Below are 58,758 nucleotides of genomic sequence, written 5' to 3'. Positions count from 1 at the left end.
GCGAGGCAATCAGGTCCCACTTGCACCCGCCTTGGCCTGGCACCACCTGCTCACCTGCTCCACCATCCTGCTGGGGTCCTGCTCTTGTCGGGGCCCATTGGGCCGGCATTTCCTCCACTGCCACCCGGTGCCAGTGCTGTGTCGCCAACGCCCACCATGTTTCGCGCCACTCCCGGTTGGTCTGCGCACGTCATAAGGAGCAGTTGAACTCCCGATCAAGGGGGCAATTTGCATATTAGGCTTTTATTATATAGGACTAGAGGGCTAATTATTTAATGTTTATACTGTATTTTAGGGTGCTCTTTTTAGAGTGATAGAGTAATAACAAGCCAAAGGAGAAAATGTTACTTATCTAATAGTGACTATTTCTAATATTATTCCTATTATATTAGTATCTCTAAGGAATCTAAAACAGTATTTTGAGATTTTTGAAGTCATACCTCATGCCTTGAAGTGGTAATAACTTCTGAACTATATAGCACTAGTGATCTTTTTTTATACCATCGTCTTATTCCTTGTTCATTCTGTAAAGCATGTAGCTTAATTACAACAAATTTATCCCATAATATATCTGCTATCAGTTCTTTGGCTATCAGGGCTGTTACCCCATTGGGAGCTCATAGGCTTCTCCAGACTAGGGGAGTGACTCTAGATTTTATGAGATAAACACACGTGACCTACAGAGTACCTGTTTTTTTCCAGGTCCATATGGCAAATGATAGAGCCAGTCAGGCTCACTGGTCAGTTGGCATTTTTGGAAAACTTATATTGTTTATTACATCCTTATCATTTTTATATGTTTTTATTCAGTTTAGAGGGAAAGGAAGGGAGAGGGAGAGAAACATCCATGTGAGAAACATGGATCGGCTGCCTCCAGCACACCCTCAACTGGGGATGGAGCATGAAACCCGGGTATGTGCTCATTCCTTATTATTTTTAAAAAGTAAGAAATTGTAAGGAAGCCTACATAATTTGTTTAATTACATGTAAACAAATTTGCATGTAAACTGAGGCTAACTTGTTGCGGCAGGCCTGGGCGTACTGTGCAGCTCAGATGCACAGTCTCAAGAATACTTGTTGCCCAACTGGGAGGAGTGTGCAGTTAGCGGACAGTCTGCAGCTCCTTCAAGTCTCCTTCAGCTTTCGAGCCAAGGTCAGACTCTTCCTGAGGTGGCCCTAATCAGTGATGCAGCGAGATGATGGAACAAAAGACTGGCCATTTCCGCCCACTGCAGGACCCTCTCCCAGGCCATCTCCGACCTGGAGCTCCCCATTGGAGTGGCTGAGGCACCAGCAAACCTGCTCTGTGGGCTGCTGGCTCCTCTGCCCAGGCCTGCTTCCTCCTTCTCCTTTCACAGATGTTACCATCAACAAAGCCTTTTGCATTCTTGACTTTATTTCAGTTTCTCCTTTCGAGCAGTCCCAACCGATATAGTTGTAAATGGATATTGATTTATAAGATACCAACAGATATTTTTAATCATGACGCTGCCATATAAAACCCTCAGATTCATTGGTTATAGAAATACATCTATAACTTTCCAAACTGATTGCTTTCTCATAATATGTACAGAAATTGATATAGCTCTGAATCTCTAAGTAAAGAGGTTACTCTAATTTTGATTATGTTCCTTAAACAGAGTTTACTTATGATAAAAAAAAAAAAAGCATCCACACTTCATCAGATGTACTCTTTTCACTGCTTCTGACGGAGATAATCTCTTCTTTTATTTTTTCCAGGAAACTACCAGCAGTTCTAAAAAAAGAAAGAGAAAGAAAACAAATAAAAAATAATAATAGCATATCCCATCGTCCCTTGTGCAACAGTTCATTTCCCTAAATCTTTGAAAATTACTTATACATGCATGATTTATGAAGAGAATGCCAGGAACACAGTTTCATAAGGATTCTATTAAAAGTCTCTCTCCCCGAGGCAGAGTGTTGCTGGTTCAGAATGGTTTTCCTCTGAACCTCCTTTGTCTACAAATGAAAAAGATTGCGTAGCTTTTGTTTTCTTGACTCTAACGTAGAAATTAAAACAAAAACAACAAAACCTTGGAATGGAAAGCAACAGTAACAGCTAAAGAAGAACTGAATTTTAATTGGCCCAGCTGATCGGACAAAAATAGGTTTTCTTATTACTGAGCGTTCAGTAGAAACAGTTCTCATGAAGTATTTTGTTAATATTCTTTTTTATTTGTTTTTTGTTTTTTTTGTTTAATCCTCACTCAAGGAGTGAGGAAATTTTTTTCATTGATTCTAGAGAGAAGGGAAGGTAGGGGGGAGAGAGAGAAAGAGAGAAAGAGAAACATCGACAGGGACACATCCATTGGTTGCTTCCCACTCATGCCTCTACTGGGGCGGGGATTGGACATGCAACCCAGGTATGTGCCCTTGATTGGGAATTGAACCGGAGACTCTCCAGTGCAAAGGCCAAGGCTCTAACCACTGAGCGTGCCGGCCAGGGCTTAGTTGTTTATTGATTTTAGTTAGGAGAATGTGGAACATATTCTGAAGGTGAAACAGAGGAAAAAAGGATTGAAATGGAACCTGTGTGCCGAAAAGGTCCAGCACATTTCTTGTAAGTTTATTCCTGGTTCTTGTTAACTTTTGTTGTTAGAAATGGGAATTTAAAAATTACATTTTTACTTAATTTTTATTGGATTAGAGAAAAAGCGTTGTTTTTTTATATATATAGTTGACTTAAAACTGGCCACCTTACTTAACTCTTTTAATAGTTCCACTAGTTTTCTTTCTAAAATAATGTCTTTGATTCTCTGCATTTACAATCGATATGCAAAGTATGATGATTTTTGCCTCCCACCTTCTTAGAGAGGTGGGATGAGTGGATTGAGACCTCAGCAATTCCTGGACCCCACAACCACTCTGCCTTGACCAAAATCGGGAATGCTGCTCACCACCGATGTTGAAAGCTGCTGAATCAAGAAGTCATCTGCCAAATTAATAAACTGCTGCTCCAGCGACTGGCTCCGGATTCTTGCCACCTGTGCCCCACTCTGCCCCAACCAAGCAGATGCTCTCTCTGCTCACCACCTCTCTCCACAGATCGCTCTGTTCCAAATCGAGGTCTCACAATAGTGTTTCTATTTGGTGGGACCCAAATCACACCGTGAGCCCTAGCCACAAAGAAGCCTGAGAAACAGTGTTTTAGTTTCTCTCTCCGCCTTCACTCTAGGCAGCGGTTCTCAACCTGTGGGTCGTGACCCCTTTGGCGGTCGAACGACCCTTTCACAGGGGTCGCCTGAGACCATCCTGCATACCAGATATTTACATTACGATTCATAACAGGAGCAACATTACAGTTATGAAGTAGCAACGAAAATAATTTTATGGTTGGGTCACAACATGAGGAACTGTATTTAAAGGGCCAGAAGGTCGAGAACCACTGCGTCTAGAGCATGCCAATATGCAATATCGGGCATAGTATTCTTTAGCATATTTAGAAAGTTTCCTCCTATTTCTTTTTTTAAAAAATTGGTATAAAATAAACACAAGTTTTACCATTTTTAAATGTACAGGTCACTAGTGTTGTGTATTTCACATTGTTGTGCAACCAATTTCCAAAACTCTTTTTGTTTTGCAAAACTAAAACTCTGCACCCATTACACAATTACTACCCATTTCCCCCCTCCCCTCAGCCCCTGGTAACCACTATTCTCCTTTCTGTTTCTATGAATTTGACTTCTTTAGGTAGCTCATATAAAATGGAATCATACAGTATTTGTCTTTTTGTGGCTTGTTTCACTTAGAATAATGTCCCCAAGGCTCATCCTTGTTGTAGTGTATGTCAGGATTTCCTTCCCTTTTCAGGCTAAATAATATTGCATTATTTGTATATGGAACGTTTTCTTCGTTCCTTTGCCAGGGACCCTTGGGTCCCTCCCACCTCTTGGCTATTATGCATAATGCTACTATGGGCATAGACCTACAAATACGTCTTTGAGACCTGTTTCCTATTATTTTAGAAACATACCCATCCTCTTACTTCCTTTCATCTCAGAGCTCAAAAAGGAAAGTGTTGCTGAATTTTATCAAACAATTTTTCAATATCTGTAGCAGATTATACTAGTACTTTTTAAGATGCCACATTATCGCTCCTCCAACATGCTTGATGCTTTTTCCACTGAGTTGTGGGGTTTATATCCTCTCTCCTTGAACCTGGGAAAATCTCTGTGACTGCCTGGACCCACAGAATACAGCGGAAGTGATGCGATGCTACTCCCAAGGCTGGACCATAAAAGTGCCATGCACGTCCACCTTCTTCTCTCGGATGCTCACGCTCGGAATCCATCAGCCACGCTATGAGAAAGCTCAGGCTAACCCATGGAGAAAGCACCTACAGAGGTATGTCTGCAATTCCCACCTGACAGCCCAGCTGGGGTCCCAGCCCTCAGCCAGCATCAAGTGCCAAACCAGTGAGTGGCGATACCGCCAGATGATTCTGTGGTCTTAGCCTTGAGACTGCCCCGTGGGGCTCTGGACATCGTGGTGCAGAGATCAATGGTGCCTGCTGTGCTCTGATCTGATTTCTGACCCTCAGAATTCATGAGTATAACAGCATGATTGTTTTATGCCAGGAAGCTATGGGGTGGTTACACAGTGGTACAGGCAACTGGTACCATATCTAATGATATGATCCTTTGGTTATTCTTTCATCATTTTTTTCTTTTTAATATATTTTTATTGATTTCAGGGAGGAAGGGAGAGGGAGAGAGAGATAGAAACATCAATGATGAGAGAGAATCATTGATCAGCTGTCTCCTGCATGCCCCCCACCGGGGAATCGAACCCACAACCTGGCCATCTGCCCTTGATCAGAATCGAACCCGGGACCTTTCAGTCCACAGGCTGATGCTCTATCCACTGAGCCAAATCGACTAGGGCATTTTTTCATCATTTGATGTAATGTTTAAGTACTTCTGTACTGGCAGAATAAACTGTCCTTGCTCAAGTTGTATTATCTATACTAATAAAAGGGTAATATGCTAAGTAGACCGGGTCGACTGGACATCTTCTGGACGTCCGACTTCCTTCCAGACAAAGTGGGGGCTGAGACAGAGGCAGTTAGGGGGCGATCAGGCCTGCAGGGGAGCAAGCAGTTAGGTGCGATTAGGCTGGCAGAGGAGCAAGTAGTTAGGGGGCAATCAGGCAGGCAGGTGAGCAGTTAGGAGCCAGTGGTCCCAGGTACCTTACTTATATTTTAACTTATGAAGCAGGTGGTAGTATCCCCATTTTTCTTAGGAGAAAACTGAGGTTCAGCTAGTTTAAACTCTCTGCCCTACATCACCCCGTGCAAAGCTAACTGCAAGGTCAGCGCTTGCTTCACTCCATCCATGGCTCCTCCTACCAAGGACTGTCTGTACACTGCTGTTTCAGATTTATCTCTTTGAAAAAGGAGATTATTCAAGAGAGGAACGTTCCAATGGCTTTGTTCTTTAATCTTTTGAAGGACAGCAGTGTGCAAGGTTATTGTGAGGTCCAGCTGGGGCTGACGTCAGGCTGCAACTTGGAGAGGTCCCCTTGCTCAATTCCAGTCTTGTTCTTTTTTTTTTTTTTTTTAATATATTTTATTGATTTTTTACAGAGAGGAAGGGAGAGGGATAGAGAGCTAGGAACATTGATCAGCTGCCTCCTGCACACCTCCTACTGAGATGTGCCCGCAACCAAGGTACATGCCTTTGACTGGAATCAAGCCTGGGACCTTTCAGTCTGCAGACTGACGCTCTATCCACTGAGCCAAACCAGTTAGGGATCCAGTCTTGTTCTTTAAAAAAAATTTTTTTAAAAAATATTTTGCTGAGAGAGAAAGAGAGAGGGAGAGGGAAAGAGAATCAGCTATTTGTTGTTCACTCATTGATGCATTCATTGGTTGATTCTTACATGTGCCCTGCCTGGGGATCGAACCTGCAACCTTGGCGTATGGGGGCAACCAACTGAGCTATCCGGCCAGGGCTTTCCAGTCTTGTTCTTTAGCATTTTGTTTTAGGAGGTAAATACTAGTAGAATCACTAGGTGCTATTCAACTCCTACCTTTAAAATGTAATACTAGAAAAAAGGATCCTTGCCCTAAGCTTGTGAAACCAAAAACATATGGCTCTATGTTTGTGAGACACGTATGTGCCATTCTATGTTTGGGAGCCCTATATACTCTAAGAACATGAGGCCCACACTGAGTCTCACAACAATGAGACCCATAAGTAAAAGAGTATGATATAACACCATCAGAAGGAAAAAAGGCCAATTTTCCACTCTGTTACAATTTTGAAATAGTAGGACATTTTCTTAAAAACAAATAAGTGTGTATGCTTATGTGCACTTAGCTATGTCTTTAATGATGCCTTTCTGCTGTATATAATTGTTATGGAATGCAGGTGAACCAAAGGCCAGACAGACTTACCCCTGGGTTCTCAATCTGGCACAACTGACTTTTGGCTTTTGTTCTAAAAGCAACATCCCAACTAGAGTTTGGGCATTATGGGGTTCCTGAGAGATGACAGCCACGGAGCTGGACACCATAGCCCAAGAGGAGTGGGTCACCGCCTTTCAGGGCTTGGCTTTGCTCTCCTTTGCTAGCTCTACAACCCACTGCTGTGAGGGACCAGACAAAAGGGTGTGTGGCTGGGGTGGAAGAGGGTGAAGTGGGAGGAGGGGAGGCAGCGCTGCCTGAGACATGGGGAAAATATGTATATGAACATGTTTAGCCCAGAACTGCATGGCTTCAGCCGGATAGGCTTTGCTGGAAGTGATTATTATCGTGCGCTTGTAACATGAGGATAAAATGAAAGCAAGCTCAGCTGCTCTGGGTCATCCTCGTCTTCCCCACCTCACAGACAGGCTCAGACCTCAGATAGCAGAGCGTCACTCCACCCATTCTGCCACCTGGCTGCCTCCACCCTCTGGCTCCCTATTCCTTACCCGAGTCTCACTTCTCAAGCCTCTCTTTTGTCTAACGCCAAGCTCCTAATTCCTCAGAGATTCTACTTTCACTGAAGCAAATCCCGATGTTTAATCCTATTTTTCCTCTTCTTCCACTGAGAACTGTCTTTTGGGGGAGCCACCTTTTGCCCATTGCATGCCCATCAAGATGACCCCGTCCTCTCCTGGACCTTTGTTGATGAAATTCTTATAAAAAGGCAAGGACTGGAGAAGTGGTCTTTGAGGTACCCTTCAAGATATGCCCAGAGTAACACCAACTCCATGCATTACGCAGAATGGGCTCAAGACTGGAATAAAGAATCTGTAAAGGGGGTAAGCCTGGGACCTGTCCAAATGGCACTGAGTATAAACTAGCCACTATATATGTATGTATATGTGTATATATATATATATATATATATATATATATATATATATATATGTATATATATGTATATATATATTTTAAATGTGTTTTTATTGATTTCAGAGAGGAAGCAGGAGAGAGATAAAAACATGGATGAGAGAGATTCATTGATTGGCTGCTACCTGCACAGCCCCTACTGGGGATCAAGACCTTAACCCAGGGATGTGCCCTTGACTGGAATCGAACCCGGGACCCTTTACTCTGCGTCTGATGCTCTATCCACTGAGCCAAATCAGCTAGATTTGGCTTTTATAGATAGTAGCGAAGAAACATATTTTCTGATAAGGTCTCCCTTACTCTATCATTACCTCATTATCACACAAAATTTTATATAAGGGTGGTTTATGATTTTACATGTAGAAGAAAGCAATGCTCCATTCAATAGAACTCAGTTAATTTATTTCTGCAGAGTAAAGTGATTCCTAGTTCCTTGTATAAAGCAGAGTGGCTGCGGCAACATTGATTTTTTTTAAAAAAAAACTTGTCTTAAAACATTTCTTTCACATTCCTTTAAAATCTATATTGCTAAGATGCTAAGACAAGCATCTTTCTAATAAAAAAAAAATCCCTGATGTAATGATATAAAGACCATTTTCACTAGAGACGGGGTGTCTGTGTTGCCATTTTCTCATTTCAAAGCTGCAGGACGCAGACATTGCTTCTAGCCTAATGTCTTCAGGCTTTGGAACCCATGGCCATTAGGCCCATGGAAAACATTTAGTTCAAGATCATCATTTTATAAGTAAAGAGATAAAGCCCAAAGAAAAGCTGAGTACTTGCCCAAGGTCAAACAAGTCTGTTAATAGTAGAAACAAAAGTAGACTCGTGGACGGGTCCTAAAGTGCTCTTAAAGTTTAGATGTGATCCTGCCCAGCCGTTCCAGGAAGGTCTGCCCTCCTCAATCCCGGGACTCCAAGTCCATCAGCATGAATAGTATCTGAACTTAGAGAAAGGTATTGGTAATTTCTACCACTGTGATTTAGTTTTTCTTTTATTTTTTTGTTTAGTTTTTCTTGATTATTTTTCCCCCTTTTAAATGCTCATTTTAAACTAGAGGCCCGGTGCATGAAATTTGTACACTGGGGGGTGGGGGTCCCTCAGCCTAGCCTGTGCCCTCTTGCAGGCTGGGACCCCTCGGGGGATGTAGCAGTGTGCCAAGCAGCAGGAGGCCAGGGAGGAGCTCGAATCGGGGCCAGGCGCTGTGCCGCTCGCGCTGTGCCTGTTACTGCCGCTCGGTAGTGCTACCGTGGATTCAGGAGAGACTCCCATTGTGGCAGCTGCACTTGCCAGCCGTGAGCATGGCTTCTGGTTGTTGAGTGGTGCTCCCCATGTGGGAGCGCACTGACTACCAGGGGGCAGCTCCTGCATTGAGCATCTGCCCCCTGGTGGTCAGTGTGCATCATCGCGACCAGTTGTTCCATTGTAACAGTTGCTTAGGCTTTTATTATATAGACTAGAGGCCTGGTGCATGAATTTGTGCATGGGTAGGGTCCCTCCTGGCCGATTGGGGCCGTCTTGCCCAGTCCCAATTGGGGCTGGCTGTGGGGGAGGGACTGTGGGAGGTTGGCTCTGGGAGTGCACTGACCACCAGGGGGCAGCTCTTGCATTGAGTGTCTGCCTCTAGTGGTCAGTGTGCGTCATAACTACTGGCTGGTCATCCAGTCATCTGGTCGTCTGGTTGTAACGGTCGCTCAGGCTTTTATATATAGAGATAACCTTTGTGTGAATAACTTGTTCCTCAACAGCCCCATCACCCCATTGTTTACAACTATGGTTCTCAAAGTGTGATCCTAGAACTTGATAGAAAAGCAAATTCTTGGCCCCCACTCCAGACCTGCTAAATTCTGGGGGTAGCACCCAGTAAGCTGTGTATTAACAAGACTCAGGGGGATGCTGATGCACACTGAGGTTTGAGAACCTCTGGTTTAGATAATTCTTGCTTGAATTAATGGTAACACTGGGGTTGCAGTATGGTGACTTTTCACCACTTATTAAACATTTGTTAGATGGCATTTTTCTTTTTTACTGAGATCTAATTGTCTCAATAAAATAACATTGTGTAAGTTTAAGGTGTATAACATGTTGATTTGATACATTTACTTACATATTGCAATAAGATTACCATCATAGTATTAGCTAACGTTGCCATCACGTCACATAATTATCTTTTTTTGTTTGTGGTGAGAACATCTAAGATCGAGTCTTTTAGCAACTTTTAAGTATATAATACAGCAGTTAGCTATAATCAGCTTACTGTGCATTAGGGTGATCTTCAGACTTACTCATCTGTTCACTGCAAGTTTATACCCTTGACCAACATTTCAATTCCTCCATCCCCAGACCCCTGGTAACCACCATTCTACCTTCTGTTTTAGCTTTTTTGGATTCCACATGTAAGTGATATCATATATACTTGTCTTTCTCTGTCCGATTGATCTCACTTAGCATAGTGCCCCCAAGGTCACCTTGTCACAAATGGCGGGATTTTCTTCTTTCTCTTGGCTGAATAAAATGTCAGTGTATGTGTGCATCACATCTACTCATTCAATGATGGACACCTGGTGGTTTTCATATATTGGCTATTGTGAATAATGCTGCAATAAACGTGTGAGTGCAGATAGCTTTTCTATATCCTGTTTTATTTCCTTCGGATATATACCCAGAAGTGGAATTGCTGGGTCATATGGTAGTTTTATTTTTTGAGAATTACTATACTTTTTTTCTGTAGTGGCTGAACCAATTTACATTTCTACACAAAGTTTCCTTTTTTCCCACATCCTCACCAACACTTATCTCTTATCTTTTTATGATAGCCATTCTAATAGGTATGAGGTGATATTTCATTGTGGTTTTGAAATATTTTATTAGTGATCTTGAACATCTTTTCATGTTCCTGTTGGTCATTTGTACATCTTCTTTGGAAAAATGTCTGTTCAGTTCCTCTGCCCATTCTAATCAGATTGCTTGTTTTTTATTTTTTTGCTATTGAGTTCTATGAATTCTTGACATATTTTGGATATTAACCTCTTATCTGATACACAGTTTTCAAATATTTTCCCCCATTCTGTAGGCTGCCTTTTCATTTGGTGGATTGTTTAGCTGACATTCTTTTATACAGTGAAACTTTCCTTTACTTTGCCCTACCTTTTTATTCTCCCCCATTACCTCACCACTATGGATTCATAGACTTTGGAAATTCAGTGTGCTAAAATCAGTTGCAGTTATTGCATCTTGGCCTTTTGGCTAAGATCAAGTGTAGTATCTGTTTTTACCAGTTTAATAACATCAGTTACAGTTTTCATTCTATTTGATGTCCAAGTAATCCCTTATTTACCCTTTAAGCTGTTCCGGTATTCCCCCTACCTGGCTTCAGGAGTCATTGAGAGCATCCTTGGTGTATGACACAAGACTCAGTGATTCTTGACTCTATTTACCTGTTTTTATACTGAATCTTGAGTGCAGGAACAAAGTCTACTCCTTAACTTTTACCCGAAGGGACCTGATATCTAAATTGTATTCTACACTATAAATGTATTCAGACAAGGTAAGTGAGTTTAGCCATTATTTTGGGAAGGGCAAAAGGCTATTCAAAACCATATTGAAGTTCCCATGATTCTTAGCCAGGGTTGGTTCAGAGTAGGTGTAAATCACAGTATTTTGTTGTGACTTTAGGTTAATTAATTTGACTCTGAGCTCTGGTCCTTGATCAAATAAAGAAGATACTTATTCATAATTGGCAAGAGCATGCTAGAGTAATAAAATGAGATATTTGGTTTTAGTCTTTAATTTGTACAGTTTTTAGGGTCTATTAAATACAACACATTCATGTAAATATCTCAATGCACCCCGGCTGGTGTGGCTCAGTTGGATGAGCATCGTCCCATGCACCGGAAGGTTGCCGATTTGGTTCCCAGTTAGGGCACATGCCTGGGTTTTGGGCTCCATCCCTGGAGAGGGATGTGTAGGAAGTAGTCGATCTATGTTTCTCCCTCTCCCTCTCCCTTCTCCTCTCTCTAAAATCAATAAGAACATATTAAAAATATCTCAATGCTTACTAGAGTAACCTAAACCTAAAATTTGCAAATTTAATACAGCTATTAAATAATTATTTCAGTGTTTACTGGAGTACCATGCTTTTCCGTGTAATGGAAAAATAGCATAATGGGTGTGAAAGTGCTTTGTAAATTTGGGTCAGACATATAATCTTCACAGTACTTTTAAGGTCTTAAGATTTTCTATTTATAAGACAAGTTCACATCCTAGTCTTAAATATTCTAAATTTTAAAACTATTTCTCTTAAATTTATTCATGCCTAATTTTTTCAAACTGGCAATTACGCCACCTCCCCCATAATTATTTGACTTCCCATTCTAGACTTACTAAAAAAATTTATAATATTATTATACAAATAAATTGACTTTTATATGCTTCTCCCAAGGACAAATTTCAACTTCTTGTCATGTTTCAATTTTTATCTGCAATATGCAGGCGACATAATCTGCTGTTCTAGTGGTTCATGCATTTGTGTTTTGCATATTTTTATACAAGAAAATGGAGAAAAAAGAGAAGTTGGCCAGATGGGAGTCTCTTCCCAGGCAGAAAAGAACTAGAAAAAATTTGCATGACCACAATCTCTTCTGTAGACAAAGGATGTTTGTTTTCAGGACTGGAAATTGGTCACAGGGTGACAACCCATCCCCAAATTCCTGAGGCAGCCCTAGCGTCACAACCTGAGGGTCTTAAATAGTTCCCAAGTTGCAATTATTTCCAAATTTAATCAACTCCCAGAAATTAGCTAATTAAAAATAATCATCTAAAACAGCAGGCCCTTTCTCCAAAATTAAACACACACTTTCTTTTACTGGCTGTTTAAATGAGTCTTGCAAAAAGCCCAGCCACCTGTTCTGGGGTGAGGGGGGTGGTGAGGGTGGGAGGTGCTAGGGTTCCTAGGAGGTGACTGTTCTTGGAGGCCAAGTCCATCCAATCCTTCTTGGAATGTCATCATCAGCTTCTGCTAAGATATAAGACTTTGTACTTGGTGGGTAAAGACAGACAAGGAATTTTCTTTACCTCTCTTCGAATCCCTTTTCCATATACTTGTTTATATTCTGTAGATGATGTAATTACAGTAAAGCTCCTAAAATAGTGTATCCCCTCTTCTCTTTCCTTACTCCCTGCAGCCCTAGCTGCCCCGTTTCCCCAGGCTCTGCCCTCCTACACAGGAAGTTGGGTGTGGTCAGGATTTACATTTTAGTTTGCATTGATGATTTAAGGCCCTTTTCAGTAGAAATCCAAGCAGAATACTTTTCTGACCAAATTTGTTTTCATTGAAGTTGAAACCTCACTGAATAGAATGCCAGAGTAAAACTAGTTTGCAGGGGAGTATTTCTCTAAATTCAGGAAATTCTCAAGAATTCACAGACTATAAAAGAGATACATAGGAAAGCAACGCTATGGAGTTGAGATGAACGAGCTTCCAGTTCAGTTTCTTTCCAGGTTACCTTATCTTAACAGCTAAAACAAACAAACAAAAACCAAGGAACAATGGAAATAATATTTTAAGTTCTCCTCGAGAGCTGCGAATTTATCAGTGACATCTGAGAGGAGGGGCTCCATGGCATGGGTAGTTTGACAGTGGAGCTTCCATTCATTCTTTGTCTTTGAGCACATTGAGTATTTGTGGAACATGGTAGGCTAGGTAAGCCTACGTAAGTGCATTGAGTGGAATCTCTCTATACAAAAGGCTAAGTGACCGACCGTCCATCCGTCCGGCCATCTGGTACATATGATGCACACTGGCAATTTAAAAATAAACGTTGACTTGGGCATGCATGAGACATATAAAGCTCTCTTTCCTTTCAATGTGCATGAATCTGTGCATAGGGCCACTAGTATCCTATATAATAAAGAGCTAATATGCTAATGGTCATGATGCCCTCACGCTGTAATGACCGATCAGCAGGAGGCTGTGTGCACAGCAGGTGTGGGTGGCAGGGCTGCCTGCGCGGCGAGGCGTGCACGGGTGGGTGGGGACTTGACGCTGAGTCCCTGCCTGGCGCCGGCCCGGCACTAGCCGGGGACGTGATGCTGTGTCCCCCATCGTTGGAGCTTGATGGGGGTGGGGCTGGCCGGGTCTGGGTCTCGCCCAATGCGGGTGGGACTGGCCGGGTCTGGGCCTCCTCCCTTTTAATGTGCATGAATTTTGTGCACTGGCCACTAGTTAATATAATACTTTGTAAAAAGATGGGGAGCTTGGGGAAAATATATTGTTATTACGAATAATGATATTTTTAGTAAGAGCAAAATTCTTATATCAATAACTAAAATAAATATTTTCTAATGTACATGATTTAGCTTAGCATGTATATGGGCATTATTTAAGTAAATATAGGTATGTATTAGGAGTACATGCTTAAAACTTTTAAAACCCAATATATCCAAAATGCTATTTTACCATGTAATTGATACACATTATTAATGAGATATTTTACATTCCCTTTTTTTCAGACTAAGTCTTTGGCATTCACTGTATATTTTACACTTTAAGCACATTTCAATTAGAACCAGCCATATCTCAAGAGTTCACATTGTAGATACCATATTGGACCACACAGCTCTAGAGAGTCTAACTTTCATTATAATTTAATTTCTTTATTTTCAATGTCATTCCTAACTTTGGTTGTTTCATTCTGGACTAGATTGTTGCAAATAGGCAAGTGTAATATATATTTTCTAGAAATCTTTCAAAGCCAATAACAAGAACCTGGAAGAAACAATCTATCAATAATAGTGCATGCCTAGTTTTGTGTGAGCTTATTAGAAATAGTTGGATCTTCACATCTAGAATTCCTTATCTACTTCTTTACTAGATAGAATCTATACCAGGGAAATATTAATGTAGGTGCACTAACTCCTATCTACTCTTCTCCAAAAGAGGATTTAGGCAATTATGTTTTTAACCAGAATTGTGATATTTTAGCCACCACTTCTATTGATGTGTCTGGATTTTATCAGGTAGCGGCAGGTACTTGTTTTAACAACTCAACACTTGAACCACCCGCTGGAGGTTGTATATAGTATTTAAACAGTGCAGATACAATCTAACGTAGCCCTCTCACACTTAAGGAAAATATAGTAGATAATGTCTAAGAAGGGCAATTATTAAACTAATTTTTATAAACATAACTCATGCAGATAAAGGGCTCAGAAGAGAGTTGCTTTAAAATTAGCCACGAGAGGTATAGGCCTGTAGATGTTGGTGAAATTGGCTTTGCTCATGTGAATGCAGGCTGCAGACAGTCATTCCTATTTGTTTATGAAGCTTGTAAGGGCACTAGATGATATGGACCCCTGGTCTTACTTTTGTTGATGAGATTGGCTATCGTTAAGTAAAAAAATAGTAGAAACCTGGTTATTATGTTGTCAGTCATGCATTTTAGAGCTCTTATAGAAAACGCTGGACACAGAACTTAGAACACAGAACCTAGGCACAGAACCTATATAGAACGTTCTCTAGAGACAGAAGAACTTCGCTGGAGAGAACATGGCAAAAGATCCTGGACAGAAACTGGACTCAGAACCTAGAGACAGAACCTAGCAAGCGAACATGGCAAAAGATCCTGGACTGAACCTGACTACAGAAATTGGCAAGAGAACCTGACTAGAACCTGGTGACTGAACCTGGCTGGAGAACCTGGACAGAACCTGGCTGGAGAACCTAGCGAGGGAACATGGCTACAGAACCTGGCTGGAGAACCTGGAGAACCTAGCAAGAGAACATGGACACAGAACCTGACTGGAGAACCTGGAGAACCTAGCAAGAGAACATGGACACAGAACCTGGCTGGAGATCCTAAGCAGAACCTCTCTGGAGATCCAGACCAGAACTTGGCTGGAGATCCGGGCTAGAGATCCTGGCTAGGCTGCTGATCAACTGAACGCTGTCTTCGTGTCATTCCTTCTTCGCCGACTTCGTCCACACCTTTGGGGACCCCTGGACCTGCTGGGGTTGGACCCCGGCAATATGTAACCTCAGTGCGTTACTTTACCTTCCTCAGCCTGTTTACTCATTTGAAAAATGGTAATAAAATACTCCTCCATAGTCTTTGTGAGGAACTGGAAAAAAAAAAAAAAAAAAGAAAACATAAAAGAAAACGCTGGCTACCTGAGCCAGCCTCCCTCATTTTATAGGTAAAAAACCTGATGCCTGAGGTAGGCTGGGCTGATTCCCAGGTCTTTTCCCTCCCTGCCCAGTAATCTTTCTACTAAATTACTAAAGGACATGAATAAGCAACATTCGAAAGAAAACATGAGTGGCAAAAACATGTATGAAAAGCTTATAGTGAAAGGAATGCAAATTAAAACCAGAAGGTACCATTTTTCATTTAATAAATTGGCAAAGATACAGAATTATAATGTCTTTAATGTGAGGCTTTTGGGAAATGGGCATTTAGGCAATAAGCTGAATGATAACTGAAATTTCACAAATAGAGACCTATTCCTTTGGCTTCAAGTTTTGCACCCCGTTAAATATGAAAAACAAAAAAAAGGAAGTAAAATGTTATGCTTTAAACGAGTCATTTTCACCTCATGGAGAATGAATACATAGGCTCCTTTTCTGAGACTGGGGGTTCATAAGGGTAAAGGGAAAAGCAAAATGGCCTGTGAGTGTGAATGTGTTTGTGCAAAAGTTCAGGAGACAGATGTGAATGGCCTTTCTTACAGCTTACTGATGGCCGGCTCTGATCATTTGAGTCCATGTCGGGATAGGTTCAGGATGTCAGAGTTTCTTGAAGAAAAGTTCCCAGAAAAATACTTTGACATCTTTTTCTTTCTTTACAGTCGGCATTTTGGTTTGGGGCTTACTTGGTAAGTATTTTTTCTTTTGCCTTTTTAAAAATGAATTCATGGAGAGGCACTGTTTCTTAGAGGTGGTCGCTTGAAGCTGGAGATGAATTTGAGGCCATCACCTCTAAAGTTCCTTCCTTACACAAGACCTGCAAAAAGAAGCTCTGACAGGCTAACTAGTGGGTATCTTCTGTCCACATATCCAAATGGTGAAAATGGACAGCAAAAAGACTCATATTGCAATTCCTTCAGCTTTATGATCTGTGATTAATGTTTGTATGTAAACCCTGCCTCATTCCAAAATGGGTCTGAGGCAGCATGAGCTACTAACTATAACAGTCAGCCCAGAGCTCTCACTTGCAAAGAAGAGATTGCCAAGGGACCAGAGGTTTTGCACATTTTTGTTTGTTTAGATTCTTGCATTATGTTATTTCACAGCAAGAGAAACCAACTAAGTTTTATATTTGCACAGATTTTTATAATTTATGGAGGACATTAAAATCCTGTTTCATTCGATTCTCCCAACAATCTTGCAAACTAAGGAGGAAAGTTCTTATCAGTTTGTAGATGAGGAAACTAAAAATGGGAGCCATTTAATCGCAAAGCTACTAAATGACAAATAGAACTAAGATTTAACCCCAGGCCTCCTCATTCCAAGCCCCTGCTCCTTCTACTCTGCCACACTGCCTCTCCATAAAAGCAAAGGGAAAAAATTCATCATTCCGATTAGGATGATGAGTCCCCATTAACCTTATTGCTTGAAATGAACCCCCTTTAAAGTGTCCACTAGCTCTTCCTGAGCTTCCCCTGCTGCTTCGGACCAGCCCTGAATAGGTTTCTCTTCCAATCTTCCCATCTGGGCAAGCCCTCAAGCAGCCACTCTGTCCCTTTGCCCCTTGCTGAGCTCACCACTCCACTGGCATCACCTGGTCTCTGCTATGATCACAGTAGCAGAGAAAGCTGGCTGTCGCTCAAGATCTAAACAGCCTCTTTCCATGGAAAAAAGATGTAGCCGGGCCATGCCTGCCCAGCCAGCGAGCGCACTGCCCAGCCCCCCTTGCCCACGATGTGTGCTAAGCTCAACCAATGGAACGTGAAAATTCCATCTCTCTTACTTAACAGGAATTTCCTGGCCTGCCACTGTCCCTCTTCTCCCTTCCTTTTGGCTTGGCGTGTGATAACCAGCCTGATCTTGGAAGCCATGGGGAGGGAGAACGCTCATCCAATACAGGTCCTGAGTGTCTATGTGGAGCAGAGATGTCCGCTAAGCTGGAGCTCTCACCTTGGGCTGTCATGTGACAGAGAAGTCAACTTCTCTGTAGTTTGAACCACTGGATTTTGACGTCGCCTTAATACAAACGTTTACTTTTTTACTCCAATATAATCACTTTAGCTATTATCCCTTAACTGTTCCATCACATCTATATAAAAGCTCTTTCATTTCTCACTGTGCATCAATACCGGGGTATCATTTTAACTGCTTCATTACAGTAATTGGAGGACAAAGGGAAGAAAACACTCGGAGGCATCAGCTTGGCAGATAAGCCTTCAGTGTCCACATCAGCCCCACCTCGCCTGCTGTATTGCTGGCCTGCTTTACCCCATCTGTGGCTCCACCCTGCAATGAAAGCACTTTAGGCCTTTCTTTATCTGATGTAAGGATGGTCAATAGTGGGAATATCAATTTCTCTTACGGGAAATCCTATTTCCACTCAGAGAGGGAAAAATCCAATGGCAAATAGTGTGATGTCAGTACATCTCTCTGTGTCTGAGTTATTCAGTCATAAGTAACACCAAGTATGAGGTACCAAGAGCTCAGGTTTGCATAAACCAAGTTCAAACTAGCCCCCTTTCAGGCTCCCTCCACAAAGAAGTAAAAACATCCCGAGTTCAAATCTCACATCAAGTTACTTTGTTACATTTTGTTTTGACATTTTCCTTTTTCTAAATTCTGGAAATATTTATTTCACTTTGTGGACAATAAAATATACCCAGAAAGACTTAGAGATAACTATGCACAACCCTTGTGTTTTGTTTTTTGAGAATTATCACACTTCTCTCAGCTCAAGCCATACCCCGAACCAAGAAATCCATCCACTGTTCTAATATACCCCTTGTAAGCACTCTGCACCTAAGATCTGAATGGATAAAAAAATTAAAATATTTTGATGCATGTTTAATGAAATCAAAGGGTGATATAATCAGAAATGGGTAATAATATCACTTTCCTTCTAGATGGATAAGTCACCTCAGGAGACAACCCCCAAGGCTGTTTCACTGCTCTTGGCTAACAGTGGACTCATTACATAATCTGCTAGAGAGAGAGAGAGAGAGAGAGAGAGAGAGAGAGAGAGAGAGGGAGAGAGAGAGAGAGAGAGAACTCAGCTCTGCTGAGAGGCTAGAAAGAGGAGAGGGTCCTAGAAAGAGAAGGTGGTGACCTGGTCTTCTTCAGACCCTTAAATCAGACCCTTTTCCTGACCTCTCCCGTCAGATGATTTGCCTTCAGGAAAAGGGTGGGTGAGCGAGGTGGGAGAAAGGGTGGAGGCTCATTCCCAACACTCAAAGATTGTGGATACGACTTTATGGGTCAAGGGTCAAGAAGGGCGCACAGGGAGAGGAAGAGATGGTTTCTTGAATACTGCATATTTTCCCCCCCTTTTTCTTTTATAGGAAGTTGCTCTTTCTAAGCAAAGATATTGATAGACTCTGGGCTTTCTGCTTGAGTAGCGTCAGAGAAACCTGAAGTGACAGAGAACTGGAGGGGAAGCCACAACAGAGAAAATATTTCAACAGATCTATGAAAGATAGCAAATGGATGAGGAGAGGCTACATGGCGAATGGATGTGGAAAGAGCTACAGCTTGGCGTATGGACAGGGGGATACAGCTCTGGAGAAGGCGGATTTGCCATGAAGGATCTAGGAGAGGTGCTTTGGAAATGCTGGTTACTAATGGGGAGCTGAAAACAGTGGTTCCATTCCCAGCTGCACTAGGCCCGATCAGCCACGCCCACCTGCTTCCCTCACACCACACACAACACCTGGCCCCAAGTGTTTATTCCCCCCCCACCCACCCACCCAACCCCTGACACAAAACAGAGGTTCCCTCTAATGGAATAGAAAAAGCCCCACATGTTGGCACTTAGGAACCCCAGCTCCCAGCAGGCCTCCTGTCATTCGTGCTTCTGTGTAGTCCCCACCGCACTAAGTCTAGGCTGGCCCTGGGACTCAGTAGAAAGTGGCTTCTGGACTGAGGCTTTAAGAAGGCTGGCAGCTTCTGCTTTTGAGAACTTTGGAGCCCTGTGCCAACCTGTAAGAAGTCCTGCTGGAGGCATCTTGTGGAGATCACTTGGGAAGGGAAAGGCCCTGAGAGTTCAGGGGTAGAGAGAGATGCCGGCGGCCCCAGGGTCCCACCTCGGCCCACCAGCCAGACCTGTAAGCCAGCTGTGTTGGATGTTCCAGCCCCACACTATCTGACTGCAGCCGCGTGGGCTACCCCCGAGGAGACCCGCAGAAATAGCCACCCTGCCAGCTCCAACTCGCCCACAGAACTCTGAGAGATAAGAAGATGGCTGTTGTTCTGAGGTGGTTTGTTATGCAGCACAAGATAACCGAAACAGGCACACTTAATCGTCTTCTGTCAGGCCAGCCACTTCCTGCTCAAGTTCCAGCATATTAATCCCCAAATTCCAAGAACTGAAGAAACTCGGTTGAGGACAGAGAGGAGGGAGAAAACGAGGGTGTTTGGGTACTACATGGGGTAAAGTGGGAGCTAAGAGACCCCATTGGTAAGGGCATCAAAGGACTTCTACACCCATGAGCGTCAACATTCAAATCTGAAGTTTTTGTGTGCCATGGCTATAAATGCCCCACCTCTGTCTTACATTCTTCCAATGCTTAGTCAAGGCCACAGCCCACAGATTGCTTTATGTGAATAGAATTTTTATAAAAATGTCGGAGCTGACTTCATGGCTGGACGCTTCCTAGGGAAAAATTCAAAACTCCAAGGAGAAAACTTCCTTTTAAGTAGGTGGACTTTACTTGTCCTTGGCCCAGTGATTTGCCTTGGGCATCAGACTCTGAGCAGATGTGACCTCCACCCTCCAGAACAGAAGATTCTAGAGGCATTGCAAGTTTCCAGCAGGCTTCTGTTCCCGCGTCTGCTGCCACGAGGGTGCATCCCTAACAGGCCCTGCTCCTCTAGCCTGGGTCCCCACTGAGACGACACACCTGTTCTCAGCCCACCGCCTGGAGCAGAGCTGCAACAGCGAACCACAGCCACTGACCCGTAACATGAGCGGGGAAGTAAACACGCGTTGTAAGCTACTAAGATTTTGAGGTTCTTACCCACCTTAATCCAGAGAAAGCCAACTAATACAAAGCCCAAACTCTAAAAGCTTCCAGAGGGAAGAAAGACATCTGGTAACTTGCAAAGGATCTAAGTCAATGCCAGACTTAAGATCAGCGATGCCAGGATTTAGAGCCCTTCTTCAAAGTTGTGAGAGAAAATTCTTACTGACTCTCAAATCGATAACTGAGAAAACTATGAGGATATACTCATGTATGCAAGGATGTGGAAAGCCTACCATCCATGTGCTTTGCAGGAAACAAAAATAACTATATATATAATGTGTAAACTATCCTGCCAAAGTGAAAAGAAAAAAATACTCTTTTTTGTTAGTGAGGGTAAAAGGAAATATGTACGTTCATGTGTTTCTGAAGAATTTAGCAAAACATTAAACATCCTAAAAACGTTCCACCTTTTGATCCAGTAATTTCATGTGCACTAACTAATTTGAAAGAAGTTAGTATCAATGTAGGCAAAGATTGAGCTACTAAGTCTGGCATGAAGCGTTATATGCAATAGTAATAACTGGAAAGAGCCTGATGTATATACTACTCAGGCATTAACTACGAAGTTATAATATTTTAAAAGTATTCCTTTAAAGTAAATAATTCATGAGTGTCTTACAAAAAGTATACAAAAAGCTATTCAATAAAAAAAAATACAATTTTTTCTACCCATATACTTCAGCCACGGAGTTTCCTCCTTGAAGGCAACTGTTTCCAGTTTCCCTTTCAATCCTTCCAGAGACATTCTTCTCAATCTTCTCTCCCCCCCCCCCTCTCTCTCTCTCTGATATATACATTTATATGCAGCATACATACATTTAATAGTAGCATACTATTTACACTGCTCTGCCCTTGGCTTTTTACACTTAATTCTTCTTAGAGGCTATTCAATATGAGCACATTGAAAGCTATCTTGTTTTTTTAAACAATCACAGAGTATTCCTTCGATGTGTGTCCTTAATTTTTATAGACATTTTGAGACCATCACAATGTGAAGGATTTGTAGAACATTTAATAACATGGATAGATGTTCATAATTTTTTAAATGAAAAATAAATAAAGCAGCAGATCACACAGTTTGAGAGCCAAAGTAGCTTATAAATCTACAAACAGTCTATTCCAAATGCATAGGACACAAATTCACATATCCACATGAAAGCGTGGCATTTGCCGTTACAAATTCCTGGAACGACATATCCACTGTGCCCTTTGTCCTAGCGAACTGGCTTTTGTAACCAGGGAAACAGCCCTGATTCATGATCAAAAGAAATATTGGGGAGATAGTCCAGCTAAAAGATAACAAACAGGGTTATATTGTTCTCTGGGTTCTTGATTCTCTCTCTCCCTCCCTCTCTCTTTTATTTTCACTTATTTATGCATTCATTGGTTGATTTTGCATCTGCCCTGACTGGGGATTAAACATTAAACCTTGGCGTTTGAGGATGATGCTCAAACAAAGAGTTAGTGCTCAATGAATATTGGCCATTATTACATAATTTACTTTTAGTAATGCTATATATATGTACATAAGCATATGAGTACACATATACACACAAAGAGAGAATCAGTGGTTGATGCTATCCTTAGTAATTTTTCTTCTCTTTGTGTATTTGTCCATAGTAAATTTCTCTTTGTATATTTGTACATAAGTTTTCTGTAAAAAACATTTATCATTTTCCTAGTAAGAGAAAAAGTACTAAAAATTATTTTCCTGATTAATAATACCTGGCACTGCTAAAAGTGTGGCAAATGACTACTTTTTCATACCACTGCTGGGAAGAAAACTTGCTTAATCTTTTCTGAAGAATGCCTTGGCAATAAGTATCAGAAACACTAAAATTTTGCAGACCATATGACTAAGCAATTTCATTTCTAGCAATTTATCCAGATGAAACTATTGTACAGTATATATGCACAAAGATTCATCCATACAAATGTTCAGTACATCAATTATAAGAGCAAAAACTGGTAATAACTGAATCCTGTATATGAATTAAGGTTCTGTGTAGTAAAAAAATCATTTCGTAGAAGAGTGTTTAATGAAAGTTTTAAAATGTTCACAATACACAAGTGAAAAGAGGCAGTTATAAGAATTATGGACAGTATAATTTTATTTTTGTAATACACACACAACCCAGAAAAAAGTTGTTTAAAAATATATCTACTAGTAAATGGCAACAATTATTATCTCTGGGTAACTGGATCATGAGTGACTTCCTATTTTCTTATTTGGCTTTATCTGTATTTTTCAGATTGCCTACGAGAAACCTAAATTAGTTTTGGATGTAGAAAGAACCAATGCTATTTTCAACAAGCTCATCATAGATAATTTAGAAAATAAAAAATATTATATAGAAGAAAATAAAGTTACCCACAATTCTACCACTTAGGACTAACCATTATTAACAATTATTTTTTGTATTTCTTTCAGTCTTTTACATGAATTTGTGTACTAGTATAATCTTTTCCACACCCCTCTTCTATCCAATTTAGAATCATACTGCGTGTAATGTTTTTTATTCTGGTTTTTTTTTCACTTAACAGACCATGAACATCTCCCTAAGTATTGAATACTTTTTAAAACAATGTTAGGAACGAACAAACTAGTGGGACAGATGTGCAGAAACTGATGTATAAAGATTCATTAGAAAGTGAACAAAGCATACCCTAACCGGTTTGGCTCAGTGGATAGAGCATCAGCCAGGGGACTGAAGGGTCCCAGGTTCGATTCCAGTCAAGGGCATGTACCTTGGTTGCGGGCACATCCCCAGTAGGAGGCACGCAGGAGGTGGCTGATCGATGTTTCTCTCTCATCGATGTTTCTCTCTATCCCTCTCCCTTCCTCTCTGTAAAAAATCAATAAAATATATTAAAAAATTAAGAAAGTGAACAAAGCAAGTTGCAAAGCAGTATTATAGGACGAGCATATGAAATACAAAGCACTTAATTTTGGTTATTTCTTAAGAGAAAGAATTGTGGGGAAATGTTTGGAGGTTTACATTTTTAAAAAATATATCTTTATTGGTTTCAGAGAGGAAGGGAGGAGAGAGAAACATCAATGATGAGAGAGAATAATTTATTGGCTGCCTCCTGCACACCCCTTACTGGGGATCGAGCCCACAACCCAGGCATGTGCCCTTGACCAGAATCAAACCCAGGACCCTTCAGTCCACAGACCGACGCTCTATCCACTGAGCCAAACCATCTAGGGCTGGAGGCTTAAAATTTCAAAATAATGTGAATACTGTTATTATGTCTGGATCAGAAAAATAATATGTAATAATAATATATGTATGTAAATACATAATACCTGCATTAATTAGTGAAATTGGATGAATGAAAGAGCCATAATTTGCCTCTATAATGCATCAATAATTTGTATTTCAACATGATAATTGCTTTATACTTAGAATATTGATTTAAAATATTTCCTTTGTATTACAGAAGGCTTGATATTTCTATCATTTAATGCTTCCCTCTAGCTTTGATCCTGTCAAATTTCCTAAAATATTGAACTGCCCTTGTCATTAATGCTCCCTTATAGGTTTAGAAATTCCAGAAATCAAAAAAACACACACACAAAAATCACTTGGTAAATTTGTGCAAGATAAAGTAACTGGTGGTTAGCAAGTTGAGATAAAATAAAAATACTGTAAATAACGTTCTGGGATTTTACATACTGATAGTGCCGGAAAATCTCCTGGCAACGTTGCTAGATGGAGTCTTCTTGGGATTCAGCCAAGGATTCACTTTAATCCTGAGGAATTGTGCAATTCGAGAAGTGAAGCTTCAATTTCACTTGTACTTAATAGCTATTCTTTCAGACATGTGCATTCTTCTTTGTCGATGTTATTGATCAAAGGGCATGTTGTACACTTACTGGGCAAGAATGGCATTCTTCCTTTTCAGAGTGGCACCTAGCTCATCTATTTATGGTGTGCCATCTCCTGTGGCAACAAGCAGATGAAAGTGATTATTAAGGCAAAATGACAGCAATCTACACTAATAAAAGAGAAACATGCAAATTGTCATCACTCCGCTATGCCAACCAGCCAATCAGGGCTGGTATGCAAATTAACCCAACAAAGATGGTGGTTAATTTGCATATGCAGGCACGGAGTGAAGACTGAAAATGACTGAAGACTGAAGAGGCTTGGCTTCTCTGCTGCAGCCAGAGCAGAGAAGCCAAGCCTCGCTGTGGCCAAAGCGGAGAAGCCAAGCCTGCAGCCAGACCAAAGGCCTGGGTCCCCGGTGCCAGAGGAAAATCAGTGCCAGCAGCCAGGGGAAGGAAGGTCTATTGCGTGAATCGTCATGCAATGGGCCTCTAGTCCTATATAATAAAAGCCTAATATTCAAATGGTTGTCATGCCCTCACATGTAACGATCAATCAGCAGGAGCCTGCGTGCGCAGCAAGCATGTGTGAGTGGACAGGGCTGTGTGCATGGCAAGGCATGTGCGGGTGGTGGGGCTGCATGTACGACTGGTCACCAGGAGATGCATGAAACACCTCTAGGTCCCCCCTGCCCACCTTCCGTGGGTGGTGGCAGCTTGCTCCCGCCTCCCGCAGAAGCGGTGCGGCTCCCTCCCGTCAGCTGCCGCGGAAGCAGTGGGTGGCCTACTGTGCGCGATTTCATGCGCTGGGCCACTAGTAAAACAATGAAAACCAAGCCCAGTGTTGAATACCATAAACCATCTAATACCTCTTACATGTTTTTGGTTTGCTTACAAAATAAAAGCTGGCCTCTTGCCAAGCAACTGCACCCCAGGATTTTGCACTTGCCACCATGATTCTAGCCTCCACAGCAGATAGCATGGAGAAAGGAGATTTCGGAGAGGGTTGGGAAGGTGAAGCAGATAGAGCACAATCCCTATAGGGCCCTTTCTCTGTCCTCACCTCTCCCATCAATCTGTGACTGACCTGAGAAAAGAAGGGTGGAAGAGGACACAGGAACAGGACAAGGGAAGATAGGTGACAGTTGTTTGTTTATGTCATTTCACAAAATATCACAGCTGGAAGGAACCTTAAAAACATGGATCTTGACTACTCCTTACTCTAGATTGAGGGAGCAGAGAGAGAACAGAACATGCTCAGCACAATGCAGCTGGTAGCAGAGTTGGCTCTAGAACCCAGCCAAGGTATCTGATGCATGTTCTTTGTAAGAAACAATGGCCACGATGGCACTGCTAAATTTTCAAAGAAGACATGGTTTGCTGTAGACACATTTCCACCTCAATTTCTCACCCCTTGTGGTACCCTCCACTTCCAATCTTTAAAGAAAGACCCAAGGCCTGCAGGGGGCCCTCCAGCCACCCAACAACCCAGCAGCCCTAGCCCAGGCTCTATTCTTTCAGCTTACTGATGAAACAGCTCTTGGGAAAGAGATTCCTTTAAGCGAATTCACATAAATATTCTAACTGGTACTTTATCTCCCCAATCTTCTCAGTAGGATTACTTTGGAACCCAGATGAATTTCTAAATGTTAAATATTTAAGGCAGAATGAGGAAGGGATTTTTATCTCTCCTAGACTAGTCAGCCCGTGGGGCAGAATTAGTCATGGTCTTGCTCTATTCCAAGTCATAAAGGGCTCAGGATGCAGAAGGGGCAAAGGGGCAGAGGTCCTTTGTTCCAGGTTTAAAAAAAATACAGTAAATTTATTGATGGAAGTCTAGCTTCTATAAAAAGGCCATTATAACTGATAAATACTTGATAAAGGTAATCAAAGAAAGAAAGGTATAAAGTATTTGTATAAGATACTGCTATGTATATATTTTATTTTATTTTTAAATTTAGGTACTGTAAACTGTCCAGTCATTAACCCAGCAGAGCTCTGGAGTTTGGGGCAATTACTACTGCCCCCGGGTTACATTTGGAATCTGGATTAGGAAGTGGATGAAGGACGTCTACTGGAACCCTTGAGGGCAACTCATGACTAAGAACCAATGATTTAGAGGGAATATTTGATAAAGACAATTTTGGTGAGGGATTTTTTTTCTAAATGGGATTATATTTAAGGAATAGCAGAGTTTGGAGCATCTAAAGAGATGTCAATCTCTAAAACAAACATATTTTAGTGGGAGGATAAATGGTGATGGACGGAGACTTGACTTGGGGTGGTGAACATGTACAGATGATGTGTTGTAGAATTGTGCACCTGAAACCTGTATAATTTTGATAACCAGTATTGCACCAATAAATTCAATAAAGAGGAAAAAATAAGAAAAATAAAAAATAATTGTAATTAAAAAAATAAAACAAATCTATTTTAGGATTTGTTTGAATTCAATCTAAGATTATTTTCAAATTTAATTTATATAACATAGCGCTGGTGCTTTCTAGGGGGTTCTCACATTAGACAAGATTAAATATGGGGTGATTTTTCAGGATGAAAATTGCAGGTAGTAGTTGATTTGCAAATCCAGGAGGAAGGAAACTGAATAATGGAGCAGGTGTTTGTCAGAGCAGAGAGTGGAAGGATGAGTATATGGTAAAGGAAGAAACTTGAGAATAATAGGGTAGAGATTCGAATCCAAGAATAGCAGATGTATGGCTAGAACGAAGGATACATAGGAAAGAGGAAGGCGTGAATAGTGGAAAGGTGATCTTGAGATGGGGACTGTTGCAGACAAGTGATAAATACCAATTTTTCCTCTTCTTCCCCTTTTCCCTCTCTCTGCAAGTGTTTCTTAAATTTGGGACGGACTTTTCTTCTCACTCAGCACCTCCTCACTGCCTCAGGAATAGACACTGTTCATGTAATTTTAATTGCTGGAATACACAGATTAAATTAAGACTTGGATCTCTTATTTGTTTTTTTCTCTAATTGTTTCCTACAGCAAATTATTCTGGACTGCTTAATGAACACAAAATTAAATTGGTTTTGTGTATTCCCAGACCTAAAATGCTGTTTCTTCACTATTTAGTTGTTCCTCCCCAGCCAACTCTTCTATCTTTGATGATTCCAACCCCTCAGGAAATCTCCTGGCATCGTGGTCAGATTATTTCATGATGGCGGTGTTGGTGTCTTCTTTAAAAGATATATATATAATTGATTTTTCACAGAGAGGAAGGGAGAGGGATAGAGAGTTAGAAACAATGATCAGCTGCCTCCTGCACGCCCCCTACTGGGGATGTGCCCGCAACCAAGGTACATGCCCTTGGCCAGAATCGAACCTGGGACCTTTCAGTCCGCAGGCTGATGCTCTATCCACTGAGCCAAACCGGTTAGGGCTGGTGTCTTTTTTAAGTCTTCTGGTGAAGTCTTAATTGTGCCTTTCTGGTTAACCCCACTAGGCTTTCTTTTGGTGGCTACTTATTCCATTAAAGGCTTAATTTCCTCTGTTTTTGCCCAGTACCTGATAACCTGATAGTGTTTGCTAGACAATAAGCAAACATTTAAAATAGTGTCAATAAACTAAATTGGTGTAAAAGGAAAAACTTGACATTTTTCTTTGCTGAAAATAAGAGCCTTTTCATGTTGGAAATGCAAAAGGCACCAAATGAAAGACGACCAGCTGAATGGGATGAAGGTTCATGCACGCTTCTTTGGGAGGAAACATGGTAACCACTGTATTAAAAAAATTCTATGCATTTCTTTTAAGTTACCACATATTAATTGCGGAAGTCAATATATTCCAAAAGTTCTACAGGGTAATAAAAGTAATAATATTTATAGTTTTTTATATTATAAACATATTAACATAATTGTTTCATTTAATACCTTGAACCACCTCAGGTGTTAAAATTCTCATTTTAGGAAAGTGTTCTTATTTTAAGAGTTGAAGATGCTGAAGATTATGACCTGTAAGTGGCAAAGCCAAAATCTGACCTTTAGTAGGATGTCTTTCTAGTTGAGAAAGAGGGAAAGTGTGGAAAGACAATGGCACCCGTCATCCTGAACACTCCAAGGTGCTAGGGGCCTTTTTTTATGAGAAAGTTTTTGTGCAATTTGATAAGCCTTTTCCCTAAGAGCACACAGGTGACCACTAGCTGAAGTCTGCTGGATGGGAGGATGAGTGGGGAGAACTGGTTTAAAAGCAAAAAACACCCATCAGGACCCAAACTGACTGTTTACTTGGGTAAAAGGTAGAAAACATGTAGTCTAGCATCTACCCAGTTATCTAACACAGCTGTGAACATTTCTCTCCCAAAAAGAAGGTTTCTCTTAGGCCACTGTCAAGAAATCCAGGAAATTTCTGGCAAGGACGTACTCATCTATTTGGTCAAATAGAATGTCTGGGTCATTTCTTCACCACCGTGTTTTAGCTTTTCTGCACGGGGGTGTTACACACGTTTCCTGAGATGATGTCCTCCTTGGGAGCACAGCAGCCGCGACTAAAATAAATAAGATCCACAGACAGAGGCGGTGGGTAGCGGGAAGAATGGGAGCCCTCGGAGAGTCTTGATAGCTCTAGGTTTAATAACACCACACTGTATGCCTTACATTAAGTGTGCGTATTATTTGAGAACATGCTTCTCAACTGTAATATCTGGTACGCCATTTAAAAACATATTCTGTTTCAGTTATTTATTGCTATATCACATATCATCCCCAATCATAGTGGCTTAAAACAACGATGATTTATTATTTCCGTAATTCTGTGGGTTGACTGGGCTCAGCTGGGCAGTTACCCTGCTCTAATGGCTGGGGACACAGCTTTGGCTACATTCAATTGGTGGCTGCACTGAGTGGGAAGGTCTAGGAAGGCCTTGGTGCCCTGCCAGGGGTCTTTCTCTCCACGTGGTGTCTTATCAATGGAAGTCCAGCCTACGCTTCTTTACAGCAGGGTGGCTGGCTTCCCTGGAGACAAAAAGCAGAAACTGCCAGGCCTCGTTAGGGGCAGGCCCAGCGTGGCACAGTGGCGCCTCCGCTGCATTCTATTTGTCTAAGGAAGTCACAGGTCACAAGGCAGGGAGGAGGGAAGGAGACCTCACCTCCTGTTCAAAGGAGAGGAAAAGGATCATTGCAAAAGGCACGTGGGATGGGAGAAATTGTTGCAGTTATCGATGGAGATAATCTACTGTTTTCTTTCAAGCATAAGCACGGTTAAAAATAATGAAAGCAGAAAGGTTAGTTCAAAAGAAAATAAAAGAATTGAAGTATACTTAAATAATGACTTCATTCATTATTTTACTAATTGTTTTTTCTCTCTCTTTTTCAAAAATCCTCACCTGAGGAAATTTTTTCCACTGCTTTTCAGAGAGAATGGAAAGGAGGGAGGGCAAGAGAGATAGATGAGAGGGAAACATTGATGTGAGAGAGAGACATCAACTGGTTGCCTCCCACATGCCTTCGACCAGGAATTGAACCCACTACCTTTTGGTACGTGGTCTGATGCTCTAACCGTGAGCCACACCGGCCAAGGCTGTTCTTCTCTCCTTTGATCATTTGGTCTTGAGCCTTTTTCACCTTTTTAAACCACAGAAACAATTGTGATAGCCTGGAATTGAAGTGTCAAGAAAATCTCATATTTTGTAGCTTAATTATTGTAAAGAATGAGAAAAATGTTCTGATAAGTTGAAAGAAAAAGAATCTTACAGCCTCAAAGTAAAGTTGTAAAGATGTTCTCAGGAATGAGCATCTCCAGCCAGTCAGACTGGAAAAGATTTTGTTAGTTTCCCCATTTGTGAAACTTTCCAGCCCAAAGGGAACAGTTGGCATGCCAGCTGTTCGGATATTCCAACTGATGGGACATTAAATAAAAAGTTCTGGAATTTATATGTGACGATGACAGGTTTTTTTTAACCTAAATACAAAACATTAGCTATGGACTAATAGCTGAATTAAAGGGAAATAATGAGGCAGAAATATTTCTAACTTTTATTAAAATAAGCTAGAGGACACATTCAGGTTGTTATATATACAAATGTAAAGTCGCCAAAATATTTAATCCCATACCAAGTTTTCTATATATCTTAAGCTAAATTTAAAGAATGTTATGTATTTATATAGTTAATATAATACAACTAAAAAAGGTGTTGTAGTGAATTGTTTTTAGCAGTATATATTGCCATTGTGTTAATTATCAAATGCTAATTAGTATATCACCATAATTTCATGTGATTTGAAATATGTTCTAAAATAATAAGTAAACACACAATGTCCTCAATGGATAATATTGAGAGATATGGTTAGATAAGGTTAGTTCACAACAGAAAAGAAAATTTTAACTTTAAAAATACAAGTCATTTATATGCCTGTTAAGTAGGGTAACCCAATTCTCAGCTTATGTAAATTATAGGTTAAATATAAAGTTGACTGAACCCGAGACCCTGTTGCTGAAATATAAAACGAATATAATTCAGATATATTTGTAGAATTCCATTAAGTTATTATTTACTGAAACTACTAAAAGTTTTACTGAGGTTAGAAATGTACTAAATGTTCTTTGCCTTAATGGTTATCTTAAATTAATGTTTCACAGCATATGTGTAATTTCCAAGCTAATCAGAGTTAGATTAAAACATCAAAAAATTATTACACATTATTCTGCATTTTAAAAGCACACCAGTTTTAATTACATTAAAATCTAGTGATCATTAGCTCTAAAATCTACTTTAATTTATAAAATGTAACCTCCATTAGATGGTTGTCTACAAACTCCTATTGACTTGATAGAACTAGCAGGGAGCAGTTGTGTGTGTTTCTGTGTGTGTGAAAGAAATCAAGCAAGTGAGAGATGAGAGAGAAATAAAGTGACCTCCAAGCTCCTGGCTACATCATAAACACCGAAGTTTACCTTGGCATTGTTAGTGTAGAACAATCTGTAGAAAGCATCTTCTAGTGCAGCTGTGGGCAAACTACGGCCCACGGGCCGGATCCAGCCCGTTTGAAATGAATAAAACTAAAAAAAAAAGACCGTACCCTTTTATGTAATGATGTTTACTTTGAATTTATATTAGTTCACACAAACACTCCATCCATGCTTTTGTTCCAGCCCTCCGGTCCAGTTTAAGAACCCATTGTGGCCCTCAAGTCAAAAAGTTTGCCCACCCCTGTTCTAGTGGGAGGTATGCCCAGGACACCAAGCTGAAGCGGAGCCTTAGATCATCTAGATTATCTACTCTCTTATTATACAAACTAGTCGCCTGGTGCACAAAATTTGTGCACGGGTAGAGTCCCTAGACCTGGCCAACGATCAGGGCCGATCTGTGGGGTGACCTGTGGGGCAATTGGGGGGCCCCTGATGGCACCTGCCATGGCCGGCCTGGGGCCTACAGGCTGGGGGTGCTCCTGCATTGAGCATCTGCCCCCTGGTGGTCAGTGTGCATCATAGCGACCGGTCATTCTGCCGTTTGGGCAATTTGCATATTAGGCGTTTATTATATAGAATGGGAAGATGAAGGCAAAGAAAAGTTACACATCTATATAGAGAGTTGCAAGCCAGGCCTAGAACCTGGAGGCCTAACTCCCAGGTCACATGATATTTCTATTATTCTCTAAACTACCACTCTTAAAAACTTTTTGTTATCTACTAAAACAAGAATGAAGTTGTTGAGTTAAAGATTTTAATCTAAGATAAACACATACATGTACCCAGAACATTACTTTAACCTGTGTGTAGCCTTTTCTCTCTCTGTCTTAACTATATGCGCTAAAAACCTCTATACTTGTGATTCATCTAATATCTTACACTGACTCCTCAATTTTTTTCTGTTTGTGGAATTTTAGGAACAGTCCTCTTCTGGTAACATGTTTTAATAATAAAAAAAATGCTTTGGGATTACTCTGTGCCATTTGCTCCAAAACCATGATTGGAAATCATTGATGGTGACAAAGGACCAAGAAAGTTGTATCTTTTTGAAAAAAATTATAATTCTATAGCAAGTAAGCTAAAGAACTATAAAATACTTTCAGAACTAAATTTTTTGTCAAAAGAACTTACTAATTTCCTCCTTTCTTGTAGTTTGGGGAATCTGCAAGAGCAATGAGTGAAGAGTGTGATATCGCGTAGAAGCCAGAAGAGGGACATCTACTCTCTGCTCACCTCTTCCTTCCCCGCCTGAGGGCGGTGTCTTTACCCAGTCACCTCCCGAATCCCAAGCCTTCAAAAGCCCACTGAACACAGCTTGTTAATGCTTCAGTCTAGCTAGAATAACCTTCGAAAAGGGACCCTCTACAAGTGCTTCGTGGCTGGGGCAAGCGGGAACCACCACCACATTCAAATATTCAGGTGGTGCCGCTCACCACGACAGCACAGTATGTGTGCAGCAGCAAAAAATTATACACAAATTAAAGAGCTGGAAAGCTGGCACAGGTGAGGCAAGGCCCAGGTCAGCCAGAAGCTGGACAAGAGTGAAGGAAAGGCGAGATTACAGAATCCTGCGGGCTTCTGTGAGGATAAGTTCTACAAGAGTCATGACTTCATTTGGGTACCAGACCCAGAGGTGCATGTTTGTCATGTGGCTGAGAAAGGCAAGGGGACCTGTGCAGCACAGAGGTGAGCAGCATGCATGGAGACAGAGAAAAGCTGCAATCGGAGATTTGTGCGCCTGAGTGATTCAGGCGGCAGCAGTGCTACGTGACCTGGGTCACGCAGGGAAGCCAAGCACGCAGACGTCATCAGAAGAGTTATTGTTCTGCGTGGTAATATGACTGCATCAGAATCTTTCTCTAAGCATTACCTGCTTTCTCCTCTCCAGTCACACATAAATGATGGATTTGTGTAAGGGAACAAAATGAGAAATGTTAGTTTGAATTCGTAAATGTAAGCAAAAGTAAGGGAAGACGATTACTCTCCCAAACTCTGCCCAAATCTTCACTGTTGTTTGAGGCACAGTTAGGAGCAAGATGGGTAGTAGAGTCTCGTGCTGTCCTGATTTCTGTGTGTGCAGCTTATATGCACATAACAAGCGCTGGAGTAGCATGAGTGGTTTGACAATGAAGAGGCTTACATGATAAAAACACTATGAAAGCTAAAAAGAAATCTTTTTAGCAAAGTTGCCTTTTATCTTTTATTTCTCATTTTCCTTGCACCTGTGGTATCATCTTATTAAAAGTTCAAGAAACATACAACTCTGAAGAGGCGCATTTTTTAATAATAAGAGGAAAATAAGTCCCCAGCAGCTTATATTTACACTCAGAATGTTAAATGGCCAAATAAGCCCACTCAGAATGCCCTTCCAGTGAGCAAGGAACCACTGCTCAGATGCCGTAATTCTTTAGTAAAGGGATGCTCCCTGATGATTGAATGAGATTCTCTGGAAGTTTATAAGCCAGATCTACAAATGCAATGAACTTTTAAAGAGGAATGTAAGTGTTATTATTGTGTTTCTTTAAAATACTTTATGCTTAGTGTCTTAGTGCCATATACAAGGAATTTCTGAACTTGTGTGTATTTGCAAAATGTTCAGGTGAGCATGCTGAACCTAGGAGCAAAAAAGAGTTGATGAAATAATCTTAATATTTATTGATAGGAACCTCACTCTTTTGAGTCTTTATGCCAGACAGGAAGAGCCAGCCCATTGCTATAATTTCACATGAGTTTCTTGTTAGCAAACCCAAAGTACTTTAAATATTCGGCATCATCCTTAGATGTCCAGGATAACAGGCATCTACTATGATGCTTCACAATTTATCAATGTAAACATATATGTGTATATATGTACATATGTTTGTATGTAGATAGGTCTGTCAAACTTAGTTGGGAAAATATCACAGTGTAAGCTGGGCTCACCTATTGAGGTGTTTTGTTTGTTTGTTTTTTTTGGTAAGAGACACAAAATGAAGGTAACCGAAAGAGAATCTTCCTGCTCTCAGAAGTGTTTACAGGCCTGACTTGACCATGATGCACAAGTTTAGGGCGGCACAAGTTCATAGAAGCTGTGGATGCAAATGTTTGGGAGACTGTTGATGATAAACTATTTAGAAAATACAGCCAGGAGGACAGGTTTAGGTACTGAGATGTAGCCAGGAGGGGAAATGGATAAGGAACCACGATGCACCAAAGGACAGCAGGAGAGTCAGCAGCCCCTTATCCCAGGGTATTATGAAGATGGTAATTCCTTGTAGCTCATCCACTATTTACTGTGTAAATATACAAAATTTTCTCCTGCTAGCTTTAAAAACAGAAACGTCGATGTCTCATGAGAAAGAGAAAGTAGAGTCTACCCTGGAATCAAAAAATAAACATAAGTGACATTTTAAAGTTCCCTTCCTACACCAATACGAAAACCCAATAAAATAGCAGCATTACTCAACAGACCTGGTTACAATAAGAGTGAATTAAAATACAGAGACACAATGTCATTTCTTACACAAACAGCAGCGAGGCAAGCTATTTGATATTGCTCTAAGACAGTATGTGGTCAGCTGAAGCAAGATGGTACATGCAAATCTTGTTCATAAATCAAAGTATAAGCCCACAAATTCTCAATATAAATTGCCTCAAGAGGGGCTGCTCTGATGAGATTGAAAATATCTCCTCCATATGTGCAGTTTCAGACTTTATAACATTTTAAGAAAATGTTCTAAGAGATAAAGCTGGCATGTGAAAAGCCTGGGCAGAGGAATCAGTAATGATCAGAGCAAAACAATTCTAGAAGGCATCTTAATTTTCATATGGCTCATTTGCATTTGAAACACTGAGAATTCCTATCTCCCTTGTACAAAAATGTGTACATATTAAATTACTTTCCACTTGAAAGAACATTTTCCTAAATGTTTGGAAGATGATCAAATTTTAACTGGAGGACTTGTTTTCTTCCATCAGGTGTGGGGGAGGTGTGGCTTCCTGGTATGAGAGGCAATAGTTGATTCTAATAGCAGAACAAGACAAAAATAAGAAGGTAAATTGAAAACAATTCCTACTTGTACAGTTTGATTTAAAGGTGGCAAAAAAAGGATACATGTGGTACAAAGATGTCAAAAGACATGAACTTAAACATTAAATAAAGATACTTTTCTAAAAATTGTGATATTCTGATACTTGAAAATTAGATTCTATTACTTATTCTAGGCTTCTTATGAATGCACTCTAATTTATTTCAATACACAAATTTTGGAGTATCTAGTCAGTGTTAAAAAGGCACATGCTCACCAGCTATTAAATGATAATTCCCAAGGCTTCCTTTGTGCCCATTTCCAATTTAAAAATTTAGGATATTAATTTTAGGATATTGGTGGGACAGCAAAGATTAAAAACTTCTTTACTGTCAACTTTAAACAATATTTGGTCTTAATGAATTTCTTGGTCATCACTCAGAGAGCTAGAAGTTGGTATCGAAGTAGAAATCTGAGCTCACAAAATGAAACCGGACTGAATGAAAAGATCTTTCTGAATTTTTTTTTTTCCTGATACAGCAAAGTGTCTGGGAAAGAGGTGTGTCCTCAAAAAGGAAACCAGGACTTGAAAGCTATCCCTGTTTATCTTGGCCCTGCTCTCCAGAGACTTCACGTGGTGGAGAGATGCTTTAAGTGTCCAGCTGTGAACTGGAGACTTAAAGGTGGAGCATGTCCAACCCCATTTGAGGACAGTGTGGCAGAACCTGAGTTGGGAACCAAGAGGCAGGATGGAGCAGTGTTGCTCTTGACCTCCCAGGCCATAGGCAAGGAATCTAGTGAGATGTTTTGAAGGGGACAGTGTTTGTACACGCAAGTCACACCGTATTTCATACTGCTGCCTCAGACTTATTTGAACAAACCCTAACCTTTTGGTTAACTAAACTGTATTGGGCTCAACTTGGATACATGTAACTTTAACAGTAAAATGATCTACGCAATACAAATTTGGAGATCCAGAGGTTTCGGATACAGAGAAATCACCATAGTAGTTCTCCTTATTGATTACTCTACTGTTTCTCTCACAACAAACTTCTATTTTAACTATCAAATAGTTGAAAAAAAGACTGCTCTCTTCCTTTATTGGGACATGCTAATGAGAAGATAAATGACCAAGAAGTAGATCAAAGGCGGAAGATTAAGCAAACGAAAATGGGATGATTGTTAGTCTCTGATAAATTAAAAACTACCATCTTGTCTTATTAAGAACCATTGCTTATCTATTTAGTTATTTGGATCATAGTTATATGACAAAATACTATTTTAGGTGCTATGGATATAAGATGAGGGGGCAGGGACCCCAAACAAAACTTCTATGAATTTATGTTTTAACTTCAAAGTTTTCTGAAAGTAAAAAGTAGTTGCCTAATAAACTGCAGAATCAACATTTGCCGCCACATTTACCATGTTTTTATGCAATACTGGTACATCTGAGGATAGGATTTGGTTCCCAGATACCTGAGTTTCATCCCTTTGCATCTAGCCAGAATTGTCCTTGTCTTGGAGAAAAAATCTAGGAAAAGCAGACTTACGTGCCCGCGGGGTGAAAAGATGGTAGAGTCGTGTCCTGTACTGCACGTCTGGAGGCTACGGAAAGGTACTGGGATTCCGTTGCATGCGGGTTTCAACTCAGTCCTGCTGTAATGGGGTATTATTGTATGAAGTTGCTGTATTTTGGGTACATGTTCTGGTTGGTGGGATAGCCAATCAGTGTAACAAAAGAATTGTGCAGTAAGTGTACTTGGAATAAGACTTTGTAACAATTTGGATATTTCATAGCTTTATGATTTTATTACATCAACCAGTATTTATTAGGTAAACAAATACAACTAAACCAGTGCAAAAATAAGGTCTTGGTGTCCATCTAGTCTCACTTTGAAACGTAGGAAAAGGAAAAAAAAATCTTTTTAATAGCACTTTAACCTTTGAATGGAGGTACCTGCTGATGTTTTCTGCTTCTTCCTTCATTACGTGCTTTTCTTTTAATTTGGTCTTCTCGGAGAGAATCAAAGTAGGGGCTCTCCAGGAGTTGGGCACAGGTTAATCTGTCATCTGGATTCATCTTCAGACACTCCTTGGATGAAAAGCAAAGAAGACATTAAAAGAGGGGCCTATGTTGTTACTGTGCCCCAAAACTCTGAGTAATCACTGGATAGAGCAAATATGAGTTTAGAAAAATCAAGTCTGTATTTTATCTAGTGCTTATAGCTTGCTGGTAACTGTGGTCACCTCTATTTCTCCCTCACTTCACTCTGGCTTCTGCCTCCACAATTCCACTCTCAAGTGGTTCTTGCTACTCAGACCTATGATCTCTACTTCCCTATCCTTAAATCTACTTCCACATTTTGTGTTCTCCTCCCAATAGTGCTAGATGCAACTGACCACGTCCTCCTTCTTGAAACTCTTCTTTTGGCTTCTCTGATGCCTCACTTTCATTCCTCCTACTTCCTGGCCATCCCTTTTCAAACCAACCTTTCCTACTTTACATTCTCCTCCACAACGGTTGCATGAAATTTCTCAAAGCTCAATCCCAGGTTCCCCTTTCTTCTCATTTGTTCTAAGTTTCTAGCTAATCTCATTGGTGCTCAATGGCTTCAATGGTCAAGGTTTACCAGAGACTTCCACATGTATGTGTCTGATCCAGACCTCTCCTTTGAAATCTGGAACCACAGGAGCAATGGCCTACTTAATATCTCTGCTTTGTCTCAAGGGCACTCTTATGGGTTGAACTGTGTACCCCCAAAATATTCGTTAAAGTCCTAGCCCTCAGGAACTCATAACGTGACCTTATTTGGAAATAGGGCCTTTGCAGATGTAATTAGATAAAATGAGGTCATACTGAAGTAGTGTGGGATCTACTCCAATCTGATTGGTGTCTTTATACAAAGAGGGGAGACATTGCAAAGCCAGACACACACAGTGTGCATCATGTAAAGACAGGCAGAAACTGGATTCTGTTGCCAGAAGCCCAAGAGTGCCTGGGACATCAGAGGCTGGAAGAGACCAGGAAGGATCCTCCCCTAGGAGCGGTAGAGAGAGCATGGCCCTGCTGACACCTTGATTTTAGATTTCTGGTCCCCACAATTGTGAGAATAAATTTGTTGTTTGAGCCACCCAGTTCCTGGTACTGGGCTATGCTCGCCCTAGGAGACTGAGGCAGACACTTCTTCGCCCCCTTCCTCTACTGCCCTCCCAGATCTAAAAGATCATCACACTGCCAGTTTTAGTTCCATGTCCTGAATTCATTCACTTCCTTGTGTGGATGTTCAGTCTACTGAAATCTAGTCTTTCACTAAAGACCTATGGGTTGCTGTTGTTGTTTTAAGAGCATTTTTCGTTTCTAAGAAGAGAGTGTTAAAGCTGAGCTGCTTCACGGGGCCTGAGCTGGAGCAATGTCCCGCTGGATTAGTTGTAGGTGCACTGAGATGACCTGGATGGAGTTGTGGCTTCTGAGTTCTTGACAGCCTGGTTAAAAGCTTTCTGTAACCCAAGAGGCTCTTAGCATGGGAAGGGTTTTAGAGATGAGGGAGAAGAACTTGGAACTGCAAAGTCCAAGCCAGGATCCTTTTCCTGAAACTTCAAATTTCACTCAAAGTCCTTCAAAATTTCCAAGAATCTACAGTCTTCTTCTTGATGACCAGATAAAACTGATGTAGGAATAGGATGGTTTTGGTTATGAAAACATATTAGTAATAAAAAATAAATACTGTCCCCATTGTCTCATTTTAAACCTAATGAACAGAATACAGATCTGCCACATACTGGTCCCTGCATTTCCATCACTGTCCTTGGCACTGCCACTGGCTGGCACTTCACCCACCTGAGCAGTTCCTTGCCTAGATTCTGACCCAGTCTCGCGGGATAACTACCCGTTATGGTAGCTGATGCTCATTTGTTGTTAAAGATGTCTCCATTGCAATTAATGAAAGAAAGCCTGTCTTCATCTAACATGGAGCAGGAGTCTAGGACATAGGGTGTAGCCCACTGAACAGCACAATCCTTGATGCACTTATGAGAGTTCTTGGGTCTCAGGTCAAACATTTTGAATCTAAATCAAATAGCCGAGTGACAAAACTAGCTTCATCCAAAATCCTGGGCAGGCCAACAGGGCACTCCAACTTCGGAGATGAGGAGAGGGAGTTTGCGTTATACAGTGGAGTTTTTGTGTCCTGGAAGTTTTTTCTCTGGTTAGTTGAAGGAGGAACCACAGGAAGGCCTGGCCTCAACATGAGAATGGATTGGGCTTGCAGTGCTTGACACCCCCCACCCCAACTGGGTTTGTTAAACTGTAGGTGGGTCTGATCAACCTGTCCAGAACAAGGTCAGGAAATTGGGCTTCTAGGACAGGGCCTGCAAAGTGCTGGGTTAAGGCAGGTCATAGCAGTGAGACCAGCAGAAGACAGCTGAGGCCCAGTGGAGCAAGTGTAAGGGCAGTCTGAGAGCACAGAGGGGTCAGGCACCAGGACTCAGGAGGACTCAGACTGAAGGAATCCAGCACCCTGGATAATACCTTTGCAGTGACCAGCACTGGCACAAAGGCCGGTCTACAAGGTCAACTCTAGGTCATCCAGATGGCTCCACTTTCTAGGTCATATGAGTTTTCAACTGGGCTGCTTAGCATAATCGCCCAGGGGGATATTTAATGATATAAATTCTAAGGTCCTATATATAGAGATTCTGCTTCTGGAATCTGAGGTTAGATACTGGAATGTGTGCTTTGAAAAAGCTTCCAGGTCATTCTGATGAATATATGGAAACCACAGCTATAAATAGAACTTAATTGGTTGTTAAAGGCAGATACTTTTACTGGTAGCTCCATCCCTGTCCCCTAAGGGCTTTTAGTATGCACTTTAATGGAAGAGTCATATCTAGCATGCCCTCAGTTGGTCAAGCATGAATAGTAGCCTAGTCATAGGTGAATTTCTTCTACTTTTTACTAGAATTTGTCCTTTGCTTGACTATCTCTTAGGCCCCATGCATAGGCCATTTATGGTGTCTATATTACTCGGGCTTTGCCTGGTCTTCTATTAATTTTTTAAAAATCATTAAAAATTTTATTTAACTCAACATATCTAAAATGTTCAACATGCAATTAATATTTTAAAATATTAATGAAATATTTTATATTTTTAATAGTAACTTTAATAGAAATCTAGTACATCTCAATTCAAATAGGCCATATTTCAAGTGCTCAATAGTAACATGCAGTGGCTACCATACTGGACTGAGCTGTTCTATACCTTCAACATCATAAACTTCCATAGTCTGAATATACTAACTTAATATTCAAATTTCTAATGAATGCAAAAGAAGTAATTGTGTTCATCACAGCAAACCCCAATTATATTAATTAAAAAAACTTTTTTTAATCCTCACCCAAGGATATGTTCTTTATATCGATTTTAGAGAGAGGAAGGGAGAGAAAAACATCACTTGGTTGCCTCCTTTATGCACTCTCAGTGGGGATTGAACCCATAACCTCAGTATGTGCCATAAGCAGGAGTCAAACCCGCAACTTTTGGTGTACAGGATAATGCTCCAACTAACCGAGCCACCCAGCCAGGGCCATCTCCTAGAAAGAGTATTGCTTACGCCACTGATGTTCCTTTAACTATAATGATTTTACAGTTCCTTATCATTTTCAATGACTACATCCTACTTTGGCATTATTTGTACTACTGCCCTCTCCTCCCAGAATTACCAGCTTCAATCATTACAATTTGCGGTCAATAATGATTATAAGTGATTCTTAAGTACCTTCATAAAATTCAAAGCCATGGGATGAGCATCTGAAAATTTTTCTTCAAGAGTTTCCTAGGACATAAAGTAAAAACTTTTAACATTACATAAAAACAACATAATGTATATCTTAATATATTAATAAGAAGAACACGTTGAAAAAAGACTCCCTAGTAGGTTAGATAATTTCTTTTAATAAAAATCATATTTTTACATAATGTTACACTATAGTGTAAATACTTAAAAGACAAAAATTGGATTTATTTCCTTAATTTCACAATGCCTTGCAATTGATGTTTGATAAATGTGGGTTCCAAATGTCCCCTTCTGAAATATTACAACAGTCCTATAATACTTGTGTCTGATCTACTCACAGGAAGGCTTTGAGCATCAATGAAAATTACATTGAACTACATGTGTAAGAGCAATACAGAAAGCAATGGAATGATGAACATAAACTCAGAATAGTGAGGAGGGAGGAGGATGGGATTGAGGAGGAGAATTCAGGAAGGAGGAAGTTTCAAAGATAGTGGTAACATTCTTAATGTGTATTTGTTGCTTTATTCTTTAAATTGCATATTCTTTTGTAATTTAACCTCTAGCCTTGTAAATCAACTTTTAACCTTTTATTACATTTAATTAAAGAGAGCCAGTATATAAATCAAGGTATTATATGAAATACATTTAAAACAAAGATGGTGTCTAGAGATAGCTGGGACGTCTTAAACCTCAGATTGTTCACCTGTGCCGTAAATCATGATCTGTCTTTACAGACTTTCCCCTCCCTGCAGCCCTCTGACTCCAACCTAGGCAGTGTGAGTGTGGACACACGCCTATGGACAGTCCATTCTATAGGCAGAATCCAGACCATATGGAGTTTCAAAGATCACAGCCCAAACTTAGGTAACACAAACAGGAAGTCTATGTGTACAGAATGTAAGAGGCTCAGGCAGTAGGTGACACATTCCCAGAGAAAGGCAAAGCCCAGAGCGAGAGTGTGGAGGTGAGCATCGCAGTCTGGAGTTTTGACTTGGGTACAGTGACGATCATTTTGTAGAATGACCTTCTGTGTGAAAATATACTTTGTGAAAAAAATGGTTTCTATTGATTTGCATCTATTGATTTGCAAAAACAGAGAATGCATTTTTTCAAAATAAAAAAGTACTACAGTAAGTATTGTTTATGAGATAATTATTTCAGGAAAAGGTACCTGAGTGTTTTGACTAGAAGAATCAGTTATTTGTGCAAGGAACTAAACAGACTTGCACTTCAAAGCTAATATTAAATTAACTTTCAGATAGTAAACTTTATAAGCATTCTCCTGATTAATTCATATAGTTTTCATATAGTTTCTTTGATCTGTGTTAGTGTGGCATAAGGAAAACAGGAGCTAAAGGCATAAAAATTGAAAAACACACAAAAAAAATAACTACCCTTTTAAAGAAAGTAGCAACACAAATAATAAACCATCTGAAATGGAGCAGTTACCATGTCTTCTGGTTCAGGAATACTGATGCCATGGAAAAATTGGTTACTTTTAAAGATGGACTGATGTCTTGGGATTAGTTTTCCTATAAAATACAAACCACATAATTTATGCTCAGTTTATAAAAGTAATATAGTGCTTACATGGTTAACTTTTGAGGTCCAGATGCGAAAGAAATACTGATCCTGACTGTGGCCTCAGATTTGGAAGGAATAGGTCCCTGCCTAAACCAGTGATGGCGAACCTTTTGAGCTCGGCGTGTCAGCATTTTGAAAAACCCTAACTGAACTCTGGTGCCGTGTCACATATAGAAATTTTTTGGTATTTGCAACCATAGTAAAACAAAGACTTATATTTTTGATATTTATTTTATATATTTAAATGCCACTTAACAAAGAAAAATCAACCAAAAAAATGAGTTCGCGTGTCAGAGGTGTCATAGGTTCGCCATCACTGGCCTAAACTCACCTTCTCAGGTAAGGTCAATTCTCCCACACAACTCTCTGCCACAGGTAGCGTGGTCTGCATACACCTCCACCAAAAGAGGAGGTAAGACACGATGCGGAGGACTTTACACACGTGACCTTACTTAATCTCATACAATCTAACAATGGGTGCCACTTTCAGTCTCCACTGTATCAATGAGAATGAGGCTTAGAGTTTAGTAACCTGTCTAAAGTCACATGGTCATTTAATGACAGACCCGATTTCAAACTCAGGCCTGTCTAATATCTACCTGATGTAAATTTCCACTGGCCTTTCAGGAAATCAATCAAACAAAATACACTAGAGGTGTGTCCTGTGGTGATACTCTGCCCCACATTTTTCATGCTGCAAAATTGTCCAGAAGAATGTGTTGGAACCAGACGGGACAGCAGTAATTCCCTTGCCCGGCACCCACGCTGCCAGGAGAGCCTATGGGAAGGAATTAATAAATGTTCGTTCTGTGTGTAGATGTATCTTTGCAGCCATGGTGCCAGAGTAAAGCTGCAGGTAACCTTCTGGGCTATATTCCCTTCCAGCCAGGAGGCAGACCACTGCTGAGGATGCTGACACACGAGGAAAGGGATTCTCCGAGTTCCATTCCTATTCTGCACTTTAGGCCAATCATGGAAGCCTCCTGAGCCCCAGCTTCTCATTTCTAAAAAGGCATCACAAACAATGTTGCCACGTAAAAGACAAACCCTCTTTTACAGTGGACAGAAATGGCATTGGATCCAATACCTCCTAAGAGTAAGGTCTGTACAGCTGACGCACATCCTTAGCTGTAGAGCCCAATACAGAGAGTAGATGTGTAGTTTATTCCTTGGCTAAGTGGCCTGACATGGAGAGGATCTGGAAATTCCTCAGCGAGGGACGAATGGCTGGGCAGACTGAGGAAAGGGTTGGGTTTTGGCTCCAACCCAGACCCCACCATCCTGACCAGCACCTTGGAGAGGCAGAAAGCCCCTGCTGGTCATTACAATGGCATGCTGTTACCATGACAACTTAGCGGCTGTAAGCCATAAAACGCAGCTCCTACCCAGAGTCCTGATGATCAGATAAAGTTGATCCACATCTGATTTTCCCGGCCAGAGCGGCTGGCTGGTCAGGAGCTCTGCAAACACGCAGCCGGTAGCCCAGATATCGACTGAAGAGCCGTACTGAGTGTCTCCCACGAGAAGCTCAGGAGCTCGGTACCATCTTGTAGCGACATAGTCAGTGTAGGCATCTCCTGGAACTGCAAACATCGATCAGATGAGGCGGGTCCCCTGTTCCCAACGTGTGAACTCCTCCTAAGAGCAGGCACCGAGGTCCGCTTCAGAACTCTCAGCAGCCACACACTCCTAACAGTTCATGCTCTGATGCCGATTGAGGAAACAGTTACACTGTGCATTCAACTTCCAGAGGCACCTTTGCTGGTTAACATCTATGTAATCCTGAACAGAGGGCAGTGTGACTGACAATTTCTAGTGTAAGGTCAAGTGTAAACCAGCTTCCAAATGCACGGTCAAGTCCCCTGTGCCTGGGTCCTGTCCGGATGCTGACGGTGTACACACCACCTTGCAATGTGTATGTTGCCAGCCCGGTGCAGTTCTAGATCTGGGGAGAAACACTGACTTGTCCCTCTCCCCCCTTGGTTCCTCCCTGTCTGGGATGATTTCCTTTTTCTTAGCACTGTCTCTGAATTCTCTCTTTAAGGGTCAGTTCACTCTCTAGTCTCACCAGCTCTGTGAGGTTATTTGCCAACCACTCCAGCCCCCATGAGCATCTCCCTCCAGGGAACCGTCTGCCCCTTCACTTTTGCACTTCCTTGCCAACCAGCCTGCATTACTCTTTTGTTTGTTTTACTTGAGATTATAAGAGCATGCAGAGCAGAAATGCACCTTATAACCCTTTTCTTCTCCTATGGGGAAAAGCATATAAATGTGATGTCCAATAAATTCTAGTTGAATGGAGCGGAGCTGAAGTGCTAATTAATGCAGTGACTAAAGGTGAAAGTGAGGTTTTCATTTCTGAATAGTAACAATAAGACATTTGCATTCATTCAATATCTAAAGTGAGGTTTTCAACTATATTATTTCATAATCATCTGAGTTGAGTAAGTTAGTAAAAAGTGGTTACTTACTCAGAATTCGTGCAAATCCAAAGTCACATATCTTGATTATTCCTTGCTTAGTTATTAGAATATTTTCAGGTTTTACGTCTCTGTGAATACACTGTTAAGATAATATTTGATTATTTCTTTGAGCCATCAAAATGACAAAGCATAGAAAACATTACCTCTTACTCTAAATGATAGATAAACATAGTCTATGAGATAAAAATATAGTTTTCTTAAAAGAACTTAAAGTGGCAATTTTTCACTTATCACACCAAAAGAAAAAAAAAATTGTTGTTACATCAGTGAAGAAATAATTGTTGGATATAAAAACTGACTTTTTTTGTGGGGAGAGAAGGCAGTATCATACACTTATTTCTTCCACTTTTTACCGGATTCTATTTTAACTGTAAGAGTAAAACCCTCGATGAGTCTCAGTGTACCTATAATAAGAACTACTGCCACCCAAGAATCACATTCACATTTGAGAAACTGGAGAAATATTTGAGTGATAAACAAAACTCCCTTATAATTAGGACTGGCAGCTCTCCTGAGAGAGGGCCACACGATAAGAATGATGGTACTCTTGTTCTCTAACTCAGCCCCCAGGCAGAGCTCTGTACTTCCCAAAGCGCCTTCATGTGAAGTAAGTAGCTCATCCCCTCAACAACACTGTAAGTGCGGGAAGCCACTGACAGTCCCAGATTGAGCATCATAGTAATCGGCTCCTCTGCCTCACTTCTCTGCTGTGCTGTCCGTCCCTGTAAGTGTTGCTGTCAAATGGACAGTTCTAATAATTTCTCTTTGCTTCTAGAGCAACTATCTAGGAAGAGAACATGTTAAATCCTTAATTTATTTTTGGTCACAAAAATGGCACTGGCAATAGAAGCTAGTACAGATAGTCTCAATTCAGCCACTGTCAACTGTTAAACCTTTTGAGGTCCCTTAAAAGCCCTAGGCCTTAGCTATTAATTTAAAAAATACATTGTTGTAATATAAACCAACTTCATTTTGATATTCTACCTTTTAGGTAACCCATTTATGAAACCTGGATTAACACTTTGAGTCATACAAAAGTTGGTGATTTACTAAGAACAGGTTATGTTCCTCAAATGAGTTTGCATCAAAGTCTAAAATTTCTGGCCCGGCTGGTGTGGCTCAGTGGGACAATCAGACATTGGATGCCTCATGATGTTGATGCAATAAAAAGTGCACAGCACTATGTATGAACTACTCTTGTGTGAAGAAAAATGAACCTGAAAATGATCAAGCCTCTAGATATAAATGCCAATTTAAAGGAAAAACAGGCGAAAGACCAAGTTCAGTTTGACACAGGATGCAATCAGTCAGAATGATTTCAGTAACACAGTAGGACTCAAAGTGTGGATCTTGGACCAGCAGCTTCTGTATCAACCAGGAAAATGCTTGGAAATGCAAATTCTCGGGTCCTATCCCAGCCCCATGGAATCTGATACTCTGGGGGTGGACCCAGCGAACTGTGTCTTAGCAAGACCTTCTGGGCATTGTGATGCATGCTCGGGTTTGAAGAACTACGGCTATAAAAAAGTAATGATGAAAAAGATTTTTTAAAAGGTGGGAGGGGGACTATTATAGAATAAAAGACTTAAGAGACATGCCGAAACCGGTTTGGCTCAGTGGATAGAGCGTCAGCCTGCGGACTGAAAGGTCCCGGGTTCGATTCCGGTCAAGGGCATGTACCTGGGTTGCGGGCATATCCCCAGTAGGAGATGTGCAGGAGGCAGCTGATCGATGTTTCTCTCTCATCGATGTTTCTAACTCTCTATCTCTCTCCCTTCCTCTCTGTAAAAAATCAATAAAATATATTAAAAAAAAAAAAGACTTAAGAGACATAAAAACAAAACAAAGTGCCAAAGTGGATTACACTATAGAGAACTTATTTTAATCCAATTTAAAAATAGTCATAGGAATCAGTAGTCCTGAGGCAAAAAGAAGCATTACGTTCATACAAACTTTTAATTCATAAGGAATTAGAAATTTGGTTCTTATAGAAATTGGAAAAGGGCCACAAATAATGCACTGTTTTTCCTCATATTCGGTAACTTTCTTTTGTTTTGCTCTTCTGGTTCTTACTTTCCCTGTTTTTAGCTCTTGAAAGACACCCCTGAGTTTCTTAGAAGAGTCATCATGAAGAATTAACAAATGCACTAGAAAATGTCACTTACGTTATGTTGATGACAGAAATTAAGAGCTTGAAGTGTTTGCCATAATACACTTTTAATCACTCCATCAGCAACTCTAGGGAAAAAAATAAAAGAGGAAATTAAAAAACTCCTGGGATGGGGTTACAGGAGCAGAAGCGAGAACAAAAGTGGAGTGAGTGGGCTTGTGATGGCCAACCAACACAGTGCAAAGGGTGCCTTGGAAATGCTCTTTAAAAATGTTTTAATGAAAATTGCTTTACTATTTTTTCATTGTAATTACATAATTTCCTCTTCAAATTTCAATTTTTACATCTGCAAAAATGATACAGGCTTAACATGAAAACTCATACAACACAGAAAAGTGAAGGAATAAAAAGTGTTGACTCGCATCTTACTCCCCCCAAATAACTGCCATCATCTACGGTGGCTGTTCCTTTAGGCACCTCTGTTTCTCTTCCCTTTGTGTGTTCAAATTTACTTTTTAACTTTAATATTAAAAAACACATTCATATGGTTTAAAATTCAAAAAACATGAAAGTGCATCTATGAACTCTTCTCTGATACGTGCCTAGCCACCCAGTGCATCCTCCGCCACTTCCCCGCCTCTTTCAGACACTTTTATGCATAGAAATAGAAATATTAATATGTACACAGATATTTTGTGGTTGTAAAGGACCACGCCATATGGATGTATCATAATTTACTTAGTCTCCATTGATGAGCAATTAGGTTGATCCAATTTTTATTTCTAGTAACAATGCTTCAATGAATATACGTAATCATCCATCTCATTGCATTTGTGCAACTATCTTTTTTTTATTTCTTAAAGTATTACAAAGAGTATTACATATGTCTCCTCCCCCCCACCCCCCTTGACATTCCCCCAGCTTCCCCCACCCCCCAGTGTCTTGTGTCCATTAGTTATTCTCATATGCATGCATGTAAGTCCTTCGGTTGATCTCCCACCCCCCAAACCCTCCCCAGGGTTCCCACTGTAGTTTGACATTCTGCTTAATGCTGCTCTGCCTCTGTATCCATTTTTGTTCATCAGTCTACAATGGTCCTTATTATCCATAAATGAGTGAGTTCATGTGGTATTTTTCTCAGCTTCCCAGGGGCCGTCCCAGCCTCACAGGGGCCGTCACAGCCTCACAGGGGCCGTCTCAGCCTCATAGGGGCCGTCTCAACCTCAATGTGCAACTATCTTTTAAGGTAAGTTCTAGAAGTGGGATTTCTGGGACCAATGGTAGGTATATGTTGCGTTTTGATCCTCAGGGATGAACCTCAGGGAGACCCGAGGCCTGGCTTTGCAGGAAAAGAGGTATGCTTGAAGACTGACCTTCAAGTCGCCCAATTCATGTTGGTGGTAAACACTCAAGCAAGTGCTGGGGCTGTTGTGTAAAAGTGACTTACACTTGGTCAGCAGGCGGGTACAGAGCCAGGGAAGGCCGGGGAGAATAAAGGGCCTGGGAATGGGAGCCTGGGAGCTTGGTCCCTGCAGAATCCTTACTCTGTGTGGAAAACATTGGGAAATACCATGGATGGGCAGGTGTGCTTTCCATGGGGAACTGGGAAGCTGGACAACTTGTATTCTGGCTGGGAGAAATGTGCTCTGGGTAACCGTCTCTACTGTCATAGGAATGACAGTCCCTTTAACTTTTCTGCTGTCTACCCATTGCTCACCTCACGGTCCCAGGAATGACATCTACACAGTTACACACTGCCAAACTACCTTCCCTAAGGAAGGTTATGCCCATTTACACCCCCAAAAAACATCTGTGCATTAAAGGCCCTACCTCCTCATTTGGTTTTGCAGGGTTATGCTTGCCAATCTGTGGTTTAAAAAAAAGGCCTCATTTTGGTTTTCATTTGCATGTCATTAACTATTAGTGAAGTTAATTTTTACATGACTATTGGCTATTACATTTCTTCTTTTGTGTATTTCCTGTTCAGAGTCTTTACCGCTTTTTTGATTGGTCTGTTTACTCCTTTCTGACTTATGGAGACTCAATGTGTGTCAGAGTCTGCATATGTGCTACAACTATTTTTCTCAGTGTGGTGGTGTTTTTCAATCCCAGTCATGAGATGGGATTGCTGTTTGCATATTTCAAAAAGAAAAAATCTGAAGCAAGATTTCTTTTTATCAAATGTTTGTTTTTAAATTTAAACTTATCTGATATTCCAAACACACCCATCACTCAGCTTTACTATTTTATCATATCTGGATACTTAATATGCTCAGATCACTTTTTGAAAACTGAATCATGCAGATGCAGCTGGCCTTCCACCTGTATATGACTTGGGTGGGGTACTAGCCACAAGACATCACCACGTGGGGCTGGGGTAAACGCCGAGAAACAGCAACAAGTGTGTGGAAGCATTTTCCTCAGGGCAGTTTCCCGATCTGGGTCACAGTTATGGTGACATGCCCGTGACATCAGCGGTCTGGTGGCAGCCCTTTGCCTCTAGCGCCTCTAATTATTAATCTGTGAAAGCACCTAGTTCTCAGTATTAAATCACCTCCCTCCGAAATTTCTGGAGTGGTCTCTGTTTCCTGTACTGAATTCTGACACAGCTTAATGGTCTCCCTTTGCCTAGAGCAGCGGTTCTCAACCTGTGGGTCGCGACCCCTTTGGGGGTCGAATGACCCTTTCACAGGGGTCGCCTAAGAGCATCAGAAAAACACATATATAATTACATATTGTTTTTGTGATTAATCACTATGCTTTAATTATGTTCAATTTGTAACAATGAAATTGGGGGTTACCACAACATGCGGAACTGTATTAAAGGGTCGCAGCATTAGGAAGGTTGAGAACCACTGGCCTAGAGCCAAACCTGAGACAATAGTGTTTAAAAATTTTAAGAGTCAGAAAGAATAGCATAGCCATTTTGAGCACTATGAGAGAGAGTTCAAATCCCAGCTGGGGTGACAACTGATGTCCTTGTCTTGTTTTCCACTTTCATGGAGTGTTGAGTATAAAATTAGCTGTTGAATATAAAATTAGCTGTTGATTGGAAGAGGGTATGTGTTGAGTATAAAATTAGTTGTTGATTGGAAGAGGGTCTGTGTAGGGGTGTGTGTGTGTGTGTGTGCTCGCATGCGTGCTAATAAAGTATTTTAATCCTAGTTTGCTAAGGTTTAAAAAAAATCAGAAAAGGATACTGAATTTATCAACTGCCTTTCAGGTTTTACCAACATACAATATATATATATTCTCTTTTAACCTATTATGTGAATAGACTTCTTGATATTGAACCACGATTCATTCCCTGAATTCAGACAATCCAATACATAACATTTATTTTTTAATATTTACTCTGGAATTTTTATTTCAATGCATCTTTTTAAAATATGTATTTTTATTGATTTCAGAGAGGAGGGAAAGTGAGAGAGAGTCATTGATCGGCTGCCTCTTAAATGTCCGGAATTGGGGATCGAGCCCACAGCTTGGGCAAGTGCCCTTGACCGGAATCGAACCCGGGACCCTTCAGTCCACAGCCCAACGCTTTATCCACTGAACCAAACCGGCTAGGGCACCAATACATAATTTGGCCTCAAAATGCATTGTGACTTATATGTGTAGGTTTGTCTTCCTAATCATTTCTACTCTAGGTTAATACTCATTTGCCCTCTGAGCACATCCTGAGACTGGAGAGGGGTGGCCAGCAGGTGCATCTGGGTAGAAAGGGGAACTGTGGCTCTGATTTGAAGTTTGCCGGAGTTAATCCCACCTGGACTGAAACTGGGACCCGACCGCAGAGCTTCAGCTGCTAGATTACTTACCCATTTGGACTTCTTTCCAGCTCATTTAAAAGTGTGTGATCACAGTATTCAAAAACTAAATGTATTTTCCTCTTTCTCCTGAACACCTCAATGAGGTTCACAAGGTTTGGGTGTTTTAATTGCTGCAAAGGAATTGAAATACAAAACTTGGTGACTTGTCCCCTGTAAGAATTTCTCCCTGGATCCCTTACAATATTAAGAACAGGAAGTCTTGTGGAGAATTTTATTACAGCTACTTACAAGAGAAACCATCCCTGTAAGAATTCTTACCTTTATTCAGAAACAAGGAATCTTAAAATTGCAAGAAAAATTTAAGAATTTGTCTCATGCACCCAAAATAGAGGGTAACTAACCTGAATCTCTCTGGAGATAACAAATAAAGTACACAACTTCAAATATAAGCTCTACAACAACAAATACTTCAGCATTTTGTGGAAATTCTAAATATGTGTGATAAAATAACCTGAATAAAAAATGAGGAAATGGAATTATTGTGTGAAACTACAAAACTCATCAATGCCCATTTACTAGTAGCTCACAGACTGCCATGGATTTACTGTAAATGGCAGCTGGATTTAAACCCAGTATGGATTTTAGCGTTGGCTCTCAGAAATACAAGACCCTAACCTTCAATCCGATGAAAGTGCCTATGCTAGGAGTCCACATTAGTCTGTTTTTAATTTGTCATTTTCCAGCTTTGTTCTCTGATTTTATTATTCTCTCTTATGCTTAAACGTTGTGTTAAATTCTCTTCCCAAACTGAAGCCTTCCACAAGGCAGCCTCTGTTTAAGGTGGTGCAGACCAAAGGAAAAATCCTGATTAAGATAATCCATCACTAGAGCAACTATGTAATTTAGCATCATACCAGGGTAATGAGTATAAGCCAGGGCTGTCCCAGGCAACCGGACACGTAGGGTCGCCCTGCCTATATCTAGGGTGACCCTATAGTTTAGCATATAAACCAGGACACTTCTGAGGGAGGATGCTAACCAGACAGACTTCTGGTTCTATACCAGGACACCTGATCACTCCTACTTATAACTCATCTTCCCTGTTGTTTTCCCAGTTTAGTAGACAAATCATTTTTGCAAACTCTGTGCTATTTACATATATATATATATATCATAGCTTTGTTGCATCAGCTATAGCATCTGGGAATCCCTTTCTCTCCTGAGACACTTTTTCATTTCCATTTCATTTCTTAATAAATATTTTGCAGGCCCAGTATAGATTCCTAAGTACGAGGACCTACACAGCATCCCCTACCTCAGCATTCGTCAGCATGGCTTGACCAAAAATATATCCCCCTGTGACGGCGTGCCTGCTGCTCAGTACTCCGGGAAAGGGGCATTTATTATACATTAAAAATACCCTCGGCGCACCAAATCAGGTCCCCGCCCCCCCCCCCCCCCCATGTGTTCTACTGCCTAAAAGGGCAAAAGGCAAACAAACAGCGGAGGAGACGGGCCACACAGGAAACCCAGCTGCTTGTGCTGCAGCCAGAACTGTAGAAAGGGAAGGAAAAAATATCTACCAGGAGGGAAAGGAATTCCCAGATGCTACAGCTGATGCAATGCCACCGTTCAACCCGGTCAAATCTGCCTCTGGGCAGATCAGCAACTTACATCTCCTTTGCCAATGAGATTAGCTTAGCCCAGAAACACAGTGCGGAGGGGAAATCAGTCACATTTAAGTGACGGGAGTCCACGAGGAAGGTGAGGTAGATCTGTCTTGGAAGGACACTGGTCAGGGCGTACATGGGGCAACTGCCCAAAGCAGGGAAAGCGTGCCCTCTGAGAGTCATCACCACCAGAGACCAAGCTGCGCTGGAATCTGGCTACATATTAACCTTCAAGTTCACTCTCCCATTGGGGAACCAGGAGGTACTACCTGAGCACTAACTTACGTTGACGGCTTTGCGGGTGGCGGTGTTTTATTAGAAAACCACCTGTTCAGAAATACACCCTGTGACTGAGCTCTGGGCCAGAGCTGGCTGCTGGCTACAAGGTAACAGTGAACTACTTTTTTATCATGATGGATGGATGTGCTCTTGAAAAATCCGGGTATATCTACTTATGTTTTAAATGAAACACTAGAACTCATTAGCTGAGGAAACCTGCTACAGATAATATTCAAAAAGGATGGATAATGAACTATTATCTCCCTTTAAAAAACTGGATTTCTGGGGATTTCCTAAAAACAGACGACCTGTCACAAGTGAAAGTCGGCTGTGTGTTCTTGAAATCACAAGTTTTGCTGGTCCGTGAACCAGCAGGGTCTGTGCCATTGGGGCGTTGGTTGGAAATGCAGGATCTCAGGCTCACCCCACAGCTCCCCACTCGGAACCTGCATTTCAACAAGGTCCCCCCTGGGGGTTCCCATGCACATTCCTGTGTGAGAAGCGCTGCCCTATGACACAGTTTCCTCTCTGATAAAATGAGGGTGCGGATGAGAGGCAACTCCAAGGTCTCTTATGTTCTCAAACTAAGATTTTTATGACAGGAAACTGTTTACACTGAGAACTTAGGAATCCTACATGTCAAAGCCTATCAGAGAAGAAACAACTAGAACAAAACCTTCGTGCACAATGTGTACACACGGCTGGGGTGACAGTCAGTATGTCTGAGACCCAGGGAGCAGGTCACAGGCAGGACCGTCCGTGGCCATGCCCACAGGCCCATGGGCACAGCCCTGTGGCCCCTCTGTGCCAGCAGATGCTCTTTTACCTGCAGGTTTAAGGGGGGAAGGATGGGGGAGGGGTGGTGGCAGGGCGGAATGAGAGGACTGAGGGCAGTGAGTTACCAACCAGAAGGGATTACTTCAGCATTTTAACAATCCACAGCTGTACTCACAATACCAGCTAAGTAGCAGAGTGGCCAAAGTCCAAAGTGGTGATCAATTTATTTCCCAAAGTTACTGATACAAAGGAATTTAAGTCCAATGGGGGGGTGGGGGAATCACTTTGAAATTCTTTGTAATTGTGGCACACACATATTCACCCAATACCATATTATAGACACATCAAGTTAACTTACCTTCAACATACGTATTTCTCTTAGTGCTATTTTCTTAATAACAGGATCCTCTTCAGATTCCACAAATTTTTTAATAGCTACCACTTGTCCAGATGTTTTGTTTCTGCATTTGAATACAACCCCATAAGACCCTTCTCCAATCTTAGCTAATTTTTCATACTTTTCCATTATTGTAGCAGCAACTTAAATTACTGTATTGATTAACTGGAGTACAATGTTGCACCTGGAAAATAAGATGACTCAGCTTAACCAAGTTATCAAGGATGGTGTTCTCACAGATTATTATATAAAACCAATTTGCTAAGGATACCAAAGGTTTAGTTCCGTTGATTAATTTTTACACTTAAAAATATTTGGGCGGTATTTTGTTATTTGAGTTCAGCCCTATGGAGTTCTTCCAGCTACCAAAAAGTTTCATATGCTATTTCTCCTAATGGGTCTGTGTTGACTTCAGTGGAATTAAAAGAATTTGTGGAAAGGAACCTTATCCAATCAATTGTTTTCATTGTACTCTGGTAAACAATTAAAATGTGATGCTATATAACCCGGCTGAGGAAGCATTTCATACTCCTGAATATGATGTTTATCTTTTCCCTCCTAACTGATTTGAATATGGTAGAGACTAGAACGGAGATCAAGACTTGGTACAAGGTGCTGTACTTCCATCTGGTGGAGAGAATAGAGAGAACATGTGGGCTGTTAAAAACAATAAAATCTTTTTAGAGAATTATTTATGGTGCTTAGCTTTTATGTGTATGAAGGAACAAGTCCTTAAACTCTTAGCTCCCACAGTAAATAAAACTAAAACTCCTAAAAGAAGGTAGATTTCTCTAATTCTTCATGAATGCTTTTGTATCCATAGTGATTTCTATGGAAATACTGGGTTTAATTTTTCTGTCTTGCATCACCCATTTGTGAATTTTGTGGTGATTAGATTACATGTTAAATAAGGCCAGCATAATTACATAAGGTAGTCCAAGAACTGAAAATATAAAAATCCTAATTAGTCTTAAAAATCCCACCCCCCCCCCGAAAAAAACCACTTTAGTCAGTAGAATCTTATTACTACACTCTCAATTATACAGATGAGAAAACTGAGACACAGTGAAGTTACAATGAAATTAGAACTTAGGCAGTCACATTTCAAAGATCACAATTTTAATCACTATACTGCCTCTTAGTTAATTCAAAAAAATGCACAATTTGAAAAACCACTCTATCCAGGTATTGGTATTAATAAAATGTCAAGTAAAGATTTGACTACTTAAAAAATTTCTCATTTCAAATGAGCATCTATTGTTTTTACTTCACTAATGTTCAATCTTTCTTATCCACAGATTATCTCAATGAAGATATAAATCATGTACTCTCACTAACCATCATAAAAATACACAACTAGAAAAAGTGTTTATCTGGATAAATGACGACTACTACTATTAGCATACAATGCTATTTTTAATAGATTTTATTTTCTCTCATATTAGAGGGTGAAAATTCAAGCATATACACTCAAGTAACATAGGACAAATCCATCACAGATTATGTTGAGAAAACTCTGTTAGTTATGGGCATGTATGGGAAACCTGAGAAGGCCTAGAGGAAAGTTAAAGTGAGGCAGATTTGAGGACTAACTGAACTTTCAAAAAAATTTATCTTTATTGTTGAAAGTATTACAGATGTCCCTCTTCATCCCCCCAACTGACCGCCTGCACCCTGTACCCGCCTCCCACCCCAGGCCTTCACCACACTATTGTCTGTGTCCATGGGTTAAGCATATAAGTTCTTTGATTAATTACTTCCTCCCCCCAACTGACCGCCTGCACCCTGTACCCGCCTCCCACCCCAGGCCTTCACCACACTATTGTCTGTGTCCATGGGTTAAGCATATAAGTTCTTTGATTAATTTCTTCCTCCCCTCCCTTCACTCTGAGATTCGCCAGGAGGACTAACTGAATTTTTTAAAAATTTAAGTATATATAGTTGGTATACAATCTTATATTGGTTATATTAGTTTCAGGTGTACAATATGGTAACTAGACATTTTTATACCTTACAATGTGATCACCCCACTAATTCTAGTAATCATCTGTCACCATGTCAACGTTTTTGTTTGTTTAATTTTAAAATGGTTTTGACCGAGATTTGCTTATAATTAAATTAACAGGCTATTTTTTATTATTAATTCACTATTATTTCAAACAAATTTTATCGAATAAGTCATATGTTGGAAAAAACATTGTAGTGCTTTTGCCAACATAAATAAATATTACATACCTACAACTATAGTCTACATATTTAAGTCACTACTCCTATCCCATGTTGGGTGAATGATTAGCACGTGATCACACCGAATTGTGTGAAGTTTTTGGTTCTGTTGTCTCCTGGCGTAACTTTCTGCAGCAGCTTTAACTAGCGTCCTAGGCCATGCCCCGCCATATGCATTTGTTTACTGGAGGCAAGGAGTGAATGCACTCAGTTACTAGACCTATTCAGCACAAATTAAAAAATACAATAATATATATAGAAACTTCTCTGTCAAAGTAAGCTTTTCATACATACTTAATTTTAATTACACAAACGTGTCTACATAAGTAAAAACAGGTGAAGTAACTAATTTGCCAAATTTTTAACATGCATTTGGAAAACCTACTTTGTTATATAACGAACAACTGATTTAGTCTTTTTTTTTTAAGGTTTTACTGTAATTACATTTTGATTGTTCATACAGTAATTGGGCAGGAAATCAAGATTAAACAGTGATAGAGGTATATAGGCAGGGAATAGATGCAATTGGTTGAAAATATTTTTCATAGCCATTAGTGACCTTGAATCTGAAGCCATATCCCTCTTGGCTACAGGGACTCCTGCCTTCAGAATTTACCAAATATTTGACTCTTAAGTTAATGAAGTTTTGTGTACAAAAGCAAAAACAGGTATAGACTTGGGCCGATTGGTGAATACAGAAAGACATACAGAGATACATACTTGAGTGAGTCACTAAATTCTTTGACAATTTTCCACTTAATTACCTGTCTTAAAAATGTGCAAAAGGAGGCAGGTATGAACAGAGGAAACACGTGGAGGCAGACTGTGATCCACAACTGTGTCGCTAACCAGGTCCTAACACTGAATACACGGTGAAGATGTATTTCTTAAGAAAGGGAGGAGGAACGGGGTGGGAAACGGTATTAATTTCCTGATCTAAAAGTTCCTAGTGAATTCGCGTTAGGAATGAGAGGGAAAGGCGCCCTCTTCCCGATCAGGCCAGGCCCTTCCGGGTTCTACAGGTCGGAAGTCACAATCTGCTCCATTGTTACGGTTTCCAGGGCAACCAAGCGTGTGCACAGCTCCTCAGACTGGCCGGGAAAGCGGGCTGAAACCAGTCAGCGTCGGCTTTATCACCGGGAATTACAGAACTGCAAGAGTACATGCACCTCCTCAGAATCTTTGTCTTGGTGATAGTACAGTTGGACTTATTAAAAGCATCCCCGGAAAACCATAAAAACACCTAATTTACCTAGTTAAGGCAACTAATTTTGTTTTAAAACATCACGTTTCACGTGTACACATCCAGGTGTGAAAGCTCGGCACAAATCCCTTTATTTTCGGGCCACGGAACTAGCCTCCACCCTCACGTAACGTGGTCCAGGTGACGGGCCACAGAGAGGTCTCCCCACGCGCAGACGCGCCCCTCGCCCCGTCCCACGGGCCGCCGGGGAGACTCGCCGTGTGGCCGCCGGAGCCTTTCGTCCCCCAGCCGCTGGCCCTCACCCCTCTGGTCCCGCCCGAGGCCGCGGCGGACAGGCAGCCCTGCTCCCCTTCTCGCAGGGAGCCCCCCTTATCTGGGAGCGGCCGTCCCCACGCCACACCGCTCTCCAGCTCGCGCCGACTCGCGTCCCACCCGCCCCGCCGCCGGGGACCCGCACTTACGGCGCCCGCCGACGGGGAGACGGTGACGCAGCCCCGAGCAGCCCCGACTCCGACGCGGGTCCTCGGCCCAGCCCGCCCGCCGCTCGCACAGCCACTCCCGAGCGGAACTGCCGCGCCGTCTCCCGGGCAACCGGACGCTCAGGCCCAGCGCCGCGGGGCGGCTCGAGAGCCGGTGTCCCGCACGCGCGCCCCGCGGGGGAAGCCCGCATCCCGCCCTCTTCATCGCCTGGTAACCTTCCCGCGAGCCTGGAACCTCGGCGTGTGGGCGCCCCTGCAGTTTCTCCTCCGAGAACCCTGTAAGAGTCCCTGAAAGCGGCGCTCTGGAAACATGGACTTTTCCATGAACACGGTCATTACACCAGGTCCCGTTCCTTCCAAGGCTGCAAAAGCACTAAAATCAGCACCTGTAAAAGTTGAGCACATGTCCGTTTTCATGCCTGGGAATAAACCCCCAGTTTGTTAGATTTTATTATTAGTCATTACTCTTCGGTCCTGCTTTATTGCCCAAATAATTTTTCAGCAAACTTCTGTAGGCTTATGGTATTTTGCTGCCATTTTCATAATGCAGGAAGCATTGCACTAGTACTGGGGCTGATCTATATAATAAAAGCCTAAGTGACTGGAACGACCAGAACAACAGGTAGCTATGATGTACACTGACCATCAGGGGGCAGATG

At 41.1% G+C, this 58,758-nt stretch overlaps 1 protein-coding gene and 1 pseudogene across 2 annotated transcripts; one reads left to right on the top strand and one right to left on the bottom strand.

Annotated features, from left to right (window-relative positions):
* Window positions 1-10,586: 10,586 nt before the first annotated feature.
* LOC132214127 (U2 spliceosomal RNA) lies at window positions 10,587-10,702 on the top strand (annotated as a pseudogene).
* A 20,688-nt stretch (window positions 10,703-31,390) lies between these two features.
* CDKL4 (cyclin dependent kinase like 4) lies at window positions 31,391-58,515 on the bottom strand. Of its 2 annotated transcripts, XM_059660042.1 has the most exons (11): window positions 58,082-58,515; window positions 57,181-57,302; window positions 54,152-54,374; window positions 51,116-51,237; window positions 47,350-47,422; window positions 45,173-45,263; window positions 44,087-44,284; window positions 42,567-42,649; window positions 41,097-41,153; window positions 37,279-37,413; window positions 31,391-35,317 (listed from the first exon to the last, which is right to left on the bottom strand). In XM_059660042.1, the coding sequence occupies exons 3-11, from the start codon at window positions 54,317-54,319 to the stop codon at window positions 35,216-35,218; spliced, it is 1,029 nt and encodes a 342-aa protein (XP_059516025.1). In that variant the 5' UTR covers window positions 54,320-54,374; window positions 57,181-57,302; window positions 58,082-58,515; the 3' UTR covers window positions 31,391-35,215. The 2 variants fall into 2 exon arrangements, with proteins under 2 accessions (XP_059516025.1, XP_059516024.1); XM_059660041.1 differs by lacking the exon at window positions 57,181-57,302 and having other exon boundaries at window positions 31,392-35,317; window positions 58,082-58,513.
* Between the last annotated feature and the right edge of the window lie 243 nt (window positions 58,516-58,758).

The sequence above is a fragment of the Myotis daubentonii genome, chromosome 12 (genome assembly GCF_963259705.1).
Source record: "Myotis daubentonii chromosome 12, mMyoDau2.1, whole genome shotgun sequence".
NCBI lineage: Eukaryota > Metazoa > Chordata > Mammalia > Chiroptera > Vespertilionidae > Myotis > Myotis daubentonii.
Note: the sequence above shows the minus strand (reverse complement) of the source record. Positions and strands in the feature narration are given on the sequence as shown.

Bases quoted from the DNA above. Each gene is read 5' to 3' on its own strand.
- CDKL4 (XM_059660042.1), bottom strand. From the start codon at position 54,319: ATGGAAAAGTATGAAAAATTAGCTAAGATTGGAGAAGGGTCTTATGGG. The intron at 51,238-54,151 runs GTAAGTTAACTT...ATTCCTTTGCAG, and splicing joins GAGAAATACGTATGTTGAAG to CAATTAAAACACCCAAACCT. The intron at 47,423-51,115 runs GTAAGTAATCTA...TTTTTTCCCTAG, and splicing joins CTGGAAAGAAGTCCAAATGG to AGTTGCTGATGGAGTGATTA.